Source organism: Hoplias malabaricus, chromosome X2, assembly GCF_029633855.1.
Source record: "Hoplias malabaricus isolate fHopMal1 chromosome X2, fHopMal1.hap1, whole genome shotgun sequence".
NCBI classification, from domain to species: domain Eukaryota; kingdom Metazoa; phylum Chordata; class Actinopteri; order Characiformes; family Erythrinidae; genus Hoplias; species Hoplias malabaricus.
The window spans coordinates 500,543-572,631 of record NC_089819.1 but is presented as its reverse complement, the minus strand read 5'-3'; the positions used below and the strand labels follow the sequence as shown (position 1 = coordinate 572,631).

Genomic DNA, 72,089 nt, shown 5'->3' with positions numbered 1-72,089 from the left:
TTACAAATCTCTGTCCCACCAACAAATACATTCATATGTTTCCAGACTGGCTAAGCTGTACAGAATGTTGACCGAAACCTCAGTCTCCACACAATTACTATGATTTTTTTATGCAACCACTAGGCTGAACTAAATTGACAGTAATAAAGAATGACTCACTATTAGCTTGATTAGACTAAAAAAAATTTAGAACTTATCTGTCCAGACACAATGAGATGTCCCATACAAACAAATACCTTGGAGATTGGTGAATGAGTATAAATGCATATTCTAGAATTCCACTTTAGTGGAACACAACATAGATGTTTCTCGCAAACTATTGTGCAGACAGCCAAACAAAACACAGAAACTCATTTGTAGCTAGTGTTATTTTTGTTTTGTAGCACTTGCAGTCTCTGTTTACTTTTACGCAGTTAGTTGTGTCCCAAATTTGGAGTCAGATGCACCTTAAGTAATGCATCTGAAACACCAAAATAAGTAAATATTTCTAAACTATGGAGCAGGAATAGAGCAACCTCTTCATCTAGATTTATATTCGGCAGCACGGTGGTACAGCAGGTAGTGTCGCAGTCACACAGCTCAAGTCCCACTCCAGGTGACTGACTCAGGAGTTTGGTGTGTTCTCCCAGTGTATGCATGGGTTTCCTCCCACTGTCCAAAAACATACATTGTTAGGTCGATTGGTGAATCAGATGTATAGGTGAAAATAAAAAATAGGTGTGCCTTGGGCCCTGTTACTCCAGGTAGGCTCCAGACCCATTGCGACCCTGAACTGGATATGCGGTTACAGACAATGAATGAATGAATATTCTGAGGTCTCTCCATTGTCCAAAACTCTCCAGATGCCATTTCTCAGCTGTGTCTGAGCCTGTAAATCAGTGAGCCAGTTCTAACTGAAACACTTTCTGTTTTCCTCTTGTACTGAGCTTGGCATGCATACAAACCTTTTTCCAGCACACAAACAGACTAAAGAGAAAACATATGGTGAGGAAATTTCTCAGAATGTTACATAAAGTGTACTGAGATGAAATCGTAAACATTGCCTTTAAAGCTTTTTCCACCTAGCAACAGTTACTACAAAAGCATGCATGTGGGCAGAGTGTAGGCATGTCAATTAGTATGACAATGATTGCATAGCGGTAAGTGGTGACTATTAACTTTTTTGATTTTCTTGTAAGCAGTGTTAGCACTGATTTAATCATTGTTTTAAACTGAAAGAGGCCTGAAGTGAAGTCTGAACACTGTTTTATAGCAAATAGAGACAAATTAGGCTGTTTTTACACAGCAGGAGTTTTTTAGTACTGTGATTTTACTTCAGCTCTTCTCTGTTGGCCTGGTGTTAGCTCATATTTTGGCACAGGATGCATGCTGTTCTCCATCTAATGAGAAGTGGGTTTTTTTTTTCTTTTTTTGAATAATTGACCAAATCTCACATTTGCAAACCTTTTTGAAAGTTTAGAAAATTACCAGTTATCATAGCTGTCACAGAACATATACTCCATGAGTCAGTGTTTATGTATATGTGGGTGTGTGTTAAGCTGTGGTGGGTCTTGCTGGAGTGTGTATTCTGAGGGACAGTCTGTAATTGTAGCCCCAGCCAGGTATGCAATCAGCCAGGAATGGCTCAGCCGTGTTCAGATGCTGATTATGTTCATTTAAACTGAATTGCAGATAAATTAGTGCCAGATACTGTGGTAAAAGACAGAAAATTACAGATATAGGAGAAAAAGAGGTTTTCTGATACCTTGGATTAGACGGAAGAAAAATTATAAAAGTTACACCGTTTTAATTTGTTGTGCGTTGTGTCTGACACCGTGACATACATTTATCTATAAACATGGTATGAACAAAACGGCACAAAAGGTGAGAAGTCAAGTGAAGTTAAGTTTATTTATTTATTTATTTTTATTATTATTATTTTTTTTATAACTCTCCTATTGTAGAATTTCACACTATTGCTTACTTACACTCTCTGGAATTAAAACCAAAAGCAAATAAACATATAAACATTGTCTTGAGTACTCTGAGGGTAAAAATGTCATATTATTTAACATATTAACTAGCTAACCAATTTTAATTACTTAATGGCAAATATAGCCAAAGAGCTTTGGTTATGTTTGCTTGCCTTCTAGCTAGTTTAGGTTTTACCCCATTTACAGCATTTTGGATCATTTACTGCTTACTTGTGTGATGTTACCAGAATTACAGTAAAATGCCACTGATGTAGGACATGGTCCTAATTTTGTGTAAAATGTTATTGTTGTTTATGTTTTTTTGGTGTGTCAATGAGGAAAGTCATTATATGTAGAAGTGACTATTTTTCATGTTGTGTAAGTTTAAAAATGCTTTGAGGTTAATTGAACTCATAATAGATACATTTGCAGATGGTTAGGGGACTTGTTCTTCTCAGCATCAGTCCTTAATTTGTTTAGGGTTTAGGGTTATTGCAGGCTTGCTACACATGTGTTCAGAACTTCTTTTGTGTCAGGACAGCAGAACATGAGAGAGAGAGAGAGAGTGTACAGATGTGTATGAGTGGTAGAAAAGACATGTAAGGGTCAGGGCAGATTTATGAGTCTGGAGCCCAAGAGCTGTTCCTAATTATGGAACACAGACTGGATTCCTGCACTGTGGTGTGCAGTTTCCTATGTATACACACACACACACACACACACACACTAAAACATACAGAAACACACGTCCCACTCAGAGACAAGCCATTAATAGCATGGTAGTGTGTGCGCTGTTTTTCTCCTCATTTCTCTCTTTCTATGTCTCTAAAATGATAGATTGCTAAGTGAGTCTACACGAAAGTCCTATTTGGACGAAATATTAGGCAGGTGGTGTGTAAGCTTTAAGCTTTATTGTTTCTGACTTGACCCCCATCTGACCTCTAATGTCTGTACTCAAGTGTAAGTCCCCTGCCCTGTCTGACCCCTGCAGAGTGAATGAAGTATAGGCAAGGGGTCACTCTAGAAAGTGCAGCATGATTTACTTTGCTAGGAGATGGACAAAACCACACTATTTAGAAGGACCACAGTGTTGTCCACAGTAGCTTGAAAACACGGCATTGCCAAAATTTTGTGGACAACTGCTAATCCAAACATTGTTCTGAAGTGTATCAATAGGATATTTGTCATTCTTTGCTGCAGTAACTTCTTCTAATATTCCTGGGAAAGTGTAACATTAGATTTTGGAACATTTTTGTGAGAATTTGATGACATTTATCCAAAATATTAGTTAGGTCAGTTACTGCTGTTGGATGATACACTTTTGTACATATGTTATGGAGGAGGTAGGGGACATGGAGTCTGAATGCACCTTGTTCAAGACCTCTATTATGGAAGTGGCTGCACATAGCTGTGGTCAAAATCATGTTGGTGCCTTTTACAGAGGCAACCCAAGAACCCAGTGGTGGACAGGGTGTGCCAATTATTGAGGCATCACACTTCTCAGTTTCCCTGGAGAAAGTATACAAAGGTTCTTTAAAGGAGAATCTGTTTGAGAGTCAAACACAGGATAAGAAGGAATAATGGCAACTCTTCGTGCAGTTAATTCCTCTTGCAGATAATTGAAGAGTCAAGAGTTTGCTACTCCACCCTACATGTTTTGAAGATTTGCAGAAGGCACGTGACCATGTTTCATGAGATATTCTGTGGGGCGTGCTCTGGGAGTACTGGGTGTCATCCTCGCTGAGGCAAGCCGTTCTGTCCTTGCACTTTTAGTGTGAGTTGTGTTACTTGGCAGTAATTTGGGCTTGTAAATCTGGCTAAACAGAGAAACCCTGCTTTGTGGAACAGCCCCCTAATGTTTTCTGACCTCCAGCATGCAGTTTAGCAGTTTGCAACCAAGTGTGAAACACCTCTAAGTCTGAGGCCGTGGTTATCTCCAAGAGAAAGGTGGCCTCCTTTCTTCAGGTAGAGGATGAGAGCCTACCCTAAGTAAAGGAGTTCAAGTATATCAGGTTCTTGTTCATGAGTGATGGGAAGAAGGTTCATGAGGTTGACCATCAGTAAGGTGCCGTGACTGAAGCAATGCACTCACTGTACCATACCCACTGTTCCAGGAAACAGCAAAGAAAGAGATTTATTCAGTGGGTTACTGGGCATATTTCCTGTGATTGGGTGTGGAGGAAGCTCCAGGTAGACAAAGGAACTGCAGGAGGGGGATTATATCTCTAGGCTGGCCTGGCAATTCCTGGGGATGCCACAGGGAGTGCTGGTGGAGGTTGATGGGGTCTGAAATGCCTGTGCTCCTTTGCTGGCCCTAGATAGAAACATGGATAGAAAATATGATTAAATTAGATAAATAATTATCTGTATTAATCCTTTAACATGTTAATATATTATCAACACACTTACTTTTACAGCACTCAACTGAAGTCTTTGGTAACTTACTGATTTCTGCCACTGAAAGCAATGAATTCATCAGTTGAATGTTGTATATTAAGCTGGTAATCTATGAAATTTTCTCTTTTAGGGATGCAAATAATTTATCAGAGGGAAGAATTAGTGGTAATGCATTCTTAGAATAGTGGTTGGGTGTGGGTGGAGTTTAAACAGGCTCCACCTGATTGTCATGGATACAAGACAACCTTAGGGAAAAATAATGTAACTGGATCTGCTTTCTGTTGCTGTATTTTGAATGTTAAATATCATAAAGTAAAATATCAAAAAATCAACATGGTTGACACTTGGCTAGAATGTAAACGTTTGATATGAATTCACATTATTTAGTCTTGCATTTCAAACATTTATTTATAGAACTGTCCAATGGATTCTAATGTATGTGAGTTTTGAATCAATAGATGTTCTGTTATTTTTTGCAGGTGCTGGGAAAGGCATTTGTTAACCATATGTTATTGGTGCATCAAATAGGAATTGGGCTAAAAAAAAAACCACTGGTCTACTCCTCTTATAAGGCTTTGCTACTCTCTCTGGTTTGTTTATGTTCAAAAGCTCCTAATTTTTTAAAGGGAAATGGTATGTTTGAGAGGGGAAAAAAAACTGTTGTTTGTACGTTGCTGAAGTTTAACTTGTCCATATTGGTTATTATTATTCACGAAACTACCACAGAAATAAATGTATAACTCAAGCTGTTTAATTTTAAAGAATTTTGGTGTGTGTTTACTTTCATGCAGTATGCGACCTCCAACATTTAGAGTAAGTTCAACATTGTGCTTTTTAATGATTGGAGTTTTCTTGGCTATCTTAACACCTCCAGATGCCATTTCTTTGCTTTGAGCAGAGAGTGAAAAGCCAGTATGTTGGACCAAGACCCTTATCTATTTATTTATTAATTAATTAATTTATTTATTTATTTACCCATTTTGGGACACTGGGGCTTCATAAACACATCAGACCTATTTCCAAAACACAAACAGACTGGAGAGTCAAATGTGCTGTGCAGGTTTTCTCCATGAACAAGTTTGGAAGCAGAACATTTATGTACCAAAGCATCATCACTGCTTATACTTATCATGCCTGTTGTCCTTTGGATGCTTTGGTATTTTTGGATTTAGAACTACCTGTATCTCTCTCTCTCTCTCTCTCCTTCAATCCTTTGTCTCAGTAGGGAACAGATTACTGGCATTGATGTCACTGTGCCTTTCAAACTGATGATTTTGACAAGGCACGCTGCTGCTTTGATCAAAATTTTATTGAGACGAGCAGTGCTTGTTCAAGGGAGACTGTGTGTGCATCAGGGGGAGGGTGAAGACCCTTGTCAAGAGCGGTGATTGTCAGCAGGGGCTATTTCTCTCCTTTATCACTATTAACCCAATTACAAAATCTGCCATATACACACGCACAAAATTCTGCAGCTCCAAGTTGCCTTTCTTTCTTACTATATGCTTCTTAATTCCTCTCTATTTCCTTACTGGCTCTCCTCCATTTAAGCCAAGTTTATTGGTTCCTCTGGTCTTGCAGATGCTCTGTCTGGATCAAAGACTTTGAACTTGCACAGAATGAAAGAATCTGGTATCTGTCTGATGGAGCTGTGGAAATATATTGCTCGTTAATTATTATCTCAATGTTAAGACCCTGCAGTTGTGGGTGTGTGTGTGTGGGTGTGAGAGAGACAGGGAGAGAGGGGAAAAGAAGGGGAGAAAGAGAGAGGAAGTTTATTTGTACTCTCACATTATGCTCTCAATGAGTGCCTTGTGTGTGTGTTGATGATTCAAATAATTTTTGTGATCTAATAAGCAAATACTCTTAGTCAAAATGATTCTAAATTTCTTTAACCCTGCCACATTGTATATGTGTATTTTTGTTATTATTATTATTTTATTTTATATATTTATATTTTTATTTATATTTTTCCCTGTCAAATTTGTAAACACTATTCTTTTAATAAATCATCCTAGATCTAAAGAGTAGAGTTGTAACAGGTTTTCTAAGTATGAAAGTCCGTTTCCTTTTCCAAACACTGTGCAGTAGTCAGTTGTGGTCCTGTGGGGGCAGTGATGATTGATGAACAGATTGATGAAGGGCAGTGGCTTTACCCACCAGATACACCAGTCATACACCAACCAATTCCCCAAGTTTTAAGAGGCAGTGTAGCACAGAATATATTAGCCTTGCAATTATTAGCAGGATTATCACAACAGTATTTGGTCAGTATTATTTGAAAGCCCTTTGCATGCCATGGTTGGGAGGTATTTTGCAGCTGCTGGGGAGTGCGGCACCCAACCCATCAGATTGTTTATTTTATTTTATAAGTATACACAGACTAACATATCAATGTATTTATTTGCCTGCACTTTGTGTTCCTAATCTTTGTAGTCTTTACCAGAATATTCACTGTACCATTTGGATCTCTCCTCCTGTAAATTGAGGTCAGCTGCTGGTAATCTGTTTGTTCGAACAATCTACAGAGAGAGAGGGAGAATTGTTGTATTGTTTTGATTGGAAGAATTAGTGCTATTTGGGTTTAAGGTAAAGCCAGAGTCTCCTGGTGGGGGTATTCCACAAAGCAGGGATTCTCAGTTAGCCAGCTAACTTAAGCCCAAAGTTGACAACAGTCCAATAGGAATCTCCCTTAGCTCTGTTCCTATAGGACAGGCTTGATTTTAGGCTTAAGCTATCTGGCTAAACAGTGAAACCCTGCTTTGTGGAACAGCCTCCTAATGTTGATTAAAAATCCATTATATCCTCTTTCATTCAGAGCTAACATCTTTCAGAACTAATCATATTTTGGCCCAACATTATATGAGTTGGGTCTACAATTGAATTGTATGAATTCTGGTTTAGATCACAGTTTGAAATTAAATGGACTCTGGGTTGGATCTAGGCTTGCATTTGTATGGACGTTTCTTTGCATCTGCAGTTAATTTGCATGGAAACTGGTTTGGATCTGGGGTTAAATTAGTATGGACTCTGCTTTGGAGTAGAGATTGGACAGGACCTGGGAAAGATCTGGGTCCTGATTCACAAATGTATCTTAAGTAAGAAATTCCTTATTAAAGTTAAGATCAAATTTTCCTTAAGAACAATTAATGTTCATTAAAAATATATGTTCTTATCTATTTTCTTAACTTAGGAAACCCTCACACTTGTCGTAGGGTTGAGTAAAAAAATATTTTAAATAGCTGAATTAATGAAAATATGATCTAATTGAACAAAATTAAAAGTGGGGATTGTTCTTAAAGTACTTTTAATTTCTACATAAGCATAATAATGGCAAACGTGAATTTCCTTCACCATTACATCTTGTTCTTGGTTACTAAAATATTTGAATGCTTAATTTGACTCTTGTGTCTGATGGGTCTCGCAGCGTTTATAAAGTGTAAAATGCAGACTACACATTACCTAAAGAAGAAAAAACAAACAATATTTGAGAACTTAGTTTGAAAAATTGCATTTAAGAACATTCTTATGAACTTCATAGGTTTTTTTCTTCCTTTTATCCTTAGGAAACTTTTGTGAATCCAGCCCCTGGACTTGAAATTATGTGGTCTCTTGAATATGGATGGAAACTAATTTGCATGGACTCTGGTTTGGGTCTAGGGTAGAATATGTATTTGAACTCAGTTGATTTACAGTTTCTGAATTTGTATTATCTCATAAGTTAAATTTGAACTGCTTTTTCAAAATGTATTGGAATGGAAAGACTGATGAAGCTGAAAAGGTGAGTTCCTTTCTAGAGAAGCAACCAGCTGGGTTTAGTTATCATTGTGTCAGCAGTCTCTATTACACACACGTAAATGCACTGAAAGCAGATTTTGCCATTGTGCATTGACAGCAGCTTGTGTAGCATGCTGAATACTATGTGGGCTCAGTGAACACTCACTGTACCTCCGTAAAATAACTCTTTTTAATGGTTCCTTTTCTGTGTGTCCCATAGGCCAGAAAAGAATTCTCTGAGCCCCAGAAACCCAGGTAAACACTCACACACAAACCCACACACACACATACAACTCGGCCATCCAAAAAAGTCAATGAGCAAAGGAGAGCTTTTTTCTCCAGTATAGCTGTGTTTAGTAGGTGTGTAAAGCCAAGTCAGTGTGTGTCAGATCCCTTTCTTTTTCTTTCTTGGAGTGTGAAACACAGCACACACAGGATAAAAGCAGCACTGTGGAGAGACTAGGCTCAGGCCAATTGATTTCCAAAGCCAGTTAAAAGGAAGGTTGTTGCTGAGTGTCAAATGCCCATACGCCCTCTCTTTAACAAGCTGCTGCCAAACCAATAAATAAATAAATGCCAGGTGCCAAAGACCTGCTGTGTTTTTTTTCCTTGCCACTGGTGGGAGAGAGAAAAGAGGACGAAAGAACTCTTGTGATCTTCGTGGATCAACCAAGGAGATCGAGGTTATCATGACTCTTTTGTTCACATTAGAATTCCATGCTAGTGCTTCCAAATGCTTCCTGGCATAGGCAGAAACGGAATGTGTTTTCTGGCACTGTGTTGTTGCTTCTGTACCAAGGAAGTAATCAGCAGCTTCAACTCTTGGAAGTGGCATTTTAAAGGCAGGACTGGAGCCGGTGTATCTTGAGACACAGGCACGGACTGAACCAAGTGAGCCAGTGTTAGTTACAAACTGGGATTTTTCCCTCCCCAGTTTATGAAGGTAACACAGAGATTGGTGGATGACGAGGGGTAATCTACAAAGGGCATCCTGAAGCTTTGAACCCAGATTTAGCGTATTGAGACACAAGCCACAGAGGCAGCGAGCCCTAATGTGATTACCACCGCTAATTAAAATCTTATTTCCCCCACACTGTTTCCAAGCCCCCTCTGATACCAGAATATTAAACAAATGCAAGACTGCTTGTAAAACTCAGAATAGCTGAATATGTTACAAATGTGTATTTATGCATTCACGCCTGCAAGTCCAAATTTAAATAAATGAGATGTCACATGAGGTGATTATTATTTATGCAATTATTCCTGTCAGAATATATCCTCTCATTATTTTGGAATTTGTATTTGCTCAATCTCAGCCGTAATCCTCCAAAAAGGCACTTAGCTTCTTGGCTAGCTTTAATCGGATAAATGTGCTATAGTTTTCAGGGTTTATATCTCTTAGTCATTTTTAGCTTCCAGGTTAGTGTCATACTAAATTTATTTACATGCTGTCATCAATTAGTTGTGGTTAGACTTCTTAAATAGATGTTAAATGAAAGCAAATATAGAGGTCTCTCTGTCTGTTTCTGCTTGCAGTATTGGCAGATGTGCTCATTGAATGTGTAAAGAACAAGGACCATCAGAAGGTAAGAGGAACCATTTAAAACACACCAGACCTCAAGGGAAATATCAAATCCCAATTAGAAGAATAGAAATAATCAGTTTTCATCATATAAAATATTTTTAAAAATCTGAGGCTAATCAACAGCCATAGCAACAGGCACTTCTGCTATTGGTAATAGACTTGCTGGAGAAATAAGCCTATATTCACATTACCAGGCTGACGTGACTCATCTGATTTTTAATTATTTGTATTTTTGTTTATTTATTTATTTATTTATTTATTTTTAAACTTAATGTTACTCAGATCTGTCAAATCAGATTTGAGTCTATTTCATCTGAGTGGTAACACTTTACAGTAAGGGTAAATTAACAGTACTTAAGGCAGCATTAAGTAATATGACAGTAATAATCATTAGTCACAATTAATCAATAATTAATGATAGAACTACTACTAAATAATGATAAGAACTACCATTATTTTAGGATTTTATAAAATCCTTTATGGAAATGAGACATGAATGTGAACGGTCTTTTTGCCTTTACGCATGTCTAGAGCCTCAGCCTGCACTAGCAGCACAGCTAAACAATGGAGAGGCTCGAGCTGCATCCTAAATAGTGCGGTACACCTTACATTATTTCTGGGCATTGTGAGCACAAATCAATATCACGATGAATTGTACATTTTACCACGATTACGATTAATAAACGATTATGTCGTTTTTGTATTTTTGACCCTCATATTTCAGTGACGAGGCTTGTACTGTAAATCTGCTCCAGTATTAAAGCTGGGATATTTTTTCTAATGTTGCTGGGAGCTCATTCCTCTCTTGTTTTTTGCGCACTGTTTATATTCGGTGTGTGATTGTGCTTTTTCGCTGAAATTTTTTTTCTCAGCGTTTACATTTGACATCTTTTCTTTGGTACGAACTGCTCGAGACAATTGGTCGTCCTCTGCTTTTAGGTTGCTTCCATGTGGCAGACTGGGGCAGAATCATATGACTACTGCTTGGTAGTGTGGTTTTAAAGGGACAGTTCATGAACACACAGTGGGGACATGAGAGAATAAAAATAATTGATGTAATTGATATAAACAAGATTATGTCGATTAGAAGTTCTGAATGTCAGTTTTGATTAGTTTTCGATTAATTGCCCAGCCCTACCTTCATAGCCTGTGCACTTCACAGCTTATGAAAACTACTACACACAGACCGGGCACTAGTTATAAAGGCAGATGTGAAGCTTATAGCTGATAAACAGTTTTGTAATTCAACATACATCACATTACATGAGTGCTTAAAATTTTCTGGTTAGTGTGTAGGGAGACATATTGGATTCTCTTATTCCCATATTATTAAAAAGTCCTTATAAAAAATCCTTTTCTCCTCTTCTCTAGTAATGTACAGTCGACAAACTATCCTTCCAAGCAAAATGAGATGTATGCATAAGTTTACTAACGTGTTTTTTTTTTTCAGTTTTATTACAATGCATCGTTTTACAATTGTAAAGGAAGGGATGTGCATAAATGTATCAATGGGCACATACATGCCATTTCAGAGACAGATTAGTTCACTTTAAAGGCAGATACAAGCCATTTATATTTATGAATGTGGCACGGCCAAATCGATCTGAGCAAAAAAATCAGAATTGATGAATGAGGCTTGTAATGTGAACACAACCCAAGATACAAAGATAGAGCTGACTTCGTCTAAAATTAGATACATGTCAAATTTTATAGCAGCATTTAAATACATAAAACCATCCATCACACAGCAAGCAATGATGACAGTGTGAAGTTTGTAGACTTTTACCACAGGCCCCCTAGTGGTTGGCCTGTATTTAAATCAACAGGCACAAATATGCTTTCTGCTGGTGAAAATCTGTGCATAGAGAAATCCTGCCGTGAACAAACTCACACTGTGCAGAGGGAAATGCATCACAATAGAATCAGAGCTCTCTGTGTGTCCCATGTCTTCCATCACTGTAGAAATGAGGCACAACGCTTTTCATAATGTTGGAGGCACTGTTTTTATTTTTTGTTTGTTTGTTTGTTTGTTTGTTTTGGGGGGGGGGGGGTTGTATGTTTTTTCTTCCCCTGAATGAGCACGAGAGCTTATGGTACTGAAAACAACACGGCCAGAGCTGACCCCTGTTGTGTTCAGAGGACACACGCAGTTGATATGTTCATGTGCTCCGTAGTGACATAAATAAACATCTGTAAATGAGGAATTCCTGGCTTTGTGCAGTCACAGTCATTACACATCAAGCACACAGAATACAGGGGATGAAATGGATGTCACTCTGGCCACTGTACTAAGGGGATTAATAGCCATCAAAGCTCTCTCTGACCACAAAAATATGTAGTTGTTATTGTAATTAAACCAACCTTAAACTAATTATTATCCTCAACATCAGTTCAGTTCCAGTCATGAACCTTTCCCTAATACTGTACTCTGTACTCGCTGCTACATTAATAAAAATGTTTATTATATATATATTATATATATAATTTTTTGATAAGACATCTCCCCTGCCAGAGTTGTATTTTTTTAGGTTTTCAATTCTTATTTGGAGGCCCTTTTCCTTTTGAACTTATCAGTAAATGAATTTCATTTTCATTGGGATTATGACTTTGTAATTCACTTGGTAAGTATGGAACTTTGCAGGGTTTTGAACATTAAAAATTTTGCCTTAAGCAATATATTTTAGGTTATCGCTCTGCTGCAACCTACAGTAAAACCCAACTATTCTTGAGGCATTTGGTTGGATTTGAAAGGTTAAGAATATTTTATAAGAGAAGCTTTCAGGTTCTGATTCTGTACGCTTATGAATTTATCCTGCTGTTAACATTGGCATTCTCATTATTAACAAAATAAGTGATCCAGAGCACTCATACATGCCTGCACCAGGCTTCCCAAATGTTTTGGCATGCTTTGGATTATTAGAAGATTTTTTTCCTTTTTTTCTCCCTTCATTTTTAATTAATTTATTATTTTTTTAATGAGACTCTCTGATGCAGGTTAATCTTGTTTCTTTTTCAATTTTACAATTTGACTGATTGTATGTAGTTTCTGGCAAAATCACCTTCTTAATCAAAAATAAAATCTAATACAAAATATGAAAAATATATACCATATATATCATCATGAAGTTTTCACACAATTTGAAGTACACCTCTTGTGGTCAAATGATGTAGCAAACTATAAATCCACAGAAATCGAGAAATCGTTTTTCTTTGGACAAGAACAACATACTTCCGTTATGTTGTGTATCTATTTTCTTGTGAATGTTCTTGGTGTCTTTTGAACCGAGGTTTTATCCATGGTTTTTCAGTTTTTCATCAGAGTTTTCTAGCCTTGCTTTTTCTGACCTGACATATTGTTTTCTATTGCTTAGGACAGCAGTGCATTTTTGCTTCAATATTTAATGCTGTTGAAACTTTTTTAAGCTTCAAACACCAGATTCCAGTGTCATTTGGCCTTTTGTTTTCTCTTTTTTGCCTTTAATGATGACAACATGGAACAACTGGTCAGTGAATGGCCAAGCAGAGGTTATTTTTAGTTCCCTTAAGTAAGGGGCTCTGTAATACAGGAGCAGAGATTTACACATTGTTTACCTATATGAACAATGATTTGAATTGACCCTAACTATTGTTTTAAATTATTCATTTCATTTTTCAAATCCAATAAATTGGACAACCAAGCAAAAAAACATGTCCAAAATACACTAGTTGTAAAAAAAAAAAAAAATGTTGCACCCAGAAGGACGTGTTAGGTTACAATGATATTAGGAATGGTTACCAGAACAATACATGATTAAACATTTAGACTTGTATGGGCAATTTTTATTGAGCTACACATACAGAAGTATTGTCTCTCAGCAGGTGGCTTTGAACCACCGTGTTTGCTAAAGCAACATGCCAGACCTCTCAGAATAGAGTTGTAGAGCTTCATAATTGCGTCCTGCAATAATTCATCCCATGCAGCTTGAATATTATTACTCAATTCCTGATTTTTTGCAGCAGGAGTGGAGTGTTAATAGCGCTTTAAATAGCATCCCACAATAAACCGTTCATCTTGGGGCCTCCACACAAATGAAATCATTGATTGTCTCCACCAAAGCCAAAGAGGCACTCGTCACTGAAGATGACTTGCTGCCATTCTGAATGACTCCATGACAGTGAAACATGACACCATTGCAGTTTTTGGCGATGGTGATGTGGTGTTAAGGGCAGTCGTTATATCAGTCTGTCTGCAAGTATTTCTTCATCATGCAGCCATCTGCTATTGGTGCTGGCACTAACAGGATGACTGATGGAGGGCATCACTCTCTATGGTTTGTGTAAGTCTTCCAGGTTCTTCTTGTCACTGGTGCATGTATTTTTCTGTCTACTGCCACCAGCAGTGTGCTGTGGTAATATTCTTTCAACCGGACTGATGAACAGTATGTCAATAAGACCATCCCACTTCCCTGAAGCCTATGATGCCACCCCTCTTTGCTTTCAGTCTCATCCCCGAGGCATATTTTGCTTGCAGAAATGCTACCAACACAACAGCACATCTCATGGAAAGCAAGCACAACAGGACGACTTTATATAGTCTTTCAGGTACAGTGATAAGACCCGTCTTTGCTTATGCTATATGTGTGTGAAACTCAAATCATTTGCGTATTTCACAATGCCAAACCAACCCACCAAGTTTTTTTTTTTTCATTTTTGTTATAACATCCAAATTGACAAAATTAAGTTATATGAATAGGAAAACACTATTTTCACTTCTCTCTCCAAGCAAGTTTAAGTGGTTAACAAGAGGAAACACTGGAATAAGTCCATTATTAAAATAAGAGTTTCTTTGAGTCTCTTTATAGTGTTTTATCCCTGTCTTTTTTAATATTGAAGTCAACCCCTAGTCGTTACATTTTCTCTCTGGGTAGTAGGCCTAACATGGATTATAATCTTTTTTACTCCTCATGGAATCCACTGTGAGCTGAAAGAATTTCTTCTCAACACAAATTAAAGCTCTCCATCATTTCACTTCTGAATTAATCCCCTAGTAGGTGAACCATCAGAGACCTGCAAGTGGTAGGATGCAGAGATCTGGGGAAGTGGTGGTCCAAGTTTTAAAGAGTCAAGAAAAGGTGAGAGCATGAAACAAATTGGTATATGCAGTGCATATAACCTCACTCATGCAATCTTTCCTTGTTCCTCTTCTTTTTTTAGTGTCATGATGACCTTGTCAAAATTCTTTCAGCACAGAGGCAGAACCATGGAAATTAATAGACAAATAAATAGTTTCCTGAAGTTTCCTGAATGTGCCCTTAATCATACAATAGGTCTTGGTTTCCATGGTAATAAATGAGGCATTCCGAACAGTGAGATCCGTTCACTCTTAATTACCAAGTCAAGACTTGTTCATCCCTCCACACTGGTAAAAGAGGGCTTGAAAACCAATCGAGTTGTTTCACATGTTGCTATAAATAAACTGCTCATAATGGTCTGAAAAGGACCTGGCTCTCCACTCATTACGACGGGTGTAAATGTGTTTATGATTCATGATGCCTGTGGCTGAAATCATATGTCTTCCAAATACATGGAATGGCCATCATTGCTCTTAAAGGAAACATAGACGTTTTCCTCCTACGAACACCCCCCCCCCACCCCCCCCCACCCCCACATCTTTGTGTTAATTCAGGAGCTCAACATCTCTTATGGTGGAACGGTATGTTTGTGTAAAAAAATGATTGTTGCTTGTTTCTGGTTGAAATTTAACAAGCCTGTAAATTTTATTCATTGTTTAAATTACCACAAAATCTCAGTTACAACATGAGCTGTTTAGTTTTGTAGCGCTTTTGTAGTACTTTCATGCAGTTAGTGGTTTATTGAATTTCGAGCTAGTTCCACTTTATGTAAAGTAACTGTAACAGCAAAAATAAGTCAGTATTACCCACATATGGGGCAGAAATAGAGCAACCTCTCCATTTCTTTTCACACGTTTCATATTCTGAGGTCTCTCCCATATTCAAATGCTGTTTCTCGGCTGTGGCTGAGCTGGCAATGTAGGGAGAGAGCTCCTGAGCCATTAAGGATTCCGTTCCGACCCAGACATCTAGTATAGCCCCTATTTATGGAGCCAGGGCTGCGTAGAAATGCTGTGCCTTTTTCTAGCATGAAAACAGATCAGAGATATAGCAAATGGTTAGGAAACATTCTCTAAATTTTAGTAAAAAATATATATTGTCTTAAAAATTTGAACATCACATTTAAATCATTGTTGCTATAATAAATTAACAGCACAAATGCGAAGTGTACACCGAAAAAAAAAAAAAAAAAACACCTGAGACATCACCAGCACCTGTAATTCATATAATTAGGGTTATAAATAGGAGTACAAAAAGTCCTCTCTCACTTTGGATTAGGTTAATTTCTTCATATATTTTACAGCATTCATCACCCAACACATTGACATTTCCCATCAGGCTTTTACCAGGAAAGAAACTGGTTGACTATATATATATATATATATATATATATATATATATATATATATATATATATATATAGCTGCTTACCATTTTACAATAACGGTACATTAATTCAGATATTTAATTCAGTGATAAACCTTAATAAATTGTTTGTTAATGTCACTATTAATCATTAAATAATGATGACACAACAACTAATAGCATTTTTTTTATTTTATAAATATTTTTAAGATTCCGTTTCTTTGATTACTTAATGATTGTTACTTTCTTTAATAATTTGCTAATGCTTATTACTGTATTATTCCTTAATACAGTCTTAAGTACTGTTAATTAATGTATACTTATTTTATAGTGTTACTGTGGAGTTTGTGACATTCCAGAGTTTTATTTTTCCAAAGTACTTTCCAAAGGTTGTATTTATCATAGTAGCATAAGGTTTTTTGTTTGTTTTTGTTTTTCCCTGCATTGCCATTTGAAGGCTTGAAGGTCACCTTCATTCAACAAAGTTGTCTGTCCCACAGACAGAGATGTCTCCAGATTTTCCTATCCTTTTCACAATATTGTGTACAGTACTCTTTGCAATCTTGTAGTGTTTGGCATAAAGTTATGAGTCATGGCCCACATTTACTTGCAAAAACTGAGCATTATGTTGGATGCTCCTTTTATGCCTTCTATAATACAAACCGGATTCCAAAAAAGTTGGGACACTAAACAAATTGTGAATAAAAACTGAATGCAATGATGTGGAGGTGCCAACATCTAATATTATATTCAGAATAGAACACAAATCACAGATCAAAAGTTTAAACTGAAAGAATGTATCATTTTAAGGGAAAAATATGTTGATTCATAATTTCATGGCGTCAACAAATCACAAAAAAGTTGGGACAAGGCCATTTTTTACCACTGTGTAGCATCCCTCCTTCTTCTTACAACACTCAACAGACGTCTGGGGACAGAGGAGACCAGTTTCTCAAGTTTAGAAATAGGAATGCTCTCCCATTCATGTCTAATACAGGCCTCTAACTGTTCAATCATCTTGGGCCTTCTTTGTCGCACCTTCCTCTTTATGATGCACCAAATGTTCTCTACAGGTGAAAGATCTGGACTGCAGGCTGCCATTTCAGTCCCCGGATCCTTCTCCTACGGAGCCATGATGTTGTGATTGCTGCAGAATGTGGTCTGGCCTTATCTTGTTGAAAAATGCAGGGTCTTCCCTGAAAGAGATGACGTCTAGATGAGAGCATATGTTGTTCTAGAACCTGAACATAGTTCTCTGCATTAATGGTGCCTTTCCAGACATGCAAGCTGCCCATGCCACAAGCGTTCATGCAACCCCATACCATCAGTGATGCAGGCTTCTGAGCGGAGCGTTGATAACAACTTGGGTTATCCTTGTCCTCTCTGGTCCGGATGACATGGCGTCCCAGTGTTCCATAATAAACTTCAAATCGTGACTCATCTGACCACAGAGCAGTCTTTCATTTTGCCACACTCCATTTTAAAAGAACCCTGGCCCAGTGCAAACGTCTGAGCTTGTGGAGCTTGCTTAGAAATGGCTTCTTCTTTGCACTGTAGAGTTTCAGCTGGCAACGGCGGATGGCACGGTGGATTGTGTTCACTGACAATGCTTTCTGGAAGTATTCCTGAGCCCATTCTGTTATTTCCTTGACAGTGGCGTTCCTGTTTGAGGTGCAGTGACGTTTAAGGGCCCGGAGATCACGAGCATCCAGTAGAGTTTTACGGCCTTGACCCTTACGCACAGCAATTGTTCCAGATTCTCTGAATCTTTTGATGATGTTATGCACGGTTGATGATGATAACTTAAAAGTCTTTGCTATTTTATGCTGGGTAACACCATTCTGGTATTGCTGCACTATCTTTCTGCGCAACAATGGTGGAATTGGTGATCCTCTTACCATCTTGGCTTCAGAGAGACATTGACACTCTGAGAAGCTCTTTTTATACCCAATCATGTTGTCAATTGAACATGACATTCAACATTTCTCTATTTGAGGGATTATAGCTCTGTATTTAAACTTGACAACTTAATTTTTAGATTATAAAATTCATTAAATCTAGCCAGCAACCTGAAATATATATTTGTGTTGTTTTGAAGTGGGTATGTATGAAGTACATAAGTAGATATATTGCCCATAGTACACAGTGCTCAGCAGTCTTCCAGTTCACAGGAGAAGACTGATACTAGATTACTACTATGGGTAATACACTGACTAGGCACAAGTACCTCATACATACCCACTTCAAACCACAGAAATATCTCTCCATGAGTAGTTTATTTAATTTGTAAAATTATTCCATTAATTAAAACAAACTGGTTTGAAATTTATATACCCTTGTCCTTTTTGCGCTACACAGGAGAGACCCCCCCCACACACACACACACCCACACACACACACTTTACTCTAAATTTCAAATAGACTACTTTTTACTTTTACTTGTAAAATTTCATCAAACTAACAGTACTTTTACTTAAGTAGAATATTTTAGTATTCTTTCCACCTCTGGCTGTAGGCACACATTCTAAATTGTTCATATTTACTTATATTTACAAAATAAAATGAAGTTGGAAAACAAAAGACATTCTTTCCAGCCAACAGTCGGATATCAACAAAGGTCAACTGATTACAAAAAATATTTCTGTAATGTGTCCTTGGTGTAGGTGACGTTTGGATGTCTTTTTTTTAACACATTCAAAGGCACAGAACTGATAAATATTCCTATGTTTTATATTGTGTCCCTGTTATGTAGTCATAGTTCATTTTTATGTGTCTTTTTAAATATTTTATCTTTTTTTTTTTATATAGCTAATGGAGCTGCATAAGCAGGGGGCAGACTTGTGTGTGCAGGATTCGACAGGATGCACTCTCCTCCATCATGCAGTGGATGTAGCCAGCAAAGACATTGTGAAATATATCATTGATAACAGTGAGTCAATCCCTATTAGGAGACTGTTCAGCAGTGTTCAATCCCCTTCACTTTGCACATTTTACATATTCCTACAATATGACCTTTCCCACATAACACAGATTCTGCACTATCCAAATGACACGCAGTACTTTGCAAAGGTCAGAGAACAGCTTTCATTAATTCAATTTCCAGTCAAATTATTTTCTGGGTATTAATTTTTTCCTTATGCATAAGGAAGGTGAAAATAAGGTGCACAACTTGATTCTAAAACTGACAAATTGATATAGACAACCTGTCAACTATGCAAAACCTAGAAGACCACCGGATAAACAATTTGGAAGGTATAAATAAAGCTTTTATTTTTGCTTCTGATGTGAAAATATTCACATATTTTTAAGTGTTTCAGTCCTTCCTTCCTCTGTGAATAAACACTGCAGCACAATGGGTCTGAAAGAAGCTCTTCAATCATTTATTTGTTTTCTGTAACTGCTTATCCAGTTCGGGTCATGGTGAGCCTGGAGCCTACCCAGAATCACTGGACACAAAAACACGTAAAGAAAGTAGATGCTCCTGTTAGTACACTAGACAGGCCACACAAAAGCTCATATCTAAACATAACTGATGATATTTGTGATAGCCTGGATCTTGAGAAATAAGGTAATTCATTTTTTAAGACGTGAATAAATGTTAGGTTTACAAAAACGTTTTAAAAGCTTTTTTGTGTAACATGTGATTCAAAATTCAAAGATTCTACTGCTCTATTGCAGTAGAATTTGGACAAGGGAGGAGAATTTATACATCACTGCATTTGTTTTGCATTTGCAGTGCAGACGCATGTGCATGGATTTATACTGTTCTAGGATTTTGAATAATATTTTATCCAAAATTATGTGTGAGTTGTATTAGACCATTTCAAGATGGTGTTTTTGATGTTAGCGTTCATGAACATAATGAATTTATTTATTTATTTATTTATTTATGACAATAGCAACAGTTATTATAAAATGGCAGAAGACTGAGAGAATGTTTGAATTCTGGATTAGAATTGTTACAAGGAAAAAAAACAACTTATTTGCACACCTAATAATGCTGCAGATTTTTTTGCAATACAGAAAGTAAGTCATATTAAAATACTATAGGCTACAAAACACAGAGGCAAGACACAAATCTGTAACATTTGTAATGATATTTAGTGGTTAAGGTGTTTAAATTTTACACTTCACTTTAATATGCTTTCATCCTATACTTTTACCTTTCAAAATAGAAGTGTTGCATATGCTCTCCCTTGGATTTGCCACCTTGGATTTTCAAACAAATTTTGTTTAGAATAGTTAAATGAAAAAATATAAAGTAAGTGAAAAATCATTAAATTTGCGGTGAGAACATAATAAATATGCTAGTTTATCAGAATCTCTGGTAATTCATAGTGATTTTGATTTTGCAGCAGGGCTCTAAACAATCTCATGCCACTCATTGGATTATAGTACATATACAATATACATTGCAGAGAAACACTAAATCACAAAGTGCTATAATCTTCTAAATAGCATGTCTAGAAGGTCATTGCGGGCTGTTTCTACAACCAAAAAGCAAATGTTAACCTCGGGACACCCATGGCTTGATTACCAACTGTTTTTTCTCTCTTTTTTCCATTTCCAACAGCACCCACCGATATATTGGATCTGACAGAAATAAAAAAGTAAGAACCACAATGTTTTTACCCCACTTTTCTATGCTGTTTGTTATTTAATTCATTTCTTGCTTTATCCTTCATCTGACATAGTACTTTTGCCAACTGTATTTCTAGCATTACTGGGTTGTAGTCTAAGCTGATGACTTGCATTCTAGCTTGCTTTTCCAGTGATCTTTCTCTCTGGGTAGCTGAACCCTATTACTGTCTCTTTTTCAGTGGTGAGACAGTGTTGCACAAGGCAGCCTCGATGTGTCAGAGGACGATCTGTCACTACTTGGTAGAAGCAGGAGCATCTCTTATGAAGACAGACTTACAGGTGTGACAGATTGTTATCTTAATAATGACTAACATGTTTTTCTGGAGTTTGAGCAGATTGCTGGGGTTAGAACAGATAGTGTGCTTTAGCAGAAACTCTGAGCACATTTAAATTATGAATTTATATTTGGGCTTTTATTCAGTGTTTCACTATATCCAATCAATCACAGACAGTTTTAAATTCAGTGATGCCCAGAATTCAAGTTGAAATCATTTTTTTTATTTATTATAAGGGACAGTGCACATTAATATTTTATTTAGGACATGAGCTCTGTTTCCTCTGTAGTCCCTGGGTAGGTAATTTCAAACTAAAAGCCAATGTCATCAGCTCGATTAACACTATAGACAAAGGGAAAAATACTATACATAATTACACCAAAAAAGTGAGAAATACTTCCATAGAGGGAAATTTGATGTCCATTTCCCAATCTATAGTACCTACTCAACCCGGCTCTACTTGTTGGTACCTGGCATCTGTACATGTAGCCTGTAATATTGAAAATTTTATTCGCCTGTTGTTGTTATTCTTTGGGACTAAACACCTTTCTGCGAATCAGTTCAGACAGATCAGTGCAGTTTCATTGTTCCTTGTTGCACTGTCCAACTGCTGACTGGATTCGTTAGTCAACCACCAGTTCCAGTTATCCTTTGAGCCACCATTGTCAGATAAAACCAAAGTGATCACCACTGTAGCTTGGAAATTTTACAAACAGTGTGTTTTCTGGATGTCTGCATTTCGTCATGCTTGAATCATCTCTCTGGTTGATCAGAAATCTGCAAACTTTAGTCCCTATTCGTGTCGCTTTGTACCATGAGCGAGAAGGTACTTTAAAAAAAAACCCATTTCTAACCCATGGGGAAAAATGATAGAGTTGAGTAAGTACCATGCAGTAAAAAAATGCTTTTATTCATCTTTTTCCCACTATAACTCATCTTTGAAGGCAGCATGATTGTAATCAAAAAACATTTTTAAATGAAATTCAGAATGCTTCCTCAGCATTTGCTACCTCGCCAGTCTGTTTGTGAACTGGAAACCAGTCTAATGTATTTAAGTACATAGTGTATTTAGTACATTATGTACATAGTGTCTCTCTCTGCTCATGGCAGGGAAATGGCAAAGAGACCTCCAAACATTGAAAATCATCAGAGGAGATGCAGATATTGCCTTATTCCTGCTCCATAGGTGCATAATATTGACCTAATTTAGCTGTTTCTGATTATTTATTATTATTACTGTTGGAAGTGGCTCCAAATTCAAGAGACTAACTGCAAATGTAAACACAGACTAAAAGTGCTGTAAAACTAAACAGCTCAAGTTACGAGTTTCTGTGGTAATCAATTCTGAGTGAATAAAATCTTAGAACAGTGTTTTTTTTTCTTCAAACATACCATTCCACCTTAAAAGACATGGCCTGAGTGAATAAAATCTTAGTGTAATATGTAAACAAACCAGAGAGAAATGCAGTTCCCATAGACATTGCCTTTAGAACAATTTCAGTGTTCTTTATGTACTGACTATATTCACAATATAGATGTCAGTCATAAAATTCCCCACTTAATATGATGTACTCTAATAACAATATTATGTCATAATAATCATAATAACAATTTCATATCACTGAAACATTCTAGAAAAGCCCTATAAAAGGTAACGTCTTAACTTGTGTCCTACTTTTCCATTGCTCTACTGTATAGAACCTGAGAATCTAATTGAAATGAAGTGTTCTGGAGCTCAGGATGGAAGTGATTTTCTAATCATCCTCTTAAACTTTCCTATGTGCGTCACTGGTTTGGCACAATGGCCAGTAAAGAAAAAAGTGCTTTTGTGAGAGGCCTATAATTTCTGTGCTGTTCGTATGCCTGTCTGACAGGGAGGGACCTGATTTGCCTTCCAGGCTGCAGCTGGTGGCCACTCTGACTCTATGCTTGGCCATTTGTGTCAACTCCTGAGACCTGAGTCAGCATTCAGTCATGACAGATGGGATCAGAGTCCATCGCCTAGCCCAGCAGCACTCCCTCATTTTTCCCACTGGCAGGACAGACTCCAACACAGTCCCATTCCCTGCTACCACCAGCACTTTAAAAGGGCTTTGAGTCCTATAAACACTAGTAGTAATTTAATCTGTACTGCATCAAATCATTAAAACCACATCATCATTATTCTGCCTCCAAAGCTTTATAGTTGCTCAGCCTCTCCTCCTTTGTCTAGCTTAGCTTGGAGATAATGACCATTCCACATGTTCTTTCTGTCTTACTGTCATGTCTTCCCCTTTTAAATGTTGCTTCCTTATCAGTTACAGAGCCTCGGCACTAGTTTTTGAAAGCCCAGCAAAACAATGGACAAAATTGTACTCTGCAAGTAGGGAGGAGCTTTTCTGTCTGAACTTGCTATAAATTATTATTATTTTTTTTTAACCACACTTGAATGGAAACTCTTCTGTGGGATTTAAATTTTTTCCCCTCTCATTATGAACATTCCCCATTGTGTGCCACGTCCTTGATATTCCAGAGCAGAGTTTACTTGCCAAACCGATAAGCAAAAAAGAGGGAGCTGTATGTAATTCAGCTCTAGCCCCTCTGTTGCAGAGCACAAAAGCCAATCTCATTTGTGACGCTCAACAAAGAAAGTGCCGGGCAGACATTGGAGCAGGTTTGTGCTTTGAGCAGAAGAATCCAGAGCATTCTGCCTCCAAACAGTTCTGCATACGTTAGCACTTAGATCCATTCAGTGGCTCTCATTTAGAGACTTTATCCTGCAGAAGGAACCAATTTGGTTTCCACCAAATAGCCTGCCCCTCTTACATTTTTTATAATTATATGACTAAATGTTAAAGGTTTACAGAAGGAATGTAAAATGGAATGAGCTACTGAAAAGGTCTATATTCTCGAGAGATAAGTCAAAATAAACACTCATTACTCGCCAAAAGATTTAACAAACATAGAAGCCATAACTTAGACAAACATAAGCGTGAAATTTCAAATCTCTCTTTAGCCATTGCAGTTCATTACATTTTTTTTTATAATATATGTCACATACTAATGCATGCATGTACTGAATTGTTGTGTAGTATTTATTGTAATGTGCAATATATTCCCCACACTGGAAACCAAGAATACACTTTACTTTAAGATCATGTTACTGTGGTTTCTGAGCACAGTGCATACTAGTGTTTACAGTTAGTAGTTGGGTTTTATGTATGGTATTGACTTACATGCCACATAAACAGTAAAAATAAAATAAAGTAAAAGTTGATTCATTCCTATGTACAACTATAGACAATATTTTAAGGGCATATTACTGTAGTACTACACAGGTTCCCCTATTAGTACACTGTACATACTAGTACCTAGTAGTTATGTGGTATGTATGGTGTTTCTAGCATATTTTACATGCTAGACATAACATCCTATTACTGTAATTGTTCACAGTATAAACTACATCCAAAAGTACACGTATTTGTCATTGTACAACATATATTGATATAAATCTTCTGTATGTAACCTATCCATGGGTGTGAACACAAACATATTAGTGCACTAGGCACATTGAGAACACACTCTCTCTCTCTCACAAACATACACACACACACACACACACAGGCAGCCTTCCCCAGCCCCAAGGGAGCAATTGGGGGTTAGGTGTCTTGCTCAAGCCATGAACTGTGAGATTAGAAGAGAGCTAATCCTTCATTCCCCCACTCCCAATTGTTCTGTTGTGGGGATCTAACCAGACTCTCAGTCCCATTTTTGCTTCTTTAACAATGTTATGTCTAAGTGTATGTCCCTAGTAAAATACCTGAACTAAATTGGCCTTTGTGTGTTAAAGACAGCAATAGCAATTAGACATTTTTCATTAATTTTAAGTACTGCTGGACATACATGGTAGTTTTACACTAGTTGCTGTGTACTTGAGAAATATTTCCCAAAAAATAGTAGTATTGGCTTATTTACTATTTATTTTAAATTAAACACATGTTCATACTTGGTAGTTTTCATATGTATTTTCATCAATACATATATTACCAAAAGTATTCACTCGTCTGCCTTCGCACGCATATAAACTTGAGTGATATCCCATTCTTAATCCATAGGACTTAATATGATGTTGGCCCACTTTTTGCAGCTATAACATATTCAACTCTTCTGGGAAGGCTTTCCACAAGGAGTGTGTTTATGGGAATTTTTGACCATTCTTCCAGATGCGCATTTGTGAGGTCTGACATTGATGGTGGACGACTAGGCCTGGCTCGTAGTCTCCGTTCTAATTCATCTCAAAGGTGTTCTTTTGGGTTTTGTGTGATTCATTACTCCAGAGAACATGTCTCCACTGCTTTAGAGTCCAGTGGTGGTGTGCTTTACACTACTGCATTCAGTGCTTTGCATTGTGATTGGTGATAAAAGGCTTGGATGCAACTGCCCGACCATGGAAACACATTCCATGAAGCTTTCTATACTGTTCTGAAGGCTACATGAAGTTTGGAGATCTGTAGCAACTAACTGTGCTGAAAGTCGGCGACCCCTGCGCACTGTGTTTCTGCATCTGCAGATCCCACTCTGTCATTTTACATGGCCTACCACTTCATGGCTGATGTTCCCAATCACTTCCACTTTGTTATCATACCAATGACAGGTGACACTGGAATGTTTTGTAGTGATAACATCATGCTGGATCATGCTGGAATTCACTGCGCTCCTGAGAACGACCTATTCTTTTGCAAATGTTTGTAGAGACAGTCTGCATGCCTAGGTGTTTGGAAGATTGGAAGACCTGAATTCAATTATTTGGATGTCTGAGAGAATATGTTTTGCAATATAGTGTATGTAAATATTGTAAAGGAACACTATATAATATTTTTATTACAGGTTTTTCTGAGAGCCTCTGTTGTTGCTACTCTGGTCTCAGCACTCAGGAGCTCAAAAAGATCTAAATCTTACATAGTGTTCCTTTAATATGTAAAATAAATGAACATTGGTGTACATTCAGTTCTGAAGAGTTATTATAACATACTAATAATTACTGCTGTTATAGTTAATATATACTGGTAATTATTACATATAATATGTTGTACTTGCAAAGTATGTACAGAAAATGATTTATACTTCGATATGTTAAATATTAATCTGAGCTACTTCAGATTTTTTTCGCATTTTTAGATCATGCACTATATACTTGTAAAGCATGTATTTTAATCATTAGTATCTACTACATATTTGACCATTTAATACTGGGTATTTATAATACCTTAAAAAAATTCTACCAAAAACAATTAGGCTCAAAACTACATGGAGATGCCTTTGTGATCATCCCAGCTAACCCTGCTTTGCATATCATGTTAAAAAGAGCTCATATAAAGGAATTACACAACTGCTTGTAATCAGCGTTTGTTTCAAGCTGGATGCAAGTATATGTGGAAGTGCTTCCAGATTCTGGAATGCTGGATCCGGTTCCTATTCAAGAGTCTCATTACTAAGCAGCTTCTCACTAGCTGCAGGGACCAATTAAATGTGATGTGGTGGGGAGGGGAGGCCAGGCGGTCGGATAAGCAACAGAGCAATAGATGTTGTGCCAGACAGTGTGGTGAATCACACGTTTTCAAGAAGTCTAAAAATAATTTACCAGACAGCATGTTCTCATCAAGAAGTCCTTCTGAGAAATGCTGATTTTGATGTTTTAGGCCATTTAAGAGAGTGTATGTTTTGTTCAAGTCAGTCTTTTGTCATGGGCATCAAAGATTTACAATGGTTTGTTGTGAGTCTGTTTTGGAAAAAAAAACTTATTAAACATCTGAAGGAAAAATGTTGTGGTTTTAAGGTTTTTTTGACACCCCCCCCCCCCCCCCCAGCATATACATTCAGATATCACTAGATTTCAGATACCCACATATTCATACATATAAATAATGGTGTTTTAGAAATGTATAATGCACTATTAAAATCTAGATTCAGTCATTTCATGACTTGCATAGTGCACTACATAGGGTGTATGGAGTGCTCTCAGTTTAAAAAAAAAAATCCAGATCCATATGGTAGGGGCCTAACATTTAATACCACTGTTGCAAAATAAAAAATACGAAATAGAAGTCAGAAGTTCCTTTAAAAAATTGGTAATGATAATAATAATTCCAGGTATCACCCACAAAATTGGGATATTGGTGCATTTAGATCATTAATTCTTTTGGGTTTCTAGGGTGACACTCCAAAGCACCGTGCGGAAAAGGCAAATGATACGGAGCTGGCGGCATATCTGGAGAACCGTCAGCATTACCAGATGATACAGCGTGAGGACCAGGAGACCACTGTCTGACCTGTGATCTTCATCCTCTCCCTTTTCACCTTGCCGAGTCTGGAACCCTCTGCTTGTGCCAAACAAAACAACATGAAGGTACCACCACATGGAGGGCTTGGCTGGTATGAGTTAATTTGAAACTCCTGATGACCTCTGGACTTGGGAAGAGAGCGCACGCACAAACAAACACACACACACACACACACATGCACAAACCTCCTGAATTTTGTGCAATCAGTGTGTGGCCATTTCATTGCTGGCATCGTTTAAACTGTTTGTGTGTATGTGTGTGTGAATGAGTGTGAGAGAGAAAAAGAGAATGTGTGAAATGGATGTGAATCCAGTTCATTAAAGCATTCACTAATTGTGGGGTGTGTGATATTAACACACATGGAGTAGGCAATGTTGAAATGGGCCTGAGTGTTGATGGTCGCGTGAGAAATCTCTGCAGCACTGATCACACAGCTATGAATATTCTTCATTAATATTATTAGTGGTAGAAGATACCACTTTGACTCTGCAGGACTTAAAGGACTTTTCTCAGATTTAAAAGACTGATTTGTTTACCTGTGTGAGTGTTAAAAAGCAAAAGCTTTAGTTTAGGATGTGGGGTTGAGCATACCCCAAACCCCACCCCAGCCCCGCACTGAAACAATTTAAGATTATTAAAGTAATACTGGACTGTGGTAGCTGTTCTGTACCAGGGCTTCGTTTTCTTCACTGTTTTCTTTTTTCTTTTTTTTTTCTTTTCTCTTCTGCAAAGGACTATTGGCACTGTAAACGTATCTTAGTAGATACATTTGCACTGTAGCTCTCATTGCCTTCATTTCACTCTTTTTTGTATTTCTTGGTTATAATTGGTGTACTCATGGCGTATTTCTAAGGACTTTTTAAAATATTTGTTTATATAATTTGTAGCTCTAACATCAGAGTTAGTCTTATTGTATAAAATACTGTACATTTATTTTTCTTTTTAAAATACAAATTGCTTTTGTTTGGTTTTGTTTATAATTCTGTGCTTTGTATGTAAAATGACAATGCCACTTTGAAGAGTGTTTATTGGTCAGATGGAGGGATTGTCTTACTGCACCAATGATTCTGAGGATGCTATTTATTTTCCATAATAGTTATCTGTTTAAATGAAAATGGCTTTGAAACTAGAAATAATTAATTATTAAAAATGTTTTATTTGCATTGGATGGAGTTTGGTAACATGTTAATGAAGGAAACTTTCTTGTGGCTTAGCCACTGGTTGTAATACTTTAGAGGATGTTGAATTTGAATTTATTTATGAATGCCATTATTTTTAACTAACTTGTTTTATTCTTTTAATATAGATGTTTACACATATATTTACATGCATTTGCCTTTCTGAACTCCATACGCTGTGTCTAATGTACTCCTGCAGGACTCACATTTTCATTTTACATACAGTGGGTGAAATAAATAATGAACATGTCATCAATTTTCTAAGTAAATATATTTCTAACTTAGTTTATGGACATCTGTTGTTTGATTTCTTTGCATGTGTGGATTGGATGTGTTGCTACCAACATCTGGTGAGAATTTCATGACTTTAGCACCTTTATATTTATTTAGAAAATGGATGACGTGTTGACGTGGAATACATATTTCACACGCTTTAGATTATAATTTATTATTTCATACATTTGCTCATTGTTAGATTTTTTTGTTTTTGCATTTTTAAATATACATACATGACTTAAATAGGAAATATATTAGCGTTCATTTTTCTTCAATCAAGATGTGAAATTCAAACATTTCATGTCACTGGCTGCGCCATCTAGTTAGATGCACTTAAAAGAGCTTGGGATGTATTTGAACTACAGCAAAGCTCCATGCAGTGAATCTGAACTTTGTCATCATTGTTTAAGGATTGATTTTACGCTTATCTCTCCTTATTATAAAGTATTGGCAAAAAGTGATTACTTAAGCCTGATGTTATCTCAGATATTGCACTCTTCAATCATATATTCAAAGCTGTTTTAACCAGATGTGTAACAGATTGTGTTTTGCAGATGGATTAATGTCAGCAATCTGAATAATCCATGCTGATAATACATGAGGATACACCAATCAACTACAACATTATGACCTCCTTGTTTCTACACTCACTCCATTCTCTTATCTTCACTGACCACACAGGAGCATTTTGTTGTTGTATAATTACAGCCACCTCCCCCCAACAGCCACTTTCCTGTCTTTCGTCAATGGCAACGACCCTCACAGGACAACCAGGTTTGGCTTGGGTGGTGGATCACTCTCAGTGCTGTAGTGACACCATCGTGGTGGTGATGTGTTTATATGTTGTGGTGGGTCAGACACAGCAGTGTTGCTGGAGTTTTTTGTCCACTTACTGTCCACTTTGTTAGACACACTTACCTTGTTGGTTCACCTTGTAGATGTATAGCCAGGGACAGTAGTTCATCTATCGCAGCACAGTTTGTGTTGATCATCCTCTAGACCCTGTTGGCTGGACATTTTTACTTGGTGAACTATTTTCCAGTCCAGCAGTGACACCCAAGGCTTTAAAAACTCCAGCAGTACTACTGTGTCTGGTCCACTTGTACCAGCATAACACACACGAGCATACCACCACCACCACCACGTCAGTGTTACTGCAGCACTGAGAATGACCCACCACCCAAATCACATGGTCCTGACCAACGAAGAATAAGGTGAAAGGGGGCAAACAAAGTATACAGAGCAACAAATGGATTTCAGTCTGTAATTTTAGATCTACAAAGTACTCCTGTCTATAGAGGAGCTGAGAGGATGGACAGTGAGTGTAGAAACAAAGAGGTGTTCATAATATTATTGGTTTATCTATGTATGAAACAATACATTCCTCGTGAAAGACAAATGATCAACTTTAGGAAAGCAATCTTTAAGCTATCTATATTTGAAAGTTTGAAGAAAATGTTTTCATATTTGAAGTGAGCATTCAAAAGACCAGTCCTCTCCCAGTCAAAGAATTAACATTGGTAATAATAAAGTTAAAGCAACTACTATCGTTTCTGGGGATAATGTCATCAGAGCATTCAAGTCTGATTGACATTTTTGATGAAGACTACATTACTGGCATGCATAAAATATGAAAGTAGTGCTTGTGGTTTTGATCTTAATATACATTTATATGCCCTTCTGGTAACACTTTACTGTAGGGTGCTGTTCTTAAGGCTACATGGTATCTGCATAAAGCCTTTATGACAACTGACATAAGCATACATAAACATTTATAAACACTTATTCCAAAAGGTGGCAATTGTCATAAAGGCTGCTTCTCTTTGATGTCAAAGTGACTTAACCACTATGTCAAGTGATATAGATTGCTGGTGACATTAGGGTGTGTCATAACATTTTCTGGGGTGACATGACATAGTACCTTATGACAACTGACACTGTAGGTTTTTTATTGTTGCTGTTCTGTCAGATGACAGTGATGATGATGTGATATTGCTTGCCAAATGACACTGGTTCTTGACACCTTTAGCATGTAGATTAATGTTGTTTCACTGTTTTTTTTTTCTTTTTGTATTTTGTTTTGCTTTTCACTTCATGACATTTATGAATCCTTAAGCAAATACGATGACACCATTTTTTTCTCATTAAAATGTTTTAATGTAGCTTTGTTTCCAAGGTCTGGTTTATTGAATAAGAATTAATAAATATATTATAAAGAGTAAACTAGAACTCACTTTACTTAAGGGCCAGTGAGAACCTACATAAAGGTGTCATAACAGTGCCATGGTATTATGAATAATGATTCATAAATATAAAGTGTTAAATAGTACTCCCTTTACTTAAGATCTAGTGAAAAAATACATAAAGGTTTCATTAGGGTGTCATGGTACTTCTTAATGATTCATAAATTTCTACATTAAAAAATATATTACTTAACACACTTGCAGTTTCACTTGTTATGGGATGGACATTTACATGATTCAGTAGAGTAGAAGATGATCTTAAACAGCACAAAATGTGGAACCGTGAATATCAAAGCAAAATGAAATACATAAAGAGTCCAGAAGTGGAAGACCCATGCTGGTGTGCAGCTGTGCTTAATACATGTAAGGTAATAACAATCTGCTTTCTGGCTAAGTGACCTCGACAGAAAATATTGCAATTTGCACTCAGCACCTTTATTCTCTTTTTTATAAAGAATGAGTAAAGCATTAATGAGTTCATGCATGATAGAACACAAATGTACACAGACGTTTATAGTCCTAAGAACTACATTTTCTGTATCACATTTATCCTTTAATGGATGCCATTTTACAAAAATATAAAGCCTTTATTCAGTTGTTTTCATTTTAATGTTACATCAAAGTAATAGCTGATGGTGCAGAGCATCATCTTGAAATTCTCACGTTCAGATTTTTCTTTTTTTTTTAACAAAGGTAGTTAATAAGCTTGAGAACATTGCACAGACACTCAATAAAGTAAACAACTTAGCATTGTATCTTAAAGAACAGATTCTATGGTTTCTGCATCACAATATAAGCAAGATAGAAAAATCCAGTTTGAGTGGAGTTTTTTCTTTTTGACATGTAAAGTCACATCATCACCACTATGTAACATAAAAAAAGAAAAAAGCTACAGCATCAATTGTCATAACGTTCTATGTCATGTCATCCCAGAAAATGTTGACACACTAATGTCACCAACAATCTATGTCACTTAACAGCTATAGTCACCTTGACATCAAAGTTGACAAAAGCAGCCTTTATGACAATCACAGCCTTTTTGAATAGGCATTTGTAAATGTTTGTGTGCTTATGTCAGTTGCCCAAGACTTCATGTAGGTGTCATGTAGCCTTAAAAACAGCACCCTACAGTAAAGTGTTACCGTTATTTACAACATCAAATCACATTAAGCTTCCAACAGAACAAAGTACATATATGTTTTAAATGTAAGATTTGGAACCGCTTACATGGTTTTGTGGTATAGTTTTCATAGCTGGTTTATGAAGAGATGTATACTTTTTTTTCAGTGAATACTATTCCTGCTATACGATTTATGCAGATTCCATTTAAGACAGGTCTCACATATAATAAAATGTGATAGTATTAACTTTACACAAATATTAATATGAAAAAAAATTGGTTTTTGGTTTTACCGACCTACATGTTATAGAGTGTTGGCTGTAGCAAAGGGGATGAGTTGTGCGACAGTGCCTTTTTGAAAAGTCCAAGGGATGCAGATTTCTTATATTTTCCTTAAATATAGCATTCATTTCTCATTTCTGCAGAGTTCAAAGTTATTTTCAATTCCCAGTCAAAAACAGCTCTGTAAACATTCATAATGATAATAATTTTTCCAACAGTTTTAAACCCACTCCAATGTGGACACCTCTATTTTGGACCGTCCAGCTGTTTTGTCTTTATTTTCATCATAGCACACTGTCCTGTATGCGTTTCCTATACTTGCTCTTCCCCTAATGCTCTGCTGAAATATTGATTCTTGATGAATTTGAATGTCTGTTTGTCTTATGATACAGGCCAGTTTATTAGTAAAAAAAGATCATAGCCAGCAGCTTTAACTATCTGAAAATGGTATGGAAGTATTTCCCAGCATTAATGGCATACATTAAGGGTATACTTCAATGTTTTGTTTTTTTTTTACCTTAGCTCCTTAAATATGCCGCATTTTCATTTCCACAGACTATTTCAGTGCAGTTCCATGTATACAAAAAAGAAAAAGGATACCCATTAACTGCAAATGGCTTTAGAATAGTGTCCATCAAGCAGTTGTTGAATTTCAAAATATAAAATGGAAATTGGAAACTACAACAATTGCACTCTAATAGTGTAGTTCTTATAATGCAAGAGACGTTACGGAGTATTAGGGTAGTGTATAAAAGCTACATGACAGCTGTCCTAAAGGTACATACACATTTTGTCTCTGTCCAAATAAAAGCATGTATCTCAAATAAATAGTAAATAAAACCTCCTATGAACAGTTACCTTATAGGAGAAAGGACAAAACCTTAATTTTAATTGGAAGTCAATGTAAAATGATTTGCATCCAAGGATTTCTGGAGCATTCATCACAAAATCTGCTGTGTTCAAATGATGTAGAAAACTAAAAATCCACAAAAATGGAGAAATATGTTTTTATTTGGACAGAAATTATTTATAATTGCTTATGTTTGTCATAAAGGCTGCTTTTGTTGATACTGATATCAAGTAGAGCTTTGTCATGACATTTTTTGGTGTTCAGTGATATATAGCACATGCCAACTGATCTATGTCCACTTAGAACAAATCAAAGTGACGTTTTTTTCAATATTGTACAAGATGAATTCATTATTAATACAATGTCCCTAAGGTCTTCAGGCATTCTGTCCCCACCAGTACATGGGTAACATTACAAATATTTTAAATAAAATAAAACAAAAATAGAGGGTTGTGCCTTAAAAAAAAGTAATAAAAATCATGTCAGGTATAATAATAATAATAATAATATATTTTTTAAACCTTTGAGGGTTATTTTATTGTTCAAGGTGAGATTTTGGGTCAACAAATTTTCTATTCTAGTCCAGGGTAATCTCAGTGATTCTGTTTATACCTGGTCAACTCGTGTGCCTTCAGAGAATCCAGATTATATTTAGATATAAATTCAGTACATAAAAATACAGGTGTAAACACACCCAAGACAATTTTATGACAGATTCACTCAAAACACTTCAGGAGGGGGTCTGAGATGGGTTTTGTGGGGGTGTAAATGGATCCATCTCTCCAGTCATCTTTCAACCACCAACAAAAAAAAAAAACAATCTGGCCATTATCCAGTTCATAACAAGCATGATCCATGACCATGAGGAGACAAATCATGAAGGACATACACATACATGGTGAGTCCCCAGATGACACTAAGCTTTGGGACACTTTTGACCGCCAGTGTAAATGCATATTGTTAAAATTCGACCAGAATCCAACCCAAATTCTACTCTCATGCAAAGACCAGGTGTCAATGGGATCACAATTATTTAAGCAATTATGTTGGAAGCCAGTGAACTATTGTTTGACAAGCCTGTTAATCTGATATATTTAATAATAATCATTCATAAATAATTTGTGTCTGATCGTGGTTCTTGGTGGTGTTTTTGTTTGTTTTTATTTTTCTTTCATCAAGTTGTCATGAAATTCAAGTTTAGAGCTCTATAAAACATTTTCTTTCTGAACATGCATGTGAGTTCTAGTGCAATAGACTGACTGGGTATTTAGAACTTTTCCAATTTATTTTCTACTTTGTTGGACACCAGGGAGGTGAACACATTCATGAGCAATGTAGACAATAGTTCTATCTGTTTGTTTCATTGACCTGATTCTGTTATTGTCTGCTTGCAAACCTAATAAAGAATAGTATTTGAACTCCAGGATAGTTGTTTCCCCTAAAATGCATTTTGTGGCACAACATCACAGTATAAATCTAAGCTTGCATTATATTAACACAAGGCTCTTGTTGTTATGCACATTCCTTTCACTTTCTGAGGAATTGTAGGTTTGGAGATAACTCTAGTTATGTGAGAGGAGCAGTCACATCTCTGAGACATATATTGGATATTTGAATGTGTTCTCTGCCATTCAAGCCACTCAAATACACTCACTTTCTTCAGTTGAGCTCTTGCAGCACAGCCGGAATTTCTCAAGCATTTTTTCCATTTTATGTCCATGCCTCCATTCCATGGCCTCTTTCAAGCTTCTCTTTTTTCAAGCTCTGTACCCATAATTGATGAGATTGCTCGGGGATGTGCAGAAGTAGAATTCTTAATTCAGTGAATTAAGAATAAACTGAAGAATTTGCTTCATTCTGCTCCCAGGCACTTCTTTCTTTCATTTTAGCATTATGCGATAAAGGTTCTCATACAGTTTATTCAGAAATCGGCATATTCTCTGACAACTCACGTGCACCACTTCTGCTATAGAGTTGACTTTATTGACCTTTATAGAAAGTGATTTATGGCCTTTGTTATGCTGTAGCATTGACATACACTGTATGGCTAAAAAGAGGCACCACCACACATAGCTTGTATAATCTCCCTAGAAATTAACTCAAACTGTCAAAGCAGCTTAGGGTCATTGTTCTCAATGCCAAGTGTGGTCTAAATTTGTATGAACCCCACCCAACTTTAGAAGTGCAGAATATCATTTAATACTTTTAAGATGAAGAAGAAAACCTGGGTGAGTTGAAGTTGACAAGTCCTTGGTCTCATGGTGTGTAAAGAGTTCATTATTTGTTATCCTTATTTGAAGCATTTCATCAACAAAATACAGGGTGATACTGTTTTAGTCTCAGCCTACCAAGCATTGCAGTATGAAACCCACCCCAATGGCCTATATCTTTGCTGTCCAATGAAAAACAAGTATCTCCATTTTTGTCAGTTTACTATATCATGTGAATACAGCAGCTGTCCTTCTCACTGTGTGAAAATTATTTTTTTTCAAATTTCTTTTGTTTTCCTTCTCCTGTGAAGTTGTTATTTTGGAGGTACGTTTTTGATTGGATAGCAACGATGTACTTGTATGCTCCATTGACAACTGTACAGTAGGTGAGACACAGGTGAGTGTCCAGCTTGTTGTTGCTGCTCTATTGCAGACAGAAAATTTAATCAATGTCTGCCTTGATATATTTACTGCCTCCATCAAATCCAAGGAAGCACACACACACACACTCAAACACCCTTAAGGCTAACTAAACACTCCTTCAGACTTTACTCCATGTGCTGACAGAGCTGTCAGCTGTCTTAGTTTGCTCAGGGCCTAAATGCCTTCAGGCTCTAATAGATCACCTTAAACAGGGCAGACACAGTACTGCAAGAGTGAGCTCTTTAATGTGAGCTTTAGTGCCTCAATAAAGAAATAAACCAGGGCTGTTTTTCTGTAGTCAGATAAAGCATTCTTTCCTATCTGTAGGCCATTGCCTCACTAAATACACTGTCTTTCCAAATGTTTGTAGACAATCCATTGTAGGCACCGGTATTAAACTGTGCATTTACATTTTAAAGCATTGTGTGTGTGTGTGTGTAAAGCATATAAATGTAATACAAAATGCACACATTCTCCTGCTGTTTTGTCATTTTGTGGTAGCTTTTTCATATTATTAAATATGACTCTCGTTTTATTCAACTAACAACAAAGATGATTTTTTTCATCACTGCAAATCAAGAAAAATACATTGCAAAAGCATGGGCATCAATTGGTCCTGTGCTTGAGGATAGTAATGTATCCAAAAGTGTGTATGAGTTTTTTGTTAGACAATTTAAAGACTGTGATATCGATGTTAGTGGTTGTGAACATAGGGTATTAATGATACATTTTTAGGTTGTTATTAGGTTTTTGAGCAATATTCCCATTGTCATTTTAATACTAAGCAGCAGTTACCATAAAATGTTAAATTACATTTTAAAACACTTCAAAACACATTTGTTCATCTTATATATTTTGTAGAATATCCATAGAAATGTCTGAAATGGCATGGGATGCTATGGAGCAGCCCAACAGCCTATATCCCCCAGTGCCAAGTGCTGCTTAGACAGGTATAAAGACCCTCCAGCATTTTAATGTGGAACAATGGAACTGATTCCTTGAATGACAGAACTTCCATCATCTGTACATGTGTGTTTGAATCAAATCCCATGTCAATTGCTATATACCAAGTCCAACACACACACAATCTCTCCAGAACACAAATGTAATCCTTAATGTGTGCCCCAACAGACATAAAGACTCTAAAACAACCCAAAAACAGCTACCTCCCCACCTTCCTAGAGAACTAGAGACTATAACTGCAGTAAAGGGGGAGGGGGAGAAACGTTTTTATAACTGTAATATCAGACAAAACATGTATAATATTTATTGAGTAGATGACATTGGACTAAAGAAGAAACAGCTTATTAGCAAACTCTTGCACATTTACCTTGATGTGGAAAGTAAAATGTTGATTAATGTACATTGTTCCTAATAAAGAAATGAATGAATAATGGAAAAAATGTAAATTGTAGCTGGAAAAGGACATTTTATTAAAATATTCAAAAACAGCCCTGGGGTGTCTTTGTTGAGAGACTTTTGGTTCAGTTCAGTTCAGCTATTTTGTCATTATAGAGCAGGATAGCAAATAATTTTTCCAGCGTTCTCATTGATGGAACGCACACAATGGAAAACACAAAGGTGGTGGACAGAGCAGTGTGGATAAAGTGCAGGATAATGACACACCGTTAGAATACTCCAGTATTTTTCCAGCCTGTCTCTAGTTGTCAAATCAATATATTTATAGGATGGTCAATTACAACCAACAATCATCATGTGAAGTGTTTCTGTGTCCTGTACAAAGAACCATCACATATTGACTCAAACACACTCAAAATAGAAGCCAATGTTAGCTGCTTTAGCATGTCTCTTGTAATTGTGAGTGACAGACTTTGTATTCATTTCCAAGCACAACAATGGTCTCTCAAAAGTAATGTCTGCTGCCCTATACTGTATACAATGCACATGCAGCAGTTAAAGGCAACATTCACCTTTTTAATTAAAATAGAAAAAGAAAAAACACAGAAACAATCCTTAGGACTTTTGCTCACCATTGTCTAGCTCTCCAGGCAGTTTGCACACAGGTAACAGGTCTGTTGTGTTTACAAAGCCCAAGTGTCAGTAATTGTTTAATAAAAAGCAAAAACAAAAAAAAAAAGTGTCTCGTCGGGTATGTTAGGCTTTCTCTCTCTGTTTACGGCAGAGAAACAGCATCTGAGGTTTTTAGACAGTGAAGAGACCTCCAAACTTTGAAAAGCATGAAACAGAAGATTATTGCTTGTCCTGATACATAGGTGGGAAAAACTTATTTTTGCTGTAGTAATTACGGTGGAACTGACTCTACATTAGGAAGAGCACTAACTGCATGAAAGTAAACATAGGCTGAAAGGCTACAAAACTAAACAACTCAAGTTACAAATGAGTTTCTGTGGTAATTCAAACAGTGATTAAAAACTTACAGACAAGTTGAACTTAAACATACCATTTTACCTTAAAAGACACTGAGCTTCTGAACATAAACAAACCTGAGAACAGATTTTCCCGACAATCTTAAAGGTTCCCTACAAAATATAACATTTAAAAATCTTGCTATATTCCCTATAATGCTGTATCATTTAAACAGAGATAGAAGGAGTATATTCTGTATACATTGGCCACAAGATTAAACTGACCAAAAAGTTAATGTAATAATATGGAATTTTTTATTTACTTTTTTTTATTTATTTTTTTACACTGGCCCCTGTCAAGGAGTGTGATATATTAGGCAGCAAGTGAGAGTTTATTAAGTTGATGTGTTGGAATGCATAAAAAATGGGCAAACGTAAGGATTTAAGCCACTGACAAGGTCAACATTGTGGCAGCCATGTTGTATTGGTCAAAGCCTCTCTAAAATGACAGGTCATGTGTGCTGGTCCCAGTATGCAGTGGTGAGTACTTAGTTAAACCGGTCCCAGGAAAGACAATTAATTGAATTTGGCTCATAGATGGTGTGACGTGAAGGCTAACCTGCTTGGTCAGACCCAACGAACAGGCTTCTATAGTACAAATTGCAGAATGGTTCTTATAGAAAGAACCAGAACACAAAGTGTATTTCAGCTTTCTGCATATGGGGTTGAGTGACCATGCTGACCCCTTTACTCCCGTTGTACCACATCACATTTAGTATCCATAACCTTAACCGCGGTTCACATTTTGTCCATTCTTGGATCACTTTTGTAGTTCCTACCACTACATAATGGAAATATCCCAATAGAGATGTATGCAGTAGATACTGAAAAAAAGTATCTTGCTGAGATTTGTGTGTCATATGTTTTATACTTATTTTCTGAATATGAAAAAAAAACTTATTTAATAGCCATTTTGACTTGAAATTAAATAAATGAAATGGGGTTCCTGGCTATTGCATAGCATTGCATTATTAAAACATAGTTTTTTTTTTATAATAGTGATTATAGTCTTTGGGCAATATGGTGTATGCTGCAAGTAATGTTGGTGCCACACAGCTCCAGGGTTCTGGGGTTGTGGGATCATTCCCTGCCTCTGGTTACTGTCTATGAGGAGATTGGTGTGCTCTCCCTGTTTCTGTGTAAGTTTCCTCCGGATACCAGTTTCCTCCCACAGTCCAAAACCATTTGATGATAGCTGGATTGCCTATTGACAAGTGTCCAAGTGTTTTATGCCCTGTAATGAACTGGTGCCCTGTCCAGTGTTAGCGCTTTTCCACCAAAAGAACTCTGGTTCTTGAACAGGTTCTTTTCCTGATTCTTGGAACCTTGGTTCTTTCCAGTGAACTGGCCTGCATTTCTACATGTTTAGAGGGGAATACTTCACCAGCGTGGGGCATCGCTGTGGCTGAATACAGCACCAGTGCTAAAGATAATCTGTTAGAGTCACAACAGGGTCATTGTTTATTCTTTGTTTATCATGGAGTCAGACCAGAGTGAGATATAATTTGTGTGTAAATGTTGCCGAGTTCAGACCCATCCTGCTGAGGTTGTGAACAGCGGAGAAACGTAACCAAGAGCCACGGTTCTGACCAATGAGCATGGTATCGTGCCTAACAGCACCAGAAACACACAAAAACGGAGCGTGTTCCTGTTTTATTTCCTATTATTTATTTATATGAAATATTGTAAATTACCGAGTCCAGCTCTACTGCGTGATAACGATGTATTTGAATCTCTGAGCTCTTTCTTGAGATACTGAACCTCGACACGCCCATGGATAATGTCATGGGTCGTGCTGAAAAACCTTCTCTTCTTTAGTTCCAGTTGGGAATTAACTTTTCTGGTTCGTGAACCAGATTTTGTTGGTGGAAACGCGCTGAACGATTCCAAATTTAGTTGGCAAACTGGAACCGCTCCAGTTCCTCGTTGATGGAAAAGTACTGTGTGTGATCCTGCCTTGTGTCTAATGACACCTGGTAGGCTCCAGACCCACCTCTGTCCTGAACTAAATGAATTACAGAATATGAATGAATTAATAAATTAATGATGACAGTCTTTGTATAGGTTACTCCCTTTAGAAATTTTGAACATTTATTTGCTCAGACACTTTTCCCGGATTCTTAATCACACAGACACTCACCTTTCACCTATTTAGTCTGGTTTCTCATGAGAGAACCTCAGATATATGCGTGTGTGTGTGTGTGTGTGTGTGTGTAGGGGGTTGGAATGATCCCATCCGGTGCTGTGATGTGGAACAGAGGTTGCACTGTGGAGAACATGGAGGAGGTCTTTCCTCTCTAGCAGGCTAGAAAGAGCAGATATTAACCCCACAAATTCTAAGCCTTCTTTTCTTGCTTCGCCTATCCCTCACTCCCCCTCCATTCCTTTGTACTCATTTTTTCTTTCTTGTTTTGTCCTTTTTAGAGTGGGGGGTCCTTCACACTATCGTGGACCCTTTGTGGCTTCATTTTCTCCAACAATGGATACTTGTTCTCCTGAGTGATAAATAATTCCACACAACGACAGTTCAAGCCAAGGAAAACTCAAATAGTTTTGACTTGTTGGGTTTTTGTTTTCTTTCAGTGGAATAAAGTGCATTCCTCCTTAAAGGACACTAGTTCACTCTGTGGGAATGAAAGGGAGAGCTACACAAATTCTATAATCAAGATATATTCCCATGACACAATTGTAATAAAAATTGATGTTTTCACATGTTTTCAGACACCTATTTTAATGATTATAATGCATTTACTGTGGACACAGTTTGTATTATTTCCATAGAAAACCTTTATCAATACAATGATGTGATTAAATTTGAGGGGAAGATGAGTATTTGTTAATCCATTTTAGCTACTTATCACAGCTGGAAAAAATACACAGCTAAGAAGTAAAAGAAATAAAAAAGAAAAAAAAAAGTTTGAACAAGTGTTACTTTTATCTTTTTTTTTATTGCTGTTTTGTTTTATATATTGTTTATATAAAACTTTTTGGCACTTTCAGATTCCACTCTGGTTCATGTGCTTACATCAGAACCATAAACGTCAGCTTGTTTCTAATCTTCTAAGCCAGCCACAGTAGACACCTCATATACTGTATGTGTATACATTCCTCTTTCATATGAAATCATCTTACATAAAGTACACCAAATGTGCATTGAACAATCACTAAATCTACAGTAATTTTTCGAAAAAAATTCTAGCAGCTCTGCTGTGTCTGATCCACTTGAACTAGCACAACAGTGTATATACCAGGTAGGTGTTAAAATCCAGTGATGAGTCAGTGTATAATCTCCACAGGAAAGCACAAAATGAAATGGACTCTCTGGAGCAGCTGCACATAAATCTAATGGCATTAAGCTAAGAGTGGCTAGAAGGGAACTAGGCACTGGACTGTAGTAGAAATGTGTTTTCTGGAGTGGTGTTCCAATTAGAACTTATGGGATAAGTCTGAGTTACAGCATTTTTTGTCCCAAACTAGTCGTCTAACACATGTACCTGACCTCACTAATGTTCTTACGGTGGAATGTAATTAAATCCACACAACAATTTTCCAATGACAAATTTAAAGCCTTCATAGAATCACCGATAGTGACAGTAACAAAGCAGACAAAAATACAACATATTACATATTACCATTATTTGGTAAAATGCTGAGTACAGTTCATCTTAAAGTAGCACTAGGTAGCATTTGTACTGATTTGTGATGATTCGCTGTCCTGTAATTGAATTAGAGCTTTTCTGAGATTCAGTTTTTGCTACCTGAAGCTAAGAACTGCAGAAATTGCAGTATGTAACATTTGGAGGTGGTTAGTAAACCATCCTATTCCTCCCTCTTGATTTCAGAACAGTGCTGTAAACGTGAATTACACTCTATAGGATGTGCCCAGGAGCAAAAATGCCAAATATAACCTTGTGTTTCTTTAATGAAAATTATTGTAATGTAGTCAATCAAATAGTTCACACTATAAAACCCCCATCCTGTTTGTTTTAAATCAGACACTTTGCATCTCGAGCTGATTAGTTTTGTAGCACATTCGGTACATGTTTTTACGTTAATGCATTTAGCAGTCTCCCGAATTTAAACTTAAGTAATGTGTAACAACAAATATAAGTCAATCTGCACCTAAGGAGCAGAAATAGAGCCAAAACCCTCAACACTTTTACAGCTTTAAGGTTAGGAGGTCATAATCAAAATGCTTCCATATGCCATTTCTTGTGATACAGTCAGCAATGCACAGAGAAAACCCCTGAACAATTTTGGGCAGTGACCCTTAGTTTTTCCCCACATTTACTGAGCCAAGGCTATGCGCAGACACTGGAGTTTTTTTCCAATTCAAAAGACTATAGAGGGCTAGCAAATGGTTTTACGATTAAACTCACAAACCTCAGAAGACACTCATGAGTAAAAATATCTACGATCATTCTGACATAAAGTGTAAACATAAGAATATTTTTGCCTCAGTGAGCTGTATGTAGACCAACATTCAGAATCACTCCCCAATAGTGTGATATTTAAAATGTCAGCCATTTTGTGGTGCTGTTCTAATTATATGTGATAAATACGACTCACTCTATACTATTGTATAAAAGGCCCAGCATGAAGAATAGACAGTTGGGTACCAGTGTTGTACACTTCATTGCACAATTTATACCATATTTCTGTGCATCAGATGAATGTCTCAGATTTCGTAATGCAAGAGAAAGACACATTTTCTTAGGTACTATTGTTTAATTAAGTGTCTAAAATGTCTTTTGGCTGTTCCATGGTTGTTCTCTAGTTAGATGTAGCAGTAATAGAGAAATAAATAAATTAAAAAATAAATTAAAGATAGATGTAACTTTGTCAGAGAGTCTCTAGGTGTGTGGACCACTTAGCTATAACTGCAAACATCGGAAAAACAAGCATAAAAAAACATTTAATACATTCTTAGAATGAAGAACAATGGAGAACAACTCCGAATCACATGTACGGGTCTACTGAGTCCTAACACGGTGCTGGACATTTGGGTCGAGTTTCGGTTCAGTCCAGAACTCACCAGTGGATGGCATCCGGTGACGTCGGGCGTGACGCTACTGCATGGCCCGTTTAAACCCGGAGGGCGTTGGGGGTCGACAGCAAAGTCCTGAATATTTTGGAGAACCGGAGACGCTGCCGTGAGTCTGAGCGCGGATGCAGGAGAGCGACTAAACTTCCTCTGTGTGTGTGTGGACCTCGAACAATAGTGAACGAGTAAGTTACACACAGAAAACACGCAAAGTTCACTATTTCCACAGAAAGTAACTAAAATCCGGTGATGGAACTTTTTTGGTACCGTATGTGTTTCGAGGTCTCTAACTGAAACCGTGATTAAAAGTTGAGCGAAGCTGACGGAAGTTCTAAGGGAAGAGATATTTCGCCAGATAACCGTCCTGCTACTTTTCAAAACAAGTTCGGCGGAAACTAATGAACAAATTTGCATTTGGAGTTTGTGCTTTGCTTGTCATTACTTACACCGAGAGAAAAATTTTCACTGGTTGAAAACGCCATGTCAAACGTTTGTTTATTTAGTTATTCATCTATTTATTATTTATTTATTTTTGGGATAAATGTTCAGGAAGGAAGAAGGACTTTCCTTCTCAATAAAGGGAGATGATGAGAGCAGAAGTTACAGCAAGAAGAAAGAACAACATCTTGGCCTTTCGCCAAAATTCCACCAAAATATTTATATATATATATATATGTGTGTGTGTGTGTGTGTGTGTGTGCACGCGCATAATTCAGTAGCTGAGATAGAACAATGCAATTCATTAGGTTTGTACGTTCAGTTGATCATTGAAACTTGTTGAAATTGGATGGTGATTGGCCAATTCACCATCCATATATTACCATTCAAAATAACCATAAGAATAATCATAATTTTATGATCAATCTGGAATCATGCTTTTTTTTCAGGATTACATTAGTACACTGTAGCTTTTCAACATAAATAATGGCTAATGTGTGTGTATTATATATAATGTAATAACAGTTTCATATGAAACTAAAAAAACTACAGTGAGCTATCCAGCTATTAAAATATTTGTTTTAGAGCTGGAGGATAGCCTAAAGGTTTTTTTTTTATGTTAATGTGTTTATTTTTAATGTTCATGCTTTATAAAATGCTTTCTCATCATTCATAATCAAAGTAAACTTTCCTGACACTGATATAGTAACACAAATCATTTGAATCCATTTAAGTGTGCTTAAGTTTAGAAGAAGAAAAATGGTAGCGTAGGAAGATTGAAATAAGATCTGGCTCTGAATTTCCTATTTTCTTTTCTCCAAAGGCATAGCAAATACTGCCATAAAACAGCAGGCCACTTCCCAAACAGGAATACACACAGCAATATGCCTGTGTATGCATGAACTTGGTTTCACACACTCTGTGAGGACCATAATCAATATACACCTTCACATTTTAGGGACTTGTCTTCCTCCATAGTATAAATCATTCGGTTTTAACATAGAGACATGTTTTGAAGTTGTGGAGAGTTTTGTGTGATTAATGCACTTAGCTGCATTCACTCCCTCTTGACTTGAATGGGCTGATTAAGGCAAGCTGTGTCAAAGGGTCAGGGTGGAGAAAAAGAGAGAGATAGAATGCAACGCTCTCTCTCTCTTTTCTTTAGCCCTAGACCTTTTCACCTGAGCAGTACCCATGCAGACCCCTTCCCTTGTCCATTTCTCCACTTTTCCTCTTCTGATGCTAAGCAGGCCTTTTTTCTCCCCTCAAAGCAGAACTGAAGGAAACAGAAGCATACTTTCATGCGTGCAGTTTTTGGTATACCTAACTAGAAATTCAGGACCCTTTTTTAATGGCTTTTGTTGGGGTGGAAGGGGTCAGTGGAAATAATAGAGAGCATTTCCCTGTCTCACCCTGAGTGTGTACATGTTTCCATACACAGAGGGGAAAAAAAAACAAACAAAAAAAAACAAGGTAAAGCATCATGCTGTATTTCAGAACACCAAGGTGACAAGTTGATTGTATTCAGCCATGTGCATCACAAAACTAATCCACATGGTATTGAATGGTTCTAAATCACTGCAAAGAACATGGTTCCAAAGCTTCAAAACTGGCTTTAAACCCGTCTAACCTATGCTTGTTTCTGTCCGTTCCAGACCATCCTATTATACAGCCAGTGCTTTTTTCAATAATAATTACAAAAGTTGGAACAAAGAGCAGGCCAGTCTGATCCCTATCCTAGTGGAGAACAAAAAAGGGTAGTGTTATAAATCCTAAGGAATTTTAAGGATATATCATAATTGTATAGGATGTAGCATTATTATTACAACATTATATTACACTTAATGCAATTTGTAACATTTTAAGTGTACTATTAGTATGTTTTATAAAGAGTAAAAGATATTTTCATTGTTGTCCACGGTCATAGGTTTATGGTTGCTTTATACTGGTTATTTAAAAAAAATCTGGGTCTGGGCCCTCAGACAGAAACTTGTTGGGGCTTGGACAGACCATAATGAGTAGTTACACTCAGTACTGGTGATATTCTTTTGCTTACACGGAGGTCTGAACCCAAAGGGCATAAATGCTTTAGTGGTGGAATAAAAGTGATTCTACTCTGATGGATTTAAAGCACTTCTACTTGTTCTCTCTGAAGAAAGAAGTGAGCTACATAGGGAGACAGGGGTCTTTGTTTTCCCTGAGTGTGTTTGTATGTATGCGGATGGGTCAGTATTTTGTTTTTTCTTTGCTTTTCTGAGATGTCTTGTATGTGTGCATCAAAGTGAGAGAGAAGAGATAGAGAAGCACTTATAAAGTTCACTGCTTTCTTTTAAACAATTATTCTTCTTTCAATGTAGATTTTTAAGGGTCTGTTGTCTTTTTTTTTCTTTTTTGCATGCATAGCTAGGATGAAATACATGGATTTATGACTTGGCCCAGGTAAAGTTTTCAGAAAATGTACTGATGAAACTGCTGCAACAGCTGGTTTCAGTTTGGTGCCTGTCTCTCCTTGCCCAGACACATCTCACCATTCCTTGTCTTTCTGCTCCTCCCTGTATGCATACCCATCTCTCTGCAGTTGAGCATGCTGAAGTAGACCTAGAAGATTTATTGCCTATGCTAGAAACAATGCTAGTTCAGTAATGACAGTATTAAATATATTTACATTAGGTATACCTACAGTAGTAGCATGTTTCCCAGTATCAGTAGACAATAAATTATTTTTATATATTTGGTAATGTGTAACGATACATACTGAATAACATACTTAGTTTCCCACACTAAGTCGGCACCACATCATGCTCAATTTTAAACCCTTACTGTAAACCTTATGTTAGTTAATATAGTTCAAGGCTAGACTAATTTATGTCAACAAAACTGGTCACTTCTTGGGAGCTTCAGATTGTTTTGAAAACACATTTAATATAAAAACTAAGTAAATACTAAATTTATCAAGAGGGACAGCAGGCATGGTTTTCTACCCTACTCCAAAAGTTACATAGTTCCGTTTCTGCAGTGCTGAGGCCAGAGTAGCAACGACAGAGGCTCTACTCTCCCAATTATAACTAAGTGGAGCATCACAATAATCATATGTTAAAACAATACTTCCTAGAGTCCTTTAATGTAACTGGAAATTAAATAAATGATGGTGGTCCCTGTCTTTTGCACAGTACTGTGTGTCAAGTTTGTACCACATGCTTTCAGCATCAAATATCACAATACCTCTAGAGAATATAGTGGGATGCTTGAATCATCTCACCAAGCACATTTGCTTTTTACTTATTCATGAAATTGTTATAACTTAAGCTGAGATTTGTGCCCCAACACAACGGCAGTAAGATGGGTTTTTAAACCTCTGAATGGAGCACTTTAGAGCCAAAGCCAGACTGATGAGCATGCAAACTGTGCCATATGCCCCAGAACAGCAAACTGGGTCACAGCTTTGTGTTATTGCCTCCGTTATGTAAATAAGTTTTAATTCCAGCTGGTCATACAGCAAGTGCTACACATCCCCAGACTCTCTCTGTCTCTCACACACACACAAATCAGTCCTTCATGGGCCCTGAAACTGAGTGAAAAAAACATAAGAAAATAGGTTAAGAGAGGAGAAAATAAATGTGTGTGTGTGTGTGCGTGTGCCTGTGTGAGAAGAAAAGTGTGTGTCCAGCCGTCCCGCATTCCTCTGTGTGTGTGATAATAGCTACCCTAGAGCGTGTGTGTGTGTGTGTGTGTGTATGACTTTGTGGGTCAGAACAGCCTTGTTGAGCTTTAGCTCTCACATACAAAGTGCAGCCTGGGGACACTCTCTCTCACGCACACACACACTCTTTCATCCTTCTGGACTAAAATTTTTGTGTGTTCTTCACTGGAACAATAGTTTGCAAAAAGAGCAAGAGGAGTGGAAGATAATTTGTAAAGAAAGTGTGAAGAAGATATAGAGAAAGGGAGAAGAGGAATTTTGAGGGTTGGAAAGAAGGAGTTGGGGCAGAGGGGGTGCTGGGTTGGGGATGAAATTTTTGGGCCTGAGAGGCAGGGGCGGGGGGTGTTTTGGGGGTGGCTTTAGTCATGCTTCAGCAAGCAACTGACACTTAATTAGTGTTTCAGAGGGAAGAGCTGGATTTAGTGGGTCAATAGAATATATTTATGGACTGTTTTAAAGGAGAGCTAAGGCACTAATGCATTTGTCTCTGCTGAGAGAGAGAGAGAGATGGAGAGTACGAGAGGGCTTTTTTGCTGCTGGCTGTAAAGTTTTTTTTGGCAACAAGTCTTAGGTGAAAGAGCCAGATCTTTCTGCAGGAACATGACTGTGAATGTGATTTTAAAGGACAGAGAGAGAAAGAGGGAGAGTGTGACAGCCTCCTGCTGGCTGATGCTTGCCCACAAAACTGAGTTTGCCTTCCACGGCCAGTGGCCTTTAGGGTCAGCCGTACCCAGTGGCAAGGAAAGTCCATTGTGAATGAATAGAAATGAACTAGAGGACGAAGATAACTCTGGGCTGTTAGGAGCTTTTCAAATTCTCAATTCCCTTTTCAAATCCCTTTTCTTAACCCTTATTTTAACCCTTATTTTAAAGTTCTCATATACAGGTCAACTAATGCCAATATGTAAAGAGCAGGATGACAGATTGCCAATATACAATGCCATATATATCATATATCATAATGTTTGTTGTCTTTCTTTCTTTTTGGTTGATAAAATACAATTTAATTAATAATAATAATACAAAACTGCTTAACTTATATTCATTCATTAACATTCATTTAGCAGTTTATTGTCTGCAATGTCTCTGCTGTTTGCATTCTGCAGTGAACTTATTTTAAATAAATATCATATCATATCAACTAAATGAATGTCCACAGGCAATAAAAATCAACTTTGTATAAAACTTATGAATGAAAAATAGTCTCAGTGCACAACAGCATTTACAAGCAGATACCAGCATCTTTATGGAGTGAGATTACTGTAAAAAATAAACATGTGCATGCTTATCTACATTCATACATATATATTTAAGTTGTACACAAAAGTCTGTTGTGTGTGTGTTGTATGAATACTTATAAAAAATAAAATATACGATTAAAAAAGCTTACGTATATGACTTGAATTATTAGTACGACTTTTAGATTATGAACACGAATTGAAAAGTGAAAAAAAAACACTGTCAAAAATCACTGGACTCACAGGCAAAATGCATTGACCAGACAACCAATCGATTCAATATCGTGTGCATGCATGGTCTGCTGCGTCTTGTTTTGAACTAGTGGCGGCAGTAGGGTCTGTGTAAATTTTATTAGTTAATTTTTATTAGGTCCTTGGACTAAATGGAGAATGGGAGAAATGAAAAAAAATGGCACATTTATTCATTTTCAGTTTGAACACATGAAGACAGAAACATGAATTCAGTCCGTGTTTTGTATACGGTTCATTAGTTTGATTGGGAAATGTGGGCGGGCTTAAAGCACACATTACACCTCATTGGTCAGTGATCACCTGTTCTTTAGCGGCTCTCTGCAGTTAAAATAAAAGTCCCAAACTCTTAGACTCTTCTTGGCCATGTATGTATTATCAGTTTGTGTGAAATTAAAGACTTGTACGTATACTGTTTTAGCATTATAATTTAACGTGGTGGGAGATTGCGTTTTATTTTTAATGAATTATAAAATCATCTTTAAATTAAGTTTCATGAAATTAAATATGGTTTGCCTGCTCATAGTTTTAATCATAGATAATGAACATGGGAATGATTCTGTTATCAAGCACTATAATTGAACCACAGAAAAATATATTATGTTATTTTTTTAGATTATTATTATTATTATTATTAATGCTCCAGGCACAAAAGCTTCATATTGCACATACAGGAAAAATTACAAAAAAAACACAAAAAAAAAAACAGGTAAAATCAATTGACCAAAATAAAATGAGATAAATTCATATGATGTTTAATAAATGTGTCCTTTTCATGAATATAGTATCTCTCTGTTTCAAACTTAACTGAAAGTTTTTACACACTGGTGGTTCCAGACTTGCATCTTCATGTTCTTCACTTCATATATTCCATACTCTATAAGGCAGATACAAGGTGAAGGTTTCATATGAAAGCTGGAACTATCCTCTTTCCATCAGAGCAGAATAAAATTATGTAAAATCTGGACAAATAATGAGGAATCTGCTTCAAATTTAAAACACAAATAAAATGCAGAAGTACAAAGGGAATAGAAATTAATAATGTGTACAAAAAATAAATGTCATCCAAAAATTATAAATCATTCATCAAATCAATGGGCTGGTTCTTGGGATTATGAACTGACCAAGTATTAGTTAGTTAGTTATCGTTACACTTATATAGCGCCTTTCTAGATACGCAAGGATGCTTTACAATCTACACTGCTCAGAACACTCAATTCACACACACTGGCGAGAAGCGGCAGCCAAACTCACACAGCGTACTTTCAACCAGAAACGACCGTCCACCTCGAGGACTGCATCGGGCACTAGGATTTCACCCAGGACAGAGCGCCGATCCATATCTGGGCACACACATTCACTCACACACATACACACTCATTAACTCACAAACCAGGACAGTTATTACAGAAGCCAATTCACCTACCCTTCATGTTTTTGGACTGTGGGAGGAAACCGGAGACCCCGGAGGAAACCCATGCAGACACAGGGAGAACATGGAAACTCCACCCAGATGGGACTTGAACCCAAGATGCTAACCACCAAGCCACCGTGCCGCCCTAATGCAGAGTCAAGTGTTCAGATTTCTATATATTATAGGAAATAACTGTAATCCTTTATTTTGGGAAAAACAAATCACCAGTACTATAATATATCTGTGCTTATACAACTTGTATAAACCTGGCATCACTGACTTTCTGAGATTATCCTGAAACTAACAAGCTGGAATATGATCCACTATATTCATCAGTTACCACATGAGAATAAAGTAAAACATAGAAACAGGGCTCTAATATGTAAAAACACTTTAACCCAGGTAAAGTTTATATAATCGTAAAAAAAAAACTATTTTGGCCTCAAGGGGACACCAGCTTGCATTTGAAACCTCTCCCACTAGTTCAAAACAGGATGCAGCAGACCCTGTGCACACTACAGTGATCCCTCGTTTTTGGTGGGGGATGCGTTTCAAGACCACCCGCGAAAAACAAATTTCTGCAAAGTAGAGGAAAGATTTATTATGTATTTAGTGAGTATTTGGACTTTTAAAAGCCTCCCTGTACTGTTAACAACACACCCTTTGCATTAAACAGTCATTCTATAATGTTTTTCAGCTGGAACTACATGTGATATCCTACCAGTTTCTTTAGTAGAGTAATTCCTACGCTGTGATTTAGCGTAAGTAAATTTCACTCGGATGTGGACATGAACAATACATTTACTGTACGTATGAAATACTGGTAAATGATATATTTTTGATAAATTTGATTTCCAGCATTTTATTTTATAAACCAAACTGTCTTTGTACAAAACTTGTTTCCAACAACTCACATAAAAAATTATATGTATGCTACATTGAGTAAAAAAAAAATAATTTATTATTTTTATAATGTGCAACCAGCATTTCTTTATATTGTTTTGTTTTTTTGTATTATATTGTTAAACAAACTCCTATTCAAGTATTGAATTTACAGATGGTAAACAGTTTAAATGTCTTTTTAAAGTTAATAATTACTGATCTAAAATGCAGACAACAATGCAGGCAAATTGAAATTACATAAATGGATATTGGGTGATGCTGCCATGTGCTGAGAATAAAAGGGAAATTCAACTAACACATATGATCAGATATTGTTAAGATATTTAAGATTTTAGAGAACTAATGTTGTAATTGTATAAGGAACACACAACCTACCATTATTAAAAATTAGTGTTTACATTACTATTTAATAACACAACAGTGTATGAAATGTAAATATACACTTGGCTGTGATACTCAAACACTAACACGCAATGCCCGAGTCAGAAAAGACCTTGAAAAAGGCTTTAAAATGTATTATTAAAAAAATGTAAAACAAATGTTGGTTAACCACTCTAGCAGACTCTAGTAACATTGAGTGAGAGAAAAATAGAATGAACTTACTATACTTAATCTCTTTCACACACAGCTCCAACAGGCTTCATTTTCAGGTGCTCATGTAGTGATGTTGTGCTGCCGTGCCATGCGAGATCAGCTGTGCTGATTTTGCACCTAACGCTGTTCCTTGAAGGCACACACGCTGGCGAGAAGCGGCAGCCAAATGCGCACAGCGTACTCTCGACCAGGAACGACCGTCCACCTGGAGGACTGCATCGGGCACTAGGATTTCACCCAGGATAGAGTCCCATTCACCCATTCACTCACAGAGCAGGACATTTATTAGACAGAAGCCAATTCACCTACCCTCCATGTTTTTGGACTGTGGGAGGAAACCGGAGACCCCGGAGGAAACCCATGCAGACACGGGGAGAACATGGAAACTCCACCCAGATGGGACTTGAACCCAGCCCTGGGAGGCGAACGTGCTAACCACTAAGCCACCGTGCCGCCATACTAACATTATTATAATGTGCTAACATTATCCTCTGCTGTGACCACCTCCGCCATTTTTCAAACGCTTCTTCCAGAGTTCGTCAGTTGAGCTGTGCAAGGCATGGCATTGGTTCCCTTCTTAAGGCATCCAGCTTAATGGTGCTTTACTGCCACGACTTTGGTTGGCTTACTGCCACATATTAGGGTGTAGCAACTGTACCTATATGTATAATAACTTAGACCCAACTAATCGATTATTAAATTAGTTGCCAACTATTTTAACACTCGATTTTAATCAATTTAATCGATTAGTTGTTGCAGCCCTAGTAGCAAATCCGCGAAAGATGAACCGCGAAATAGCGAGGGATTACTGTATATAGAATCAATTGGTCGTTGGCTCGATGCATTTTGCCTGTGAGTCCAGTGAAGTATTTCTGACAGTGTTTTCTCAGTTTTCAATTCGTGTTCATGATCTAGAAGTCATACCCGTAATAATTCAAGTAGTATGCGTAAGTCTTTATAACTGTATATTTTTGAAGTTGTATTCGTACAAAACACACATACACACAACAGACTTGTGTACAAATTAAATATTTATGTACAAATTAAGTAATCTTACTCCATATATATTTGTTTCAGAGAGAACAAACATTCATAAACTTACATAAATAAAAAAAGTGAACAATGACAAAATAATCTGTCCATGTATTTTGCAAATACCAGTTTAAAATAACTATTACTAAGATCTGAAGTGAAAGAATCTATTTGGTCTAAGAGTCTAAAAGACAGTCTCATCTTCATTCAGGCCACATGGGTAGCTGCCCAGAGTGGCATTATGCAGGGGGCAGCACGCTGATGAACGTAGCTCAGTTACCTATTTTGAAGTGGGCGCCCTGTCATGTTGTAGTTTTCATGAGTCATGTAGCTTCCCTGTTGTTGCTTGTTTTCCTGTCTGTTCCACGATGTGTTTAGTTTACGTTATAACAGCACCTGGGTTCACTGGAAGTCTGTCTGTGTCTCACGGTCTGGAATTTGTACAAACACCGTTACATTCATAAATACATGTTTTTGGTTTTCATAGATATATCACAATTTTATGCGAAAATAAATATATTTGTTTAAATTTACCTTGCAAATATTTGTAAAGTCTAAGTCTCGAATTTAATATGTGTTTGTAAATTGTTGGATCAAGTCACTCACGTGTTTTCGGTGACGTGCATTTGTTCATTTCCTCTCGATGGTTTCTGGATTTTGAGATTTTCCTCTCGCATTTCACCCGCTCCAAATACAATTGCAGCCTGATCCACAAATGTGGCCAACAGGAGAACAAGCCACCGCTAGATGACATTGTTGTTTTAGGACGTGTGGGGCCAACTTAAATGGAGAAGCATTTGCACAGAATTTAATGTGGAAGTTCGAACAAGATCCCAAAAAGTATTGCCCAAAAATATTATCACAAACATAAAACTTGCAAACAAAATATCCAGCTCTGATGTTTGTGCTCCATGAGTTCTGCGCGTGCTCTCTCAGTTTTTTGCGCGAGGGCTTCGAGTTCTGTTTTGTGCGCCTGATCCCTGAGTTTTGCGAGCAGTTTTGGCACAAACCTCTCGCGTGGTCGGGTTTTCTCAGGGGTGCCTTCCCATTGGCTAATGAATTTTTAAGTGACAACTCGGTGTCCAAGGTATTTTGGACTGCGCATGCGTACTCTACGTTGCAGCTCAGCAGTGGAGACACACTGGGGATTTTACATAAACACGAATACTCTCTGTGATTTACTGTTTTAAAACGCTGAAATACCTGCAAAATCCGATTATATCAATGAGGTAGTTCCGTCTAAAAAAATAAAAACATTTTACTTTTTTTTTAACTTTTTTTACATTTTACTCTCGTAGATATGAGGTAAATGGACAGTGATGTCTGTGTTTACTCAGGATGAAACAGAATAAATTAGCATTATTAGCTAATGTAGCAATTACTAGCTAATACTAGCAAATTAGCGTTTATTTGTAAAATATTTTTTTTATGAGTGCTTGAGTTCCTGTACAGAAACCAATGTACTAACGTATTGAACCTATTCAACAGAGTGAATCTGTTTTTAACAAATTTCATATGTGCATTTCATATTCATTTCATGTGTGTTACATGAGGTCGGAGAAAAGAGAAACATGACAGACAAGTGAGAGATGTCCCTGTTCCTTTAAGAATGCAAATTTAACATGATTCGTTTAAAAAAATCATTAATAATTATTAACAATCAGCAATAATTATAATAATAAGTATTATTAATATTAATAAACAAGAACAGGTGATGTGACATAAAAATTTAAAATGTCCTAATAGTATGTAGTTTAAGCAAAAATGGGCTATATGTTTAAATATTAGGAAAGGGGAAATTCTATGAGAGCTATTTAGCAATGTTCAAATGCATGATATTCGGCACATGCGGAGTCCCAAAGCCAAATAACACACGCTTGCTGCAGATGTGAACAACTTCAGTGCAGTGAGTTGTCACTCAAAAATTCATTAGCAAATGGGAAGGCACCCCTGAGAAAACCCACCCACGCGAGAGGTTTGTGCCAAAAATACTTGCAAAACTCAGGGATCAGAGCTCTCGCACATAACTCGTGCAGCTTGCACACAAAACTGAGAGAGCACGCGCAGAACCCGTAGCTCACGTGCAAAAGTCATGGAGCACAAATGTCAAAAATCTGATTCCATACCCAAGCCGCTGAATTCAGCTTCATATCACAGACAGTTAGGAGAGGGTGATCACTGTGGAGCGCTTTTGAATGTGCCCTAAATTTAACAATGTTAAAGTCCAGCAGAATTTCCCTAATTAGATTAGGGTTGTGAAATAAAATACTCCTTCCGTATTTGGACACTAAACGCCATGTTGTGTGTTGGACTGATACGGGACGCGTTGTGTTCATTATTTTTGAGATTAGATTGTTAAGATGTGATTTGTTTCAGACAGACGGATGCTCTCTCTCAGCCGGATACCCCACGGCTTCTCATTGGTCATCACTTTTATTTAGCCAGGCCGCAGCCAGAGTTAGCTGTCCATCATTTACTGCAGCAGCCAATGGAGTCATAGTCCCGCCTAGAGGGGGTTGTTTTGCTGGCCCTGAGAGTAATAGGTTAGTCCTGAAACACCGAAGGATACAAAAGTGCCACCTAGCGGTAGCTCGTTTGCCTGCTGGCCACATTTGTGGATCAGGCTGCATTTGTATTTGGATCGGGTGAGATGCGAAAGGAAAGTCTCAAAATCCAAGAACTCGGGAAGAAATTAACAAATACATGTCACTGAAAACATGCAAGTGACTTGATCCACGAATGCAGATTCATTTATTCATTCACTGTCTGTAACCCTTATCCAGTTCAGGGTTGCGGTGGGTCCAGAGCCTACCTGGAATCATTGGGCGCAAGGCGGGAATACACCCTGGAGGGGGCGCCAGTCCTTCACAGGGCAGGCTCTGGACCCACCGCGACCCTGAATTGGGTAAGCGGTTACAGATAATGAATGAATGAATATATATATATACTTTTTGTTTGTTTGTTTGTTTTAACATCATATGGATTTGGAGTATGAAATAATCAAATAACCATCCATTTTAATTTTTTATATCTGTATTTAAAATTAAAATTTTACACAGACCATAAATACATATTTCATTTTAATTTTCATTTTGACTCTTATTATTCTTTTTCTCATTAGCTTTTTCACTTTAGATTTAACCATGTAATACCAGCATAGTTCTGAAAATGACAAAAAGCTTTTTTAATTTTGTCAGTGCTGACGCATGTAAAATGATATTGCAAATGAAGTCATTTCATTTCATTTTTAATTTTGTCATGATATTTGCACACAGGTTTGGAAAAAGAAATGGAAAAAAACAGTATCTGCTATTAATTTTCTTGTTTTCATTTCAATTATACTTCACCATCCATATTTATATAGCTCTTACTGTCTATGATTTTGCACATTTTTACCCCTTAACCTCATAAAATAAAAGATATTTCAGCTCTCACAACCAAAGGTGTATGTGTATATATGTAAGGTAGTGACCGACCGATATGGATTTTTTTGATGATTTTTGGACAGCAGTAGTGGCCGATGGCTGATATGTAAAGCTGTTAGGCGCTGAAAACATATGCGCTCTGTTATGTGTTTGTCCCTCCTCCTTGGGTGTGCATCGCCATAACTCTGCCCCTGATTGGTCTACAGACTTGATTGACATGTCATTGGAAGCTGAAAGCCTAAGCTACGCAGCAGCCACAGGGATCATATTGTAATTATTTTTCGAAAATGAGTACTATTTTTTCGGCCAGTACTCTTGACACAAACATGAGGATTACTCACGAATGGTTTGACATAGAGGTTTGACTAGTCTTGTTTAGTCTTGTTTTGAAGGGGACTATCTCAGGTAAGCGCTGCTATGCAAACTTTGTGTGTGAGCCGCTTGTGGGATCTTCAGGCTTCAAGAAGCAGTGGTTTTGTCATCGATGAGGAAGAAACCTGAAGTTTGGATTATCTTATTTTTTCGGCTTTAATTCCTTAGTCCTACATTTTAGTGTATATCCTCGTGATCCTGCAACTGCCCGTTCGATTGATGTATGATATGTACATATTACTCAAATATAGTGCCATGAAAAATCTGAAAATCTGTACTGTCACTAATATTTTTTCATAACAATTTCCAATAACAGCAAAAATACCTATAAAATGATTAAATCAATGAAAATCGGTGACTTTAAGCTTTAATTTGGTACATTGACTGTCGAATTTGGACCTGTAGTACTTGAGATATACTGACGGATACAACAATGAGTGATTTTTTTTATAGGCACCGCCAACCAATGAGCGAAATAAGAGGCTTAATAACGCTGGGTTTCTAGGTTACAACTATCAACTCAGTCGTTTATGATGCAGATTATTGAGTGTAGGTTACAAAGAGCAGCCAGTAACAAATAGTGAGAGCTGAAGAAGAGAAAATAATTCATACCATTTTCTCTGATGAGACAGCATGCAGCTACAGGTTGGAGGCTTGTACTCCTGCACTTGTGCTCAATGATGTCTGCCTGTAAGATGGCAAAATGGACGCAAGAGCCGCTCTAACAGCCAGAATGACGGAGCTGCCCACAGCACTGTCTGTGTGCATTGTGTAAATATCAGCTTCTTGCGCTAATATATTGGCCGATGACGATTTTATATAAAATGCCAAAAATCGGCCGATTAATCGGGCGGCCAATATATTGGTCAATCACTAATGTAAGGGCCTGTATGTGGCTCCACACTAGAATAATAACCCTGTAGTGTAAAGGGTTAAATGAATCACATATGACCCTGTTGAATGAGTTAGGCCACACTGATTTAACACCAAGATTTTGATGCACTGTAGTGTAGTGGTTCTCCTCGTCTGTTCCGGAGTGAGTATTTTCTGCTCCAACAATGTGTTCCTACCATTTCTGGTCACGCGGCCTGGCCATTGCCATGGAGATAGTGGCCAGTGCTAAAGAGTGCACATATAGCCCAAACCATGCAGTTCTGACACGGGGACGTGAAGGGTGGATTTACGGAGGCAGACACACTCGCTACAACACAGAGATTTATTATAAAGATAACACAACAAAACGAACTTTGACGAGGGACACGAAATAACATTACTTAGAAACCTAGGAAAGGGCAGGAAACAACACTACAAGACTGGGGCATGAAACAGGCAGTAGACGAACAAGGAACGAGAAACAAACACTAATATAACAACTGGGAAACAGAACGAAACGACACGACCTGATTTGAACAGAGCAAAACTACAAATGACATCACACAAACACAAACAACACAAATGACCGATCACAGGAAGTGAGGGAAGAGGACTTAAATACATGAACTAACAAGAAACACCTGACAAAGATAATGACAAAGAGGCGGAACAAAAGGTGGAGCTAGAGTGGAACGAGGGCGGAGATAGGAAAAACAACAAACAGACAGAGCCACATGGTAGGAGAAAACAAACAAGAAAGTGCCAAGATGTGATAAGTTCCCAGCAACAGCACTATATGGGTGTGCTTTAAATAATATTGAAAAACAGTGTGTGTGCATTCTTAGAAAACATTCAGACTCATCAAATTTGTCATTTTGCCTGTACATATGCATGAAAAAACAGGAATCATGCTCATGTTAATAATATGGGCATGTGAATGCATTTCAATACCCTGTCATAAATTTGTCTTAAAATAACAACGTCTCATCAAATATTATACATTCATATCAATTTCATGTCCTCCAAAACTGGGGATTTACATCAAAACATTCTGCTCTTAACCATGTATTATATGTTATGCAGAGGTCTTTAAAGAATTAGTCCCAATTTTTTCAAAATGGCAAAAATATTAGTAAAGGTTATTTTACCTCACACAATACTTTCTGCATAAAGGAAGCAGTTACTTTTCTTACTACAAATGTGTGCCAATGATTGGATTTGCACATAATAAAGAGTAAGAGTGGCATAAATCAACCCAGCACAGTTCATTTGTGTCAGCCATAAAGAACAAGCCTGTTAAACCTATTATTCTGCTCCAGTGAAACAATCTAATAACCTTCCTCAATGAAGTGTGACTGTTTTTTTTCTTTTCATTTTAGAGCAGTAAAATGTGAAAACCTCAGTTCATGTAAAAGTAGTACCATTCACCATGGTTTGACCTGGATTATCTCAGAGATCCTTTAAAGTCCTGGGAAAAAGCTACAGTAAACAGTGTTATCAGTTACATCATGCCCAATGAATAAATATGTCCAATGTCATGACAGCATTGACCTAAGTAAATGCACACTTGGGCGCAAGGTCAAATACTTTATTGATTGGACTGAAATACTTTTAGGTGAGTAGAATACTCTTGTGCACAAATGAATATCAAAACACAGAAACAAACTGCTTTAATCACAAAGACCACCATCAACAGAGACAAGTGCATAGAGAGAAGAAGTGAACACCAGAGACACATTCCATTTCCATCATATGTCAACAATATCAACTTAGTAATGTATTTCAGAACATTGTATTATTTAATATATTTTTATATTTTAATGTTTCTTTATTTTTTTATTTTTTTTAATTATTTGACTTACTGCCCTGTGAAGGACTGACACCCCCTCCAGGGTGTATTCCTGCCTTGAGCCCAATGATTCCAGGTAGGCTCTGGACCCACCACGACTCTGAACCGGATAAGCGGTTATAGATAATGAATGAAAATTTGACTTATAGTGGAAGTAAAAAATCTGTAAACAATAGTAATCTTGCAAATGACGATATTATAATATATATATATATATAGTATGATATTATTATATGCGCTTACTGACTGACTGACACCTAATGTTGAAACGCGAATGTGCTTTTAATGTACTGTTAATTCAGCCATACTTCACAAAGAGACCTAAAGGTGGCGACACTACACTGTCTGTTGTTAGTTCAGCCACATTTCACATTCTAGTTTGTGAACTAAATTTGGAACCGTTCAGCGGTGACCAGAGGTCCTCTTTTCCCTGGACAAGTACCCTTTTGAGACCTAAAATGAGTGTTCTAGGGGTCAGAGAGTTGAGAGCTGAATTGGGACACACTTGCGCTGCTTCAGCTTCACCATCCACCGCGGTGCGGCTCAGTGTTTTAATGGAGCCTTTAACAGAAATGTGTTGAATGTTGTTGAGGTATTATTTATTATATTCTCCTTTTTATGTCTGGAGCCTTTTGTTTTCTACTACTTGGTCATAAAATTACATTATCATGAAAAGTTGATTTTTTCATTAGTTCTCAGTTATAATAATCAAATAAAAAGAAATAAACCCTTGAATTATATCAGTCTGTGTGTAATGAATGAGTATAATATACAAGTTTCACTTTTTGAATAGAATTACTGAAATTAATCGACTCTTTCATGACGTAAAGAACCTATGACCTAACCCTATGATAAATATTACCTCAATAACGTTCAACACATTTCTGTTCAAGGCTCCAGTAAAACACTGAGCTGCTCACTGTGGTGGACGGTGGACCTACAGCGCTGAAGCGGAGCTAGTGTGTCCCAGTTCAGCTCTCAACTTTCTGACCCCTAGAACATGCATTTTTTTAGGTCCCAAAAAGAGTACTTGTCCAGGGAAAAGAGGACCTCTGGTCAGCGCCGAATGATTCCAAATTTAGTTCACAAACTGGAATGTGAAATATGGCTGAACTATCAATACTCCACCTATAGGTCACTCTGTGAATTACGGCTGAATTAACAGTTCCTACTCACGCATGCGCGTTTAAACAGTCAGTCAGTAAGCGCATATAATATCATATTATATATATATATATATATATATAGTATTATATTAAAAAGATATATTTTAATGCCATACTATATATATTTAACATACGGAAAGTCATCTTGTCTGTCCCTATAACAACATGAATACATGGACACACCTAACGGTTACTGATTTTCTGACGAGTAAGAAACAGACAAAATCTCCATTCTCTATTAAAGCCAGAACACCAGAGCGAGGTGTTATTCAATATAAACAAGGCTATGAATTTGTTACAGCACCTTTTTATCAGTCGGACCCTTATATTAGGTCCCTTATCGGACCTAATGTCAGTACATAAATATCTAGCCCCCAGCAATGCCCTGTTTCTTTATCAAGTATAGATTACCTGGTTGATAAAATGTTAAGGTGCTTGGTTTTAGAAATGTTCAAAAACATAAATGTTAACTTGTTGTTTTCTGGTAAATAAGTTGCTTTAATGTCATCTCAACACAGTGCTTCAGTTTTGTAGCTTTGTATGAGCAGAAAATAACAGGCTTTCCATGATCATACACACACTGTCAGCAACTGACAAGATAAGCTATTTTTATATATAGTTTGTTTATATAGTTTGTTATTATTGTAAACAAAGACATTGATACGAAGCACCAAATCTTCTCCAGACCTTCCAATGACAATTGTATGTATTTTGGGCTTTCCTGTTTTTGAAATACCAGAAAAACCTTTGTGACAATGGCTATATGGGTCATGGCGGTCCGGCTAAACTAGGCTTGCCTAGTTTCTTTTTGCTCTTGTAATAATAAAGACTGTATGTAAAAAAAAGTATGTTTCTCTGAACAAAGAATGTAATAGTAATAATTAGTTCAACTTATATAGCACCTTTTGCAAACTTAAGTATGCTATACAATCATAGCAAAGAAAAACAGATATATGAAGGACACAAGAAGAAAGAAATGTTTTACAGAGATTTTTAGAGCCTTAAATGTGAGAAGGAGAATTTTGTACCCTAGATTTAACAGGAAGCCAATACAGTTGCAGAAGAACAGGAGCAATATGAGCTCTGTGCGTGGTGAAAGTAAGAGCCCTGGCTACTGAGTTTTGGATGTACTGGAACTGGCTGATCAGTTTGACTGGTAGAGCATAAAAAAGTGAATTACAATATTCAATACAAGAAAAGCTGAAGGCATTAATCAACATCAAAGAAAAACTATGCTCTAATATCAGTATTGCTTATCTTATATAATAGTAATGATAATATAATTATTAATTAATTATAACAAATTAATGTAAGGGTGGCATGGTGGCGCAGCAGGTAGTGTCGCAGTCACACAGCTCCAGGGACTTGGAGGTTGTGGGATTGATTCCCGCTCCGGGTGACTGTCTGACTGAATATTATTATATTAATTCTTTATAACAAATGAATAAGCCCTACTCAAGCAATATGGGTTGATGTGCTGATGATACAAATGCTTTGTATCTGTATTCCTTTTTTTCCTAGCTCCTTCACTGTACCAACTGTGTTGTTTTGTTTTTTGGAGGCCATCTGACTACCTTCTTTGGCAAACATACACTTTAACATTTGAACAGCTGTGTACTGCCACTGGTTGGCACTTCTTGCAAACACCTGGCCAGGTTAAATTCAGTAGCTCCATGAGGCAAGTATAAGCCACCAATATCACAGCTGTGAATTGAGGATTTGTCTTGAGGAATGATGAACACAAATTTAAATCCATATATGAGATTTTTCTCTTTAGTGGAACAATTTAGTAATGTATGAAAAATGTTCAGTCAGAGGTGCGATTAACAGAACGGTTACAAGTTTAATCTCGTCTACTACTCTCATGAGCCCATTGCTGTTAAATTGTTAGATTTCATATAAAGTTAAAATCACTGATTTATTTTACGTGTTTTTTCCAGGATGCGCAGCTTATTTTCCACTTACTTTCCACTTTTCCTGCTGCTTGTGGCCTTAATGATCGTCACTACAGAGGCTGGGAAAAACAAGAAAGGTAATTTCATTTTTTTAAGCTCCTATATCAGAATTTCTGCTTTAAGATAAAAGACTACCAAGAGCTTAAAACAAGATTTAAAAATTGTCCATAGTTCATTTTAGTATATTTTTTCACATCAGACAAATTTCCAGTTAAAAGAATTCCCTGTATCTAGATCAGACTTCTTCCATTCTTTTGTGTATTCTAATGAGTACAGGTCCAGGGGTATCAAGCTGATTTTCCAGATACTTTCAGAGTGTTTTCTAAATTCTAACTCAAAATTTTACTCAAAAAGGCCTCTTAGCTGATGATTTTTATCACTTGCATTAAACGAGGTGTTAAGCCTTAAGGGCTATGCAGTGCTATGGCCCATCAGGACTCAAGCTGACATCCCTCTTTCATTATCTGACTCTTTGATAATTACCAGTCTACCCATTAATACTCCAGGATATTAATATTGACAATACATCACACTACCTGTTGTAACTGACCCGTTGTAAATTCACATGGGTGAACCTATTTTGTGACTAATTTCATGACTGACTTCATTACACTTACCAATGATTTATGTTTGTTGGATCACACAAATGCCTTGATACATTAAAATACTCACAGAAGCATATATGAAACATCTTTAGTTGGTCAGGATGCTCATACATAAAAATAAATAAATAAATAAAAATCAATTTGGATGCTGCAAAATCAGTATGGTGATATTAACTATCAGATAATATAGTGCCTTATACATTCTTTATATTTTAATCAGTGTAATTATTATGTGTTATAATTTGATTGTACTGTGGGTTTTAACATAAAATAGAATAAATATATTGGTCATATTTATAATCTTAGGACTGGACTGAAAACCTGGACCTGACAACTAGCTAAACACCACCAAGATCTGAATTTTGCAAAATTATAAAGTCATACATCACATAATAATGAAGCTCATTTGTTAAATGCTGTATTACTGTAGTTTGTTTGTAGACATAATCAGAAAAGTCCTGTATGAAAAAATGTTCCATCAGACTGTAAAGGTTGGCGCTTTGGTGCCTGTGTTGCCAAAAATGGAGACTGTGGATCCGGCACAAGAGAAGGCACCTGCGATAATCAGACCAAGAAGATGAAATGCAAAATACCCTGCAACTGGAAGAAAGAGTTTGGTGGTGAGATAGTTAAAACACAGTATTATAATATGTAACAGACATAATTACACCTCAAGCATACTTCTATATATACCTCAGTATAAATTTGTTCCTCACATGTTCCAAACAGAACAAAATTAACAATGGCATTTTCTGCACATTTTCCAAGAAATAAAATAGTTTGTTTGCTGTGTTTAACATGGTGGGGAAAATTTGAAATATACAATCTGCCATGACTGTTAATGTCAGCAAATAAAATTTTAATGTCAGCAAATAACCAGTAATTGTGCTTTAAAATGAGTAGAAGTATGTGCTTGGAGTCCTGTCACACATATATGTGTATCTTTTTTATGCCTGTATGTAACTGTAACATACCCTGACATACAGGCCGGCAAATGGGAGGTGGTTCGAGGAAAATCTGAAAATGTCCTCCGAACGGCAACAGAACACCACAGCCAGTAGTTGTATTTCATATTCATTGAATTGGCAACATAGTAGAGTTTGTAAGTGTGGAGTGAGCGTGTAGGACAGGAGAGCAAGATCTATAGGTTGTAGTGTGGGTTCAAGAAATCTTCTTGCTAGTTCGAAATATCTGCGCGCACCCAGAAAGGAGCATTCTCTGGTCCTTCATTAATAGTCACAGGGTGATGCAGACAGGACGTTTTTGACTGAATATTTTTGGTTGGTGAGTTTGTCACACTAAGGTATTTAAAACTCCAGCAGCCCTGCTGTGACTGATCCATTAATACCATCACAATACACACTGTAAATTGGGACTGATAATATGGAAAAATTAATTTAGCAACAAAGAGGTCATTTAAATAGTTTGGCTGATCCATGTATGTCCATGTACATCTTTAATTAAAGTTTAATTTATACAATATGTATAGTATTATAGCATAACGTTATATTTCATTGTAACACAGTAGAGGGGAAATTGTTACAGTTACTAGTAACTGCAAAACCTGATTACCAATTTCTTATGAATGAAAACATAAGGTCCTGTTTTTTATTATATGTTTAGAAACAAAAATCCTAAATCCTGTGTTTTCTGTGTGCGTTTTTGTGTTCAGCTGACTGCAAGTATAAGTTTGCTAACTGGGGTGAATGCGACACTGCTGCGGGCATTAAGTCTCGCTCTGGAATGCTACAGAAGTCCCTCTTCGATGTTGAATGCCAGCCCACTGTCATAGTGTCTAAACCCTGTGGCACCAAGAGCAAAGCCAAGTCCAAAGGTATAAATCCACATTTTCTAACTCTCCTTATGTAGGACTTTTAGAGTTTTTTTATGTAATGTTTTAGAGTCTGTTTAGACATAAATAAGGAGCCAATACACTTCTGTATAATCAGCCCTGATTGAGCATATAACAGCTACAAGTGGGGTACTTTATACAAGTAGCCATGAGTTCACACATTTAGGTTGTACAGTGTCCAGTGATGATGAAGAAGTGAAAATTTAATTAAAATTTAAATACTCCGGCTTCTCAGGATTTTTAACACTTTCCTCAGTGTTGGATTATTGACATAATTTGTTTTAGGTTGTTTTGTTATAATCAAGTTTAAGGTGCACTTATCAAGATTAAAGGTAAGTGTTATCTAGCAGCTAAGTGGATGACTTACAATAACAATGGACTAATGTTTCCTCTTTGTAGTATTCTCCCAGTCCTGCCCATTATGCCTGTCACAATAATTACATTAATGACTTATTTCCTCAATAATTTTGCTGACCCTATCGTCAATTGTGTTTACGTGTGTTTGTTTACATAGAAGAAAATCACCAGTATTTTAACCACTCGTCCTGTTGTGTTCTTTGGGTTTCCATAGTCTCTCAATTCTGAGGCTATTTATGTTGATTGTTTGAAATTAATTTTTTATTTATTTAGAGTATTTAAACAATTTCTATAATCCAATGGTAAATAAATTTTTGATAAAATTTCATTGCTGTTTGAAGAGGTGTATTTTAGGGCTAGGCGGTATCCACATTTTTCATACCGACATATGGTTTCAAAATTTTATACCAGTATACACTGTGGTACACAGGGTGTGGGTGTGTGAGGGGGTTCACTGTCGAGTTGCACCAATCATTATATTTCTGAGCACAAAGTCGAGTGAAGGGTCTTCTGAGTATTTTGTCTGTTTTCATCTTTCTTCCTCTCTTAACCCAAACCCAGTGCTAAACTCACAACTGCAGTGGGCTACTGGGCTTGTTTTTCTGTACCCATTGTCAGACTGTCACATCTCCAGTCAGTGAGCTCCTACAGGGCCCCCTCCCTAAATGCACAAAAATGTTTAGCCATGTTCTTAAAGACACAGAAAAGAAATTTGACACAGCACACACGTCATAAATACCGCCCTTGTTTTCAAATACCGGCCACATTTTTAAGTACCGCAGTATACGGTATTATCATTATAGCGCCCAACCCTAGTGTAAATGCATTATTATGCTATTATATTATCATTATATCAGTGGCATAAAATGGTCATATTGTTTATAGCAATTATTTCTGGGACAATATATCGACCACAAAAATAGTGTAACTACAATTCTCAGCCTTTGATTAGACAGTGGGCATTGTTTTACTATATACTAGCATGATGATGTCACTTTCGAAACATTACCTGAGTATGCACGTGATTAACAATTGTGTAAAAATAAACATTGATAGAGTTTAATGGGTACAGTTTTAGAATAAAACTACACTTATAAAGGTTTGTAAATGATTTAAAACCTGTTTATTAAGGGTTATTAGATATGTTTTAATGCATTAAAAGTCATTAATATCCAGTTAAATCACATAGACAGAAAGGGCAACAGTGACCTGTTGTTTGCCAAATAGTGAACCCACATCCAGCTACACTGCTAAACCTCAGGTTTTGCCATATACTGACCTTACTTTGTCTTCCCCATAAATTGGCATTAATCTTTTCAGCTTTATTACATAGTTGTTAAAAAGTTAATAAACCACCAGGTTTATATTAACCATCAACATAATATCTTTTATATATTAATGATAATATGGTGCACCTTAACATGTGAAATTACTAAATTCACATTCTCAGATCTGAGCTTATTCTTTGCCTTGACATTTTCAGTATGTTCTCTGACACTTTCAGTATTAGTTGAAAAATAGGTCATAGGTCATCTCTGACTTACAAATGATTATTAATGATGTTTAAGGTGTTTACAACCTAATTTATAACAAAGTAGTAAACTGGTAAGTCATTTGCAAACCTTTATAAATGTAGCCTTATTTTAAAGTGGTACCTTTCAATGCTTTATAAATACCTGTTAAAGAGGAATGATGCAAATTCAGTGACCAGTACTGCCCCCATCATATCTAACAGTTCTCACCATTTATAAAAGTCCTTACAATATTCACACATGTTTTACTATGTTTCTTATCATTAAGAGTTTTTTGGCAGCAGAGTGTGCATTTTTTTAATCCACAGTATAAGCATCTGCTGCCACAGATATACAGATGTTTTTTGTGCTAATTCGAAAATGAAAAGAAATTGGCTGATGCCTCTAAGACTGGATTTGGAAGCACTGACAAGGTGAGTACATAGTTACTGTCTACTAGTCTCAGTCACAGATGCCTGCCCACAAGTTGACTGAGTGTCAAATGCTTTCAGTACACTAATCTGGCCTCACAGTTACGATTCTGCCAGTTGCATTCTGATTGGCCCTCTGTATAGCCATGTACTTCCATGTATTGTTTTGTACGGAGAAAATGGAGATAAATGTTTTTCTTTGAACAACAACAAAATAATTGACGGCATATTTTAGCTTTAGTATGAAATAATTTTACAAATCAGTTTTCTTACTGAACAAGTTCAGATTTACTAGAAACCTTGGCTAGTGAACTAAGAGCTATTCCACTGAGACCCCTGCTACCACTTTAGCATTTCCATTCAGTGACTCTTTCTATGGCCTTTTTGTTTATTTTGAGATGCTTATGTTCCTATGTTAGGTTTAAAATGTCTAATGTGAGGGGGAAAAAACAAAGGTCCGACTGAGTGTGAAGCCCTCTCCAAAAAAAGGCAAACAACCAAATGTCTTTTATCAGTGTGTGTGTTAGTTTGGGCAATTGTGGAGGTTTTTATGCATGAGTAATGTAAGCTTTTGTCTTCTGTGGGATCACAAGGCCCTCAGTGGGCGTTTGAGTAGGACGCTGAATCGAAGATGAGCCAGGGAGCTGCAATGGAGAGGCCAGGCTACATGAAGCTGGTTTTGTTCCACTATGCTGATTCGTTTATGATTTTGAGATAAATCTTCTAGGTTTATCAAACCTTGAAAAACAGAGGCTTATATTGAAAAATTAAACATGGGGACTGTATAAAGGCACTGGGCTGCATTCTAGGGCTGCATAGAATAATGGAAATTTCCTTCAGACTTATGTATCTAGGTCTATGTGCAGAAGAGTGTGGCTGTAAATGCCATGTTATCTTTGTGAGAAAACAGTTTACTACAGTATTTATTCGGTCCCATAGAAATGAAAGCCAGGTTAACTGAAACTTTTGAACTGCCATTAAAACAAAAATTTTACCCAAAATACAAAATTAAATTGTTAAAATGTTAACAAAGTCATGTTCTAAGTGTTTTGATGTTTTGATGTGAAATGCTCTATTTTAGAAGCAGTATTAAATATGGCGATCAGATCCAGACATTCAAAGCATTCAACAGCTCACAGAAAGATATTACACAAAATTGTTATAAATAAAGTACATGTTGACTGAGGCATAGTTTGTCATATTTTTATGATGAGATACTGTACTTTTATCTGTCCTTTTTTAAAAAAGCCATTCTTGTTGAAGTGTTACATAGAGGGTGTTGTTTGACGAAATTGTATGCAAATATTTTCATTTTGTATAAACACTCAGAAGACATAATTGTTCACTGGCTTTTTGGGTTGCAAATAAACTGGCTATATTTATGTGACGTTGTTGCTAATCCTGATCCCTGTTGGTAACAAAAAAAAAAGTTGGTAAAATGTACAGTGCAACATTCCACCTTAAGACTCTCTGAATTACTTTGTTTGCATTTCACAATTTAGATTATGCAAGGCTTTTTTTACTTCTGGTATTTTAATTTAAAGGAACAATAGGTAGCTTATAACTTTAAAATCATTGTAGTGTTCTCTTCGCAACTCCAGGCTTAGCACTGCAGAAACTGTACTATGTAACTTTGGAAGAAGGTGGGAAACCACAACCACTCCTTCCCCTATTGATTTCAGGGTAATGCTGTAAAACTGAATAACACTCTGCAGCTGCAAGGTTAGCCCAGGAGCAAAAATACCAAACCTTACCTAATGTCCCTTTAAGACAAAGGAAGAGTCTGATATACTAATGTTAAGCCCAGAATATTTGTCAAATGTTTGTTTTTAATCGACTAAATCATACATATATATCTGTTGCTCAGTTAGTAGCATGTAGTGCTCATCAATAGTTTTCCTAAAAAATAAAATATACAAAAACCGTGTCCTTTCAGAGGCCCTGTATCATCAATAAGGCATCTGTTAACACCTCTTTTCACTGTGTCAGAGCAAATGTAACAATGAGTGCTAATAAATATTAGTAAAGTGGACTCATACAAATTGTGATGATGTACAGTACCTGTGACACATCACCAAGAGAAACCATTATATGTATACTTACCTGTACTTACTCACCTGCAGATGGGTCATGTGAGAGGGAAAAGAGTACTATCTCTTGATGCTGAGTTTTACTTACCTGGTTGAATCCATTCTCCATAGAGGGAAGCGAGAATTAGCATCTAGAAGAGGGAAAATATATTAACTAATAAATATTGATATTATGAATAAATGTAAAACATGCCATGGCCGTAATTGAATCTTGGTAAAGTTGTTAGTTCATTGTTATTTTTATTGTTTATGAAACTTGTGTATCCAAGATACAATAACTTTTACCTCTTAAGGGAATGGTATATTCTAGGGGGCGGGGCTACCTATATATATACACAAGGGTAAAAGAGAAACACTCTGCTAGACCGTAGCGAGAGAACATAACCCAAGTGTATATAATAAGACTCAATTGACTTTGTTGTCATTATCTTTTTTTGTCTCTGCTAATAGAGAATTTCGTTTTGTAAATTTTTTGTTCTCAAGGAGCGCGCGTGTATATATTGTAAATAGTAATGTAAAGTCTCGTGTGTAAATAAAGGTGGAAGGGAACCAAAAATCGAACCCCTCGGTGTTATTTCGAGTCAACCTTACATCATCTCAGGCCTCTCGTCCGACTCTACCCATAGAGAACACCTCCCACCATTACACGTTGCGATGGTGAAGGGGTGAGCTTTATCACACAAATGCTGAGTTTAAAGATAATGAAGAAAAATCTTGGCAAATGCTCATGAGAAACAAACACAGACATACAAAATTCAGTGTTGGAATGTTAAAGACTTTTAATAATACAAAGCCCTTTGTCCACCTGATGGGAACGACATAAAAATATAACGTGAAATACTGCACTCTTAACAAAGGAGGGTTCTTCAGCAAAGGTGATGGTTCTCCTAAGAACAATGGGTCCACTGCTGGTTTACTGGAGTAAGTGGTAGCTCACTTTTAGCTCACTTCTTAGTGCTGGACATCGATTCTGGTAATAAGTGCTATTCTGTCAGTTGCTGTGGTTATAATGGCTGGAGTAACACCAAAGTTACAATTTATGGTTGTAATACCACAATACCAGAGTACCACAGTGCAGAGTATGTTATGAGTGATGTATGAGTTTTATCATGTAGTCAACATCATTATATTCAATTACACACTCACCAGATCAACATCACCTGAAACACAGAGAGTCATTTGCTGGTGTAGATATCACCTGATATGTGTGTGTGCATGCGCGCGTGTGTGTGAGAGAAAGAGACAGGGATGTGTCAGTAGAAGCCCATAGAGCTGGTCGTGTTTGTGAGAGAGGGAGATGGGTCTGAGACTTGATTTAGTGTTCATGTAGAACCATGAACACATGAAGAAACTTTTTCATGATTCTTTAGATTGATGTGAGAATTTGTTATATATGGTTCCATATTGCACCTTTAGAGAAGGGTTCTATATGGCACCAAAAAGTGTTCTTCTGTGGTTACAATGTCAGGCACATTATACAGAACCATTGTTAGCACATAGCATCAGTCTGAAGAACCCCATTACAATGCAACAATCCCTTTAATCATGAAAAAGGGTCTTGAAGTGTTCAAGGGTTCTATAATGTAACAAAAAATAAAAAATAAAATAAAATAAAAACCTTTGTAGAACTATAACTCTTAAGTGCATAGTACACGATACATCCTTAACTAAATAACCCTTTTTTAAAATTTAATTATTTATTTATTTATTTTGACAACCGGTAAGCAGTGCCAAAGCTTCAACATCAAATGGAAGAAGTAAATTAAACATTGTTCCTCTGTGTTCTGCTCTCTTTTCAGGGAAGAAAGGGAAAGGGAAGGGAAATTAGAGAGAAGGAGAGATCTGGGAAAGGCATGAGGACTCACCCTTCACCATAAGATGAACAAACAGTTCTCCAAACACCAGCTTTTCGTTTCTTAATCTGCCATCTAACTTCAAGACAGATACTTTGTCAGACACAGCTTTGTATTCCATTCTGTGAAGCTGAGGATCCTGTAGTTTGTGTTCTAGAGCACAGGAGTGTGTCGAACTGAGATGCTTGACTGACACACTGTGAAGCATTTCTTTCAGAAGTGAGAATGAAAGGCTGATATTTGGAGGAGAATTTTGCTGACCCCACCCCCTTCCAGCTCTCTGTAGAAGACAGAGAGATTATACTCTACCACTCTCTGTCAAAACCTCACTTTTTCTGATATAACACAAGAAATACACACACACACACACAAAACACCAGCCTGTGTACTTTAATTTTTATAATAAATAAGTAGTCTTTTTTTTATTTTTATTTTTTGTTTATTATTATTATTATTATTATTATTTTTAATCTTCCTGCTCTTTTTGTAGGATAAATGTAAGAATTATGAAAAAAAATAATTTGAAATAAAATATTTTGAAAGGAAATTTGTGCTTTATATTATTGTTTTCAAAGGTGTCAACATTGTAAACAATATTTTTTAAAAAGGCATTGAGCTACCTGGACATGGACCTGGCACAACAACAAAGCTGGTTGCATCTAATAAAGATTTCATATATGAGAAAGAGAAGACAAGCAAGATTGTTTGCACTATTGTTTTACATCTATAAAGCCAAAGGCTTCTGTCCA

General features: G+C 36.8%; 2 protein-coding genes across 2 annotated transcripts in view; both read left to right on the top strand.

Annotated features, from left to right (window-relative positions):
- Positions 1-30,651, top strand: part of LOC136676184 (diacylglycerol kinase zeta-like) — a 130,772-nt gene extending 100,121 nt beyond the window's left edge. Inside the window, exons 29-34 of the mRNA XM_066653025.1 lie at positions 8,344-8,378; positions 9,660-9,709; positions 18,993-19,113; positions 20,758-20,794; positions 21,005-21,104; positions 27,291-30,651. Coding sequence (XP_066509122.1) covers positions 8,344-8,378; positions 9,660-9,709; positions 18,993-19,113; positions 20,758-20,794; positions 21,005-21,104; positions 27,291-27,407 — 460 coding nt within the window. The 3' untranslated portion in view covers positions 27,408-30,651. The remainder of the gene's footprint in view (positions 1-8,343; positions 8,379-9,659; positions 9,710-18,992; positions 19,114-20,757; positions 20,795-21,004; positions 21,105-27,290) is intronic.
- Positions 30,652-43,462: 12,811 nt separating this feature from the next.
- Positions 43,463-71,873, top strand: LOC136676185 (midkine-B-like). Its single transcript, XM_066653026.1, has 5 exons — positions 43,463-43,618; positions 62,627-62,718; positions 63,729-63,866; positions 64,919-65,080; positions 71,287-71,873. Exons 2-5 carry the CDS (start codon positions 62,628-62,630, stop codon positions 71,313-71,315), a joined length of 420 nt encoding a protein of 139 aa, XP_066509123.1. The 5' UTR covers positions 43,463-43,618; position 62,627; the 3' UTR covers positions 71,316-71,873.
- The last annotated feature ends 216 nt before the right edge of the window (positions 71,874-72,089 follow it).

Coding starts and splice junctions, on each gene's coding strand:
- LOC136676185 (XM_066653026.1), top strand. CDS start 62,628: ATGCGCAGCTTATTTTCCACTTACTTTCCACTTTTCCTGCTGCTTGTG. Junction 62,719..63,728: donor GGCTGGGAAAAACAAGAAAG/GTAATTTCATTT, acceptor ATGTTCCATCAG/ACTGTAAAGGTTGGCGCTTT. Junction 65,081..71,286: donor GAGCAAAGCCAAGTCCAAAG/GTATAAATCCAC, acceptor CTCTCTTTTCAG/GGAAGAAAGGGAAAGGGAAG.